This window comes from Arachis stenosperma, chromosome 6 (genome assembly GCF_014773155.1).
Source record: "Arachis stenosperma cultivar V10309 chromosome 6, arast.V10309.gnm1.PFL2, whole genome shotgun sequence".
Lineage (NCBI taxonomy): Eukaryota > Viridiplantae > Streptophyta > Magnoliopsida > Fabales > Fabaceae > Arachis > Arachis stenosperma.
Window position 1 is genome coordinate 116,815,384 of NC_080382.1, and position 72,089 is coordinate 116,887,472.

The 72,089-nt window shown below is 35.2% G+C and overlaps 3 protein-coding genes and 1 non-coding gene across 4 annotated transcripts; 3 read left to right on the forward strand and 1 right to left on the reverse strand.

Annotated features, from left to right (window-relative positions):
* Positions 1 to 10,511: 10,511 nt before the first annotated feature.
* On the forward strand, positions 10,512 to 14,176 carry LOC130932806 (binding partner of ACD11 1). The gene is made up of 8 exons (XM_057862222.1): positions 10,512 to 10,721; positions 10,844 to 10,947; positions 11,529 to 11,604; positions 12,285 to 12,356; positions 12,446 to 12,511; positions 12,752 to 13,092; positions 13,265 to 13,388; positions 13,655 to 14,176. The coding sequence occupies exons 1-8, from the start codon at positions 10,716 to 10,718 to the stop codon at positions 13,673 to 13,675; spliced, it is 810 nt and encodes a 269-aa protein (XP_057718205.1). The 5' UTR covers positions 10,512 to 10,715; the 3' UTR covers positions 13,676 to 14,176.
* A 3,471-nt stretch (positions 14,177 to 17,647) lies between these two features.
* Positions 17,648 to 19,008, forward strand: LOC130934464 (uncharacterized). Its single transcript, XM_057864031.1, has 2 exons — positions 17,648 to 18,280; positions 18,439 to 19,008. Exons 1-2 carry the CDS (start codon positions 17,648 to 17,650, stop codon positions 19,006 to 19,008), a joined length of 1,203 nt encoding a protein of 400 aa, XP_057720014.1.
* Positions 19,009 to 19,366: 358 nt separating this feature from the next.
* Positions 19,367 to 20,685, forward strand: LOC130934465 (uncharacterized). The gene is made up of 2 exons (XM_057864032.1): positions 19,367 to 19,588; positions 19,690 to 20,685. The coding sequence occupies exons 1-2, from the start codon at positions 19,367 to 19,369 to the stop codon at positions 20,683 to 20,685; spliced, it is 1,218 nt and encodes a 405-aa protein (XP_057720015.1).
* Positions 20,686 to 45,037: 24,352 nt separating this feature from the next.
* LOC130937210 (small nucleolar RNA R71) lies at positions 45,038 to 45,141 on the reverse strand. Its single transcript, XR_009068438.1, has one exon. It is a non-coding gene; the product is annotated as a small nucleolar RNA R71 (small nucleolar RNA).
* Positions 45,142 to 72,089: the final 26,948 nt, after the last annotated feature.

A 72,089-nucleotide genomic window follows, 5' to 3' on the forward strand; every position in this document is an offset into this window, starting at 1 on the left:
TTGTCCAAACTCAATAATCCCCGGCAACGGCGCCAAAAACTTGGTGCACGAAATTGTGATCATCAATGGCGCCATCAACATGGTACGCTCATTGCAATCTCAACTCTTTATCACAACTTCACACAACTAACCAGCAAGTGTACTGGGTCGTCCAAGTAATAAACCTTACGCGAGTAAGGGTCGATCCCACAGAGATTGTTGGTATGAAGCAAGCTATGGTCACCTTGTAAATCTTAGTCAGGCAGACTCAAATGGGTATAGATGATGAATAAAACATAAAGATAAAGATAGAGATACTTATGCAATTCATTGGTGAGAATTTCAGATAAGCGAATGGAGATGCTTTGTCCCTTCCGTCTCTCTGCTTTCCTACTGTCTTCATCCAATCCTTCTTACTCATTTCCATGGCAAGCTGTATGCAAGGGTTTCACCATTGTCAGTGGCTACAGTCCCGTCCTCTCAGTGGAAATGTTCAACGCACCCTGTCACGGCACGGCTATCCAGCTGTCGGTTCTCGATCATGTCGGAATAGAATCCAGTGATTCTTTTGCGTCTGTCACTAACGCCCCACAATCGCGAGTTTGAAGCTCGTCACAGTCTTTCAATCATTGAACCCTACTCAGAATACCATAGACAAGGTTTAGACCTTTCGGATTCTCTTGAATGCCGCCATCAATTCTAGCTTATACCACGAAGACTCTGATCTCACGGAATGGCTGGCTCGGTTGTCAGGCGAGCGCTCGGTTGTCAGGTGAGCAGCAACCATGCGTCGTGTATCAGGAATCCAAGAGATATCCACCCAATCTAAGGTAGAACGGAGGTGGTTGTCAGTCACTCGTTCATAGGTGAGAATGATGATGAGTGTCACGGATCATCACATTCATCAAGTTGAGGAACAAGTGATATCTTGGAACAAGAACAAGCTGAATTGAATAGAAGAACAATAGTAATTGCATTAATACTCGAGATACAGCAGAGCTCCACACCTTAATCTATGGTGTGTAGAAACTCCACCGTTGAAAATACATAAGAACAAGAGTGATCATTGGCTTCGGCCCCAAAGAGGGAACCAGAAGAACCAAGATGAAAATACAATAGTAAAAGGTCCTACTTATAGGGAACTAGTAGCTTAAGAATTACAAAGATGAGTAAATGACATAAAAATCCACTTCTGGGCCCACTTGGTGTGTGCTTGGGCTGAGCAATGAAGCATTTTCGTGTAGAGACTTCTCTTGGAGTTAAACGCCAGCTTTTGTGCCAGTTTGGGCGTTTAACTCCCACTTTGGTGCCAGTTCCGGCGTTTTAACGCTGGGAATTCTGAAGGTGACTTTGAACGCCGGTTTGGGCCATCAAATCTTGGGCAAAGTATGGATTATCATATATTGCTGGAAAGCCCAGGATGTCTACTTTCCAACGCCGTTGAGAGCGCGCCAATTGGGCTTCTGTAGCTCCAGAAAATCCACTTCGAGTGCAGGGAGGTCAGAATCCAACAGCATCTGCAGTCCTTTTCAGTCTCCGAATCAGATTTTTGCTCAGGTCCCTCAATTTCAGCCAGAAAATACCTGAAATCACAGAAAAACACACAAACTCATAGTAAAGTCCAGAAAAGTGAATTTTAACTAAAAACTAATAAAAATATACTAAAAACTAACTAAATCCTACTAGAAACATACTAAAAACAATGCCAAAAAGCGTACAAATTATCCGCTCATCAACAATATAATCAAATTATATTCATATATATGTACGTATAATTAAACTTTATAACTTATGTTACCAAATTCTACTTATACTTATAATCAAAATCCGAAATATAAAATTGACTCTAAATTTTTTTATTCAAGAAATGTTTGATTATTATTATTGTTCTTGCTGAGTTTAGCCGGTGTATAGCTCGTCCGTCGATGAATGTCTTCAAGCTTCTCGTCGGGATGAGTTATACATTGGCAAGGAGAGAACAATGGGGTGGGTACCTACAAAAGACACTCCGACGCTCAAGTCAGTAAATGTTTAAGAGGTATATAATAATTCTATGAATATAGAATGTAAGACATGAAATGAAAGTTATCATGTGTTATGTTGTGTTTATAATAATTCTATGAATAATTGAATATAGAATGTATTATTGAGATTAGATATAGAAGGTTCTTTTTATAGGCATAAAATTGATGAATAGAATTGATGTTATGACCGTTTGGTCATTAAGATAGAAATGATGGTCATTAAGTCGGTAATGAAGGTGTCAGTTACAAGCAAAAGAATGAATGATAGTTAACGCCGAGTTATAACTCATAATGCATAATAAAGACTGAGTTATAAGGTGACGGATCACAACCCCCAAGCTTTGTCCGCCAATCATATGATCCAGGCTAAGCTTAGAAAATAAAATGAGTTATAACTCGGTTAAAAGATGAGTGAATAATGATATGGTGAGTCCCAAGCTTAGTCGGGTTATTAGTCGGTTATTATGTCGGAACAATTTAGCAATTGTAAAATAATTGAGTAGATATCCATTGAGAATCGTTATGATCCGAGGATATAATGGTTAATTGTCTTGGAAATTTTTCCAGCCCACAACAACTTATTAATAAATTTCTCGCTCAAAGCAATTAGTTATTGAATATTTACAATTTATAGTGAAGGTTTGACATGAATAAGATAAATTGAGAAAATGAATAGGTATAAAGTCGCAACATATATTGAATAATATATATTGTAAAAGTAAAATAGTTCAAAGTAAAAAAAAAATATACCTTGAAAGTTGATAATTGTAGAGAAGAAGACGACATATATGAATGTCATACATGCCAAATGTGAATATCTGAATTTTGTTTTGTAGGACATGTTTTAATTTGATAATAAAGCAATAAGATAACAGTTATTGAATTATACATTTAGTATAATGTTTCTAACAGTTACAGTATGACGAGGGATATTCTTCGTGCAATAATAATAAATTGCCTGTTTAATTTTCTACATTAAACAAATAGTAACATAAAATTTAATAGCATAAAGTGAATAGTGTAACAGTTATATACAATTGATATATAATTAATTTTTTGATAGAATCCAATTTTAAGATTTAAACTCATCATTATTGTCATTTAATTGTATAAATAAAATTATTAAGCAATAGAATATAATACATAATGAAATAAAAATGCAATTGACATGGTTGTTATATGTCATTATTGTATAGAACATATATTGAGGTTTGAATATAACTAATAAATCAGTAAGTATTAGTTACTCAAAATATAAATGTAAAAGTATGTTGAATAAAATATATAATTTTACTTGTGTAAATAGAGAACTTTGAAAAAAATAAGCAAATTTGATAAGTGAATTTGTGCTCGGATTGATTGAAAACCGAGTTTTTTTCGGATTGATTGAAAGCCGAGTTTATTCTCGGATTGGTTCATTAATCGATTATGAGATGTGGAATATTATGATACGTAAAAATGAAGCAATTTGAATGTATAAAGTATATACTTTATAAAAAGTTACGATAGATTAAAATTTGATAAGAGGTATTAAAAATCTTAAACAAGATTGTTGAGATTGGTTCAAAAATTTGAATGTAAATCAAGTTTTATGAACCTAAGGGGAGTGGGAATGATTTTACTCGTCCCCACAGACGGCGCCAATTGTTCTTGCTGAGTTTAGCCGGTGTATAGCTCGTCCGTCGATGAATGTCTTCAAGCTTCTCGTTGGGATGAGTTATACCTCGGCAAGGAGAGAACAAGGGGGTGGGTACCTGCAAAAGACACTCCGACGCTCAAATCAGTAAATGTTTAAGAGGTATATAATAATTCTATGAATATAGAATGTAAGACATGAAATGAAAGTTATCATGTGTTATGTTGTGTTTATAATAATTCTATGAATAATTGAATATAGAATGTATTATTGAGATTAGATATAGAAGGTTCTTTTTATAGGCATAAAATTGATGAATAGAATTGATGTTATGACCGTTTGGTCATTAAGATAGAAATGATGGTCATTAAGTCGGTAATGAATGTGTCAGTTACAAGCAAAAGAATGAATGATAGTTAACGCCGAGTTATAACTCATAATACATAATAAAGACTGAGTTATAAGGTGACGGATCAATTATTATTATTATTATTATTATTATTATTATTATTATTATTATTATTATTATTATTATTATTATTATTGTTAGTCTTTAACAAAAACTTTTTATTTATCGTTAAGTATTTGATTATTTGATAATTAATTAATCTGCTAAAATATATCTTTTTCTTTAAAGTAGTTCTGTTGACGTCCTAGAATTCTTCTAAAAAAATGGAGTGGTAGGCACCAAATTTTGCTAAGAAGTCAGAAGAGTCAAGTCGGACTACTTTGAAATAGAAAAAATATCCAAGTTGTAGCCTTAGCAGCACGGGCAGCAGCATTGCTTGGCTTGTTGCAAGCGATGGAAAGCACCTAATTTACTTATTATTTTAGCTGCAATACAAAAACATGAATAGTTAAACATTGAGTAAAAGAAATAATAAATATTAGCTAACAAAAGGATAAAGCCCTGTTTAATTCGGTCTATACATAACTCAAACTCTTGGTAATCAACATCTTTATGTTAAAGATTGCGTGCATGTGTGTGTGTGTGTAAAATCTTTAAATTTAACTAGATTGCCCGGAAGGCAACATGAGAAAATTTACTTTAAGACCGACCTTAAAAGTCGCACTTCGAATAGGGGTATTAATACTTTGATCAACAAATACAAGCCCAATAAACACCATTCCAGTAATATAAATCTCCCACTCTACTTAGGCTACGTATCCAGGCCTAGCTAAAACAAGAGCAAGGCCAAGCCAGTGGATTCTATATCTGAACAACTCAAAACTTGAGTCTCATGACCCAAGTTCTACCCAATTTTAGGAGCAAGTTTAAACTCATCCCCACAGCTCCAGGCCCAGATGGATTAAATGGAATGTTCTTTCAACAACATTGGGATATTTTGAGTAGAGAAGTGTGTGGGGTAGTCAAACAAATTTTTAGGGAAGGCAGGTTACCGGAGGACATGGGAAAAACTACTGTTGTGTTGATACCGAAAACGAGTCAACCGGAAAGCCTGAATCAACTCAGACCCATAAGCTGTTGCAACTTCGTGTACAAGATTGTGACGAGGATCTTGGTGGGGAGATTAAGGAGAGTATTAGATGCTATTATATCACCAGTTCAGAGTGCCTTTGTAAAAGAAAGACTTATACAAGACAATATAGTGATTGTGCAAGAAGCTTTTCATAAGTTAAACAAAAAAAGAAAGCATGAAAGCAATGAAGTAGCCATTAAATTGGATATGAACAAGGCATATGACAGGCTGGAATGGAATTTTCTACAAAGGGTAATGGAAGAGTTTGGTTTTAGCAAAGATTGGATCACATTGACGATGAGCTGTGTGAAAAGTGCTACTTATAGATTCAAAATAAATGGCAAGCTATCAACCAAGATCATTCCACAGAGAGGTCTTAGACAGGGAGATCCCTTATCACCCTATTTATTTATTTTGGCTGCGGAGAGTTTTACTATTCTCATGGAAAAAGCGAGGAAGGAAAATCTTATATCTGGAATTAAGCTTGCTCCAACAGCACCGGTCATTACTCATCTTTTATTTTTTGATGATTGTATTATCTTTGCAGGGGCACAAGAAGAGGAGATTTATCAACTTATTCAGGTTATAAATAAGTATACAGAGGCATCAGGGCAGAGAATCAACATTGACAAATCTGGGCTGATATTTGGAAGGCAGGTATCAATATAAAGGAGGGTGAATATTGAGGAAATCACTGGAATGGCAGCATGGGATGATCCGGGAAGATACCTAGGGCTACCAGCAAGATGGGAAAGATCCAAGAATAAGGCTTTGGAGTGGATACAAGAGAAGATGCTGGATAAGATGCAAGGATGGAAAGAGAGATTATTAAATCAAGCCGGAAAGGAAGTGTTAATAAAAGCAGTAATACAGGCAATTCCTGTCTATGCCATGAATATTATAAAATTTCCCAAATCCTTCTGTAAGAGAATTGAAGCAGCAATAGCCAGATTCTGGTGGAGAAGCAATGAAAAGGAAAGAGGCATTCACTGGAAGAGTTGGGCAAAAATGACAAAGAGCAAAACAAATGGAGGTTTGGGATTCAAGGATTTAGAATGCCAAAACATAGCACACCTGGCTAAACAAGCTTGGAGGTTGTTAAAAGAAGAGGATGCTATATGGGTTCAGACGCTAAAGGCTATTTATTACCCGAATTGCAGCCTATGGGAGGCGGATAAGGGAAGGAACGCATCATGGATATGGAAGAGCTTGCTGGAGGGAAGGGATTTTCTTAGAAGGAAAGGAAGATGGAGTATAGGAAATGGAGCGGAGGTTGATGTTTGGGAAGACAATTGGGTAACAGGGCTAGGAAAGTTGGAAAGAGACGGAGCAGGAGGTATTAGAAAAGTGAGTGAGCTGATTAGAGAAGGGGAGGGTTGGGATAGGAACAAAATTGAAGATATATTTCATGGAAGTATAGCTGAACTAATAACCAAAACTCCTGTCAGCTTGATCAATAAAAAGGATCATTTTATTTGGCAGCACAGACATGATGGACAATATATAGTAAGAACCGGTTACCATGTCGCTAAGGAGGAGAAGGAGTCGAAGGAAGAGGGAAGAATCTGCAAGGCTTCAACTAGTCAGGATTGGAGGGAGGTTTGGGGGGCTATATGGAGACTACCGGTGCCTCAAAAGGTTAGGATGTTTATGTGGAAAGCAGTGAACAGAATTCTACCAGTAAACGCGGTTCTGCATCAGCGGAGAATTACAATGACGCCCACATGCAGCATTTGCCAGAAAGAGGATGAAACAATTGAACATGCGCTATTATTGTGTTCGTGGACTAGAGCAGTATGGTTCGGATCAAGCATACAAGTTGTGCCTACAGCCTATAATGTAAGAAGTTTTGGAGAATGGATGATAGAGAAAATTAGAAGAATAAAGACCGAAACAGGGAATGAACAAGGAAAAATTTTATGCAAGCTCGGATGTGTTTGTTGGTGCATTTGGAAAGCAAGAAACCAGCATATATTCCAGCAAACAGAAATCAACCCACAAAAAGTAATAATCCAATCAGAATATCTAACAGCAGAAGAGAATTACCTGGAGACCGCCGCCAAAGAATAGGCTGAAAGTGAACACAGACGCAGCTTTCCACAAGGATACGGGTGAGGCAGCTCTAGCAGCGGTAGTTAGGGACTGGCAAGGAAAGGTCATCACTGGGACAACAGTAACATTCAAGACAATATCTCCATTAACAGCGGAAGCTCAAGCATACAGAGAGGCACTCATTCTCATTAAGAATCTTCAAATACACAATTGCATAATTGAAACAGATAGCTTACCTCTTGTTCAAGCAATCAAGGCGAGAACGCCTATAGCGGAAGCAGATGCAGTCATGCGGGATATTTTCCAACTGTTGGACGAGGCTCCAGATGTGGGAGCTACCTGGACTCCAAGAGATGGCAACAAATTAGCTCACCAATTGGCAGCGATGGCGGCGGGGAATAATCTTGGGAGTCAGTAGACAACGAACCCACCTAATCAAGTAAGGAATATAATTAGATCAGAAGCAAGTCTCGCATCATGTCAGCATATTCAAGGTACCCAGATTCAAGTAATTCAGATTCTAGCCAGCAACAATTCCGTTTCAACCAGCCATCAAGATTTGCAATTAGAAGAGAGATTACCTAGAGGGGTGGGAACGGAAACCCGGGACAAGTAACCAGTGAAAAGCAAGGAGAAGCTTCGTCCTGTTGCAGCACACCTACCCTCCAACGATAGTCACAAAGTAGCCTCCGACATGACACACAAGGATCGAGGAGGAGGCGTAGTAGACCGGGCAGAATCACAGATGGTGGTACGCCGGAGATGGGATAACGATGGTCAACCCATTGATTCACCACAGGCTTCACGACAATTCCAGTGGAAAGCTATCGAGGGAGGAGTGTTGCGCGGGTCGGCGATTGGAAGGAGGACTCCGGAGGCAGAGTTGGAAGAGTCATCCGAGGTAAGACATAGTAGGGGCCTAACTCAACAGAAAACCCTCAGGATAAGGGACGCCATAGCCATTGGGGAGAGGAGGAGTTCGAATCAGGAACATGCACCGTGGTTGGAAGGAGTAGAGCACAGCGGTAAAGTGTTAGTAGTGAAGGAGGGAGAAGACCAGGCTGGGTAAGATTGTGTCCGGTCGAAGGCCATGTCCAAAAAAAAAAAAACTCATCCCCACTATTTCGGTTAGCATAGTATAAATGAGAACCAATTCATCTTTGTATAATTTTTCCTACAATGAGAAAAATAACCACTCGCTATTATCATAAAAGATTCATTACACTAATGACCAATTAATTATTCTATTTTTTAAATATCCTAATATTTTAGATATTTTACATTCAACTTATATGCATCTTACTTAAATTTTGGCTAATTTAAGTATTAAAATTTTTTACAGGTACTCCACTATTGTCCAATGAATGAATAAGAAGATTTTTAAAGGTGTACAAATTACTTGTCCAATTCAATAATCTCGTTTTCGTTTCAAGTAATGTCTCCAAACGTTATGATAATTATAATGATTATCTTTTAAATTGTTAAATGATGCCAAATTTAATTTACAATATATTAATATTTTTTGATAAATTAACAAATTTTGTATAATGTTTATTCCAAAACATATAACAGTATGAATATTAATTAAAAAATCATTTCATTAGACGCGTTATTATATAATGATTATCTTTTAAATTGTTAAATGATGCCAAATTTAATTTACAATATATTAATATTTTTTGATAAATTAACAAATTTTGTATAATGTTTATTCCAAAACATATAACAGTATGAATATTAATTAAAAAATCATTTCATTAGACGCGTTATTAATTATTTTATAAAGTTAACCTTTGAATATTATTAATATTTACTTTTAAAATGTAATATTAAAAATTTACTTAATATACTAAAATTGAATTTTTTTTAAACTAATCAAAGTGGGGTGTTAATTTTTTATGAATTTATTTTTTTCGAAAATAAAAGTATTATTCTCTCTTCTAAACTTATTTTAGAAAAATATCTTTAGTAAAATTATATTATAATTAGCATTTAATGAATAATGCATGATTATACTAATTTAGAAAAATATCTTTATTATAATTATATAAAATCAATTTACTTATTATACTAAAATTGAATTTTTTTCCCAACTAATGAAATTGATGTGTCAATTTCTCATGAATTCATTTTTTCTCCAAAATAAAAGCACTATTATCTCTTCTAAACTTATTTTAGAAAAATATTTTTATTATAATTATATTACAATTATATTATAATTAGCATTTAATGAATAATGCATGATTATACTAATTTAGAAAAATATCTTTATTATAATTATATAAAATCAATCTACTTAATATACTAAGACTGAAGTTTTTCCCAACTAATGGAAGTGAGGTGTCAATTTCTCATGAGTTAATTTTCCCTCCAAAATAAAAGTACTATTCTCTCTTCTAAATTTATTTTAGAAAAATATTTTTATTATAATTATATTATAATTATATTACAACTAGCATTCAATGAATAATGCATGATTATACTAATTTAGGAAAATATCTTTATTATAATTATATAAAATCAATATTTAATACATTATCAACTAATGAAAATGAGGTGTCAATTCCTTATAAATTTATTTTTTTTCCAAAATAAAGTACTATTCTCTCTTTTAAATTTATTTTAAAAAAATATTTTTATTATAATTATATTATAATATAATTCTATGATGTATAATATATTTTAGAAATGAGATAGCTAGAGAGAAAGAAAAGGAGAGAATTCATTAGTTTTGGAGAAAAAGATTTAATTTCAATTGCAATAAAAATAACATATGATATATTTTAGTTGTAAAATTAATAATAGATAATAGATATAAAATACATATTAAAAATAAATTAAATAATACATATATTTATACCCATATATATAATAACTTATTTAATGATTAAATTTTGGTTATTTTTTATTTTTGTTATTAGATTAACGGTAGTATTTTTTTAAATTATAAACGGTTGGAGTAATCTCAAATATGAAACGATTTAGTTTAGGATATAAAAATTGAACTTTTTAAGTTTTAGAAGGTACAAAAATTTGAAATACAAAAATTAAAAAAATTAAAAAATTTTAAAATACATAAATCAAACCTTCTAATTTTAATATCTCCCACAATTTTAAAAAATACAAAAATTATAATATTAAAATATATCACTAATCTCATTTTCATTTTAAAAAAATTAGTCAATTTTGATTCGATGGTAACATTTTTGTCCACATAATTTGCAACAAAAATATATTTTAACAAAAAAAAATTTAAACTTAATATTTAAATAATCAATTAATCATAGGATTACACGTATTAATAATTAATAATTTTCTTAATGACATTCGGCAACTCATTATACAATATACAGCCTATCTTCGTCCTCTATTCTCTCTTCTCTTCTCTCTCTCTCTCTCTCTCGTTCAATTCAACAAAACTCTCTGCTGTTCCTGTTCTTGTTCTTCGTCTTCTGTGACACACCAATAAACCATCACCATCACTCTACGCATTCGCCGACGCCAAATAAGAAGCATCTTCCCCTTGTTTCTTCAAACATCGCAATGCAGGTTACTGCTCACTTTGTTCAAACTTCTTCTTCTTCTTCTTCAAAATCCATTCCCCTCTTTTCTGAGTTTCCGTTACTTCTTTATTACTTTTTTTTATTTATTTCTTCTTTTTTTTTGTGCAGACTAGGACGGTTCAAGTGAAGCAACTCTCAGATCTAGCCGGTGAGAGAGAGATTCACGAGTTCTTCTCTTTCTCCGGAGAAATTGAGCACATTGAGATCTTGAGGTACGTACTTTTCTCATTTTCTGTGCAGAAAATTCTTAAATTTTAGCTTCTTTCTTTCTTAGAATTTGAAGAAAAAAGAAGGTTTCTTGAATCCAGTTTTCGTTAGCTCGATTTTTTATGACCTCTGGCTAGGAATTTTTTTTTGGGGGGGGGGGGGGGGGGGGGGGGGGTGGGGGGGGGGGGGGGAAAGAAAAAGTACAAAAGGTAGACAAGAAATCACGTGCTGGCGTGCTGCTCTTAACAGTTAACGCTTAAACATTTTATTTTTAATTTATTGATATTAAATTTCATTAATTGATGTATTGAGAGTAAAGCAAAGCTGAATAAGGTAGGGTGTAACTTTAACCATCATTCTATTTTATTTTACTTATTAATTTATTGGCATTACTCAATGCCAGCTAAGAAGTTAAGTGAAGTTTGGTACACTTAAGATGTTCTGTTTTAGGATTTGAACTAGTATTCTATGCTGAAACTATATGTGGCTTGAATTCAGCTCCTGCAGTTGCAGCATTTAACTTCTTCTTTTTCCCCTCTAAATAACAAAATGATAAAGATATTATATTGTGGCTCTTTTTTTGCAGTGAACATGGGAAATCAAAGACTGCATTTGTGACATTTAAAGACCCCAAAGCGCTTGAAATTGCATTATTGTTATCAGTAATGTCTCTTGGCTATTTTGATCATTTTGCTAATGAAATCTTTTAATCATGCTTGTTATGTGATTTTGAGAAGTTAATGCTTTTTATTATGTTGAAAATTTATGAGGTTGTGAATTAAGTTGGTTCATATTGTAAATAAGAAACTATGTCGTGTTTGTTTCAAGTAGAATAATGTTTGTCATATCTGTTATACATCAACATTAGGTGCTGTGATAGGTGCTGGGATATGATGTAAGATTGCACACCTTGCAATAGATGTTTAACAAAATGTCACTTGTATGACAGTATTATGGGGCAACCTGGTTTATATAAAGATATAGTTCCCTCAATAATTAAATGAATTCAAGTGAACTCTAGAAGGAACTATGACATTGAAGCCCTCAAGAATCGAGAAGCCACTTTGGAGCTTCTGTTAATTAGATTGCAAGTTGTGAAAAATGTTTCATTTAAATACATTTATATACATGTCGATAATTGACATTTCAAGTTGAAAGGACCAATTTCTTGAAATTAGAACCAAGTCTATAACCAGAAATACCTTATCTTTCTGACCTATTTTTCACTCTTTTGTCATGGTCACATGTTGTCATTGATACTGTTTTGGGAACTTAATTCATGTAATACAAGCTTTTTCACCTTATGGCTTCTGAAAGTCAAAGTGTTGTTGTCTTTTATCAGGGAGCAACAATAGTAGATCAGATTGTGAGTATAACACCAGCTGAGAACTATGTACCGAATTCTGAGTTGCAGGTAAACTTGGAAAGAACTCTTAAATAATATATATTCTTGTATGATGCATTGTTGTGGATTTCTGAACTTATAATGCAAAATTTATGCAGGAAGTACAAAAGGTGGAAAATGCTGTAAGTGTAGCACCATCCGGAGATGTTATGCTGAATAGCGAGGTAAATAAAAATTCATAGTTAACATTTTTTTTCCTGATTAGCTGTTTTCGATTTGCATGTGCCATGGAGTTGCAAAATAGTTGAGAAGATTAATTCAATATTTCTATTCCATGCTATCTCTTTTGGTTTGCATTTTGAAGAGTTGTTTGAGGATGAAGTACTAATCAGTAATCAACATATTTGTTTTCATGTTCTCTTTCTCCAACCGAGCTTATGTTCTTTTTACTGCATCCCTTTCAGGAGGGGAAAACCAGCCCCACCAATGGAAGAATGTACCTTAATAGAGCACAGGATGTAGTTACGAATATGCTGGCAAAAGGTTCAGCAATCAGACAAGATGCTGTTAATAAAGCTAAAGCATTTGACGAAAAGCATCAGTTGACTGCTAATGCATCGGCGAAGGTCATTTCCTTTGACAAGAGAGTTGGACTCACAGAAAAGTTGACAGTTGGAATTTCTGCAGTGAATGAGAAAGTGAAGAGCGTGGATCAGAAGCTTCATGTTTCCGATAAAACGATGGCAGCGATATTCGCAGCTGAGAGGAAGTTGAATGATACAGGATCAGCTGTCAAAACTAGCAGGTTTGGCTGAATATGAAACATGATCTCCGTTGCAGCTTATTTTCTTGGATTTCTGTATGGAATTAAAGAAAAATAAATTTTAGATTTTTTCCTAGATCATACCCGGATGAACTATAGTCTGTATTATTTGGATGTCAATGATGATGAAGTGCATACTTGTGGTCCCTTGCAGGTATGTGACTGCCGGAACGGCATGGTTAAATGGTGCTTTTAGCAAGGTGGCGAAAGCCGGACATGTTGCCAGTACTAAAACAAGAGAAAAGTTTCATTTCGCTGTTTCAAACTTGACTGCTAAGGTTGGCTTTGCTCTTGCAGTATCACTCTGAAAAATACATATTTTTTTTTTCAGGGAGGTGGTGCTGGTAGTCTGGTAGAACTAGCTTGATTTCATACCTTTTAAATATTCATTCTGCAAGAATTCAAGAAATACTTGCATGCTATATGAGCATATTTGATGCTTATATTAGAAACATTTACAAGCACTCATTCTTTTTTTTTTATTTTCAACTAAATTATTTGACGGGAATCTTGTGTGATAACATGATTTTGTTCAATTATGCAGGAACCTTCCGTGGCTGCTTAGGCCACAATTTTTGGTAAATCACGTTGACTTCATCAAATCCTTTATGAAGATCTCTTTCAGACTTTAAAGCATGTTGTGTGGTCAACGTGGTGTTTTTTTTTCATTCACTCTTTCAAGTTCAGTCCTTCAGCTGTTAGATGCATGGGCAAGTATGGTGATTCAATTTAATCCTATTATTTTTTTGTATTCTTTTGTCACTGGTATTTTTAGCTGTTGCTTCGTTGTAATTTAGCGTTGGTGTTTTTTGGGTTTGTTTTCTCATTTCTTTTTGTCTTTTTTGTCTTTATTATTTTTTTTTTTTTTTTTTTGTGAAAGGAAAAATAGTTATAGGTGTGAATTGTGATGCTATTGTATTTCATTATTCAAAGTTATTTTTTTGAGGGGGAAAAAATAGTTGTGCCTGTATTCATGTAAGAAGACCTATATCTTGTTCTTCTCCTCCATTCAAGGATTTCTGTGAGAAATAATCTTGCAGTCCATAGAATTTTATTTCCTTTACATGTACCATTGGTGAATATTGTGAAGTAAAAATGCAAATATTCTTTCAAATTATGTACGAAAAAGATAATAATAATAATAATAAAAATATTCTGTCGAATTGAAAAGAAAAGAAATAATACTCATCTTTCAAATAACGTAAACCGATCTACATTCTTTATTATTGAGTTTAATCAGCAAACAATTTAGAATATTATCCGAAAACACAGTCATTTGGATCCTTGCGGGCGAAATGATTGAAATTTCAAATTTAGTGCTCCCTGCTTTTGACCAAAATGATGTTTGTTGTCGGCTAATCAATGGTTTAATTGTATATTGTAGTACTACTGGTAAAACTTTAAAAGGTTTTGAATTGTTGGATTCAGTTTGAATCCGTATATACCATTACATCAGTAATTTACTATCTATATTTTATTTTCACATGCTTTCACGTGTAAATTGTGTTTCCTATCTAATTTTTTTTCAGGTGTCCTTGACTCTTTGCCAACTTCAGTGTCTCAAACGAAACAGAATATTTACTGGAGTATACTATTTGAATTTTTGATAAAATAATTTAAAAAGGATATTTTTTAAAAGATGATTTTCGTTTGATAAAATATACTTTTTTTAAATGGCAAATTATTTATATATTTGATCCCATTTTTGTTGAAATATTTGTAAAATTATTTATACAATGGTCCTCATTATTATTGGATACTTGGATGTCTTAGTAAGCTTACATTATACTGAGAAAGCATAGAAAAAATTTTATATTGATAATTTATAGAAGCTAAAATTTATATATACGTAAAACTAATATTTGTAAGGTTCGTATTTGATAAAAAAAAAAAGGTTGATATTCAGATAAGATTCCTGTATTTATATCTAGGGAGTGAGGGAGTGTATTTTGTGGCATTTCCTTGGCGCAAGTCATTCTTTTACTTTATGGTGCCATATCAACATCCCTTCCCCTATGTCCCACTGGTCAATGTCATGAATTATTGAGAGTAGACACAATGAGGTTATTTTCTGAAATGAAATAAAATAAAAAATGATTTTGCAAAACAAATTATTACATTGTTTACTCAAATGTATTTATTTATTTTTTTAGTGTTTGAATTGAGTGGAGCTACTACGAATTTTTTTTTCGGGAACAGCTACTGTGATTTTAGAGAGAATTTAATAAACCTCATTCAATTTTGGTGTTAATTGGGTGGATCTTTTCCGATTTCGGGCTTGAAATGAGTAACCATCTTAACCATTATAAAACTTCTTTACCAAAAAAAACCATTATAAAACTCCATCATTAAGTGTACTCATCAACTCATCAAATTTCTTCTAGCTTCCTACTCCAACTTGTATTTTTACTATTGTGTCTTTATTATGTGTAAACCAAAATGTCTCAAAAATCATTCCTGCCAATTCATTACAGCGATGGAATTTTATACAAAATACAAAATAGGTGAAAAAAAAATTAAATAAAGATATTTTATAGAAGTTGGTGACACTTTTCATTAAAAAAATATTATACTAATATTATACAAAATTTAATAAAGATATTTAATAATGATCATTATGTTTAGTAATATTGCATTGTCATTCTTGTCATCTACGATTCATATGTTGAAGTATTTTGTCCTCTTAAAGGAGGTAATAGACGAAGTTCTTTACAAATAAAATAAAAAATTTTTAAACTGGTACACTGTATTGTAAACTAGTTTAAGTAACACAAATAAAATAAATATTAACTAGATGATGAATATTGATCTGAATAATGTAGGAGAATAATGTAGCATAGAGGTTCAAATTTGTATCAAATATATATTTCTAGAAGATTCGATGCAAAGAGATATCAAAAGCAATGGAGGTCTATTGTATGTATCAAAAGAGAAGTTGAGTATAAGATTTTGGAGAGTGACTAAGTATTCCATACAATGCATAAATTATGAAAATGGATGTGAATAGAACATACACATGTCTTATTGTTGTAAATAGAAAAAGTGAAGTAAGTAGTTACAATGTTCTTCAATCTTTAGGATAGGACCATCGACGTTTAGACTCCAAAGTCATTACTCAGGCTAGCAGACCCAACTATTAATTTTTGAGAACCACTTTGAATACAAAGCTTGTTACAGAAATATGGCTTGTAAAGCATAGAACAATTTGTAGGATCCACTAGGATTGAGAGGAATCATAAAGTGAGCTTTTAAGATGGCTGTTTGCAATGCAAATATATTTACCAGATATGCATGTCTATATTTGAGAGTTAAATTTTTAGGTAATCACAAAGTTAGATTCTCATCAAAATCCTCTTTAGGAATATGTGTATAATGTGGTACAAAGATATTATTTCTCTTATATTTAAATATATTGGTAATTATTATATTTATTTTATTTATTTAAAAGAATCTGTTAAACCTTAGTTGTGTCTACCCTAATTTTCTTTCAAGTACAGAGGTATTACAATATATGTCACAGTTCTTGTTACCATATGACTTAGCACAAGTACCTCAAATTTTAACATTTGTACCTAAAATAGTTTTTTTTTTTCTTTTTTTGGGGGGGGGGGGGGGGTGTTTGGTCAGGGGGTTTTTTATTATTATTGTTTTTGGACAAAGGTCAGGGGCTGTTTTAAAATCCAAAGTTTTTCATCTTTTTGGACATGGACATTTCATGGATTAGCTCCAAATCTACATCGTTGTAATTCAGTCCGGTTAATGGCACAAAAACGAAAAGCCCAAATTTAATCCACTTTCTACCAAAAGGCCTTTGAGTAGCAGACAAAAAATATTACTTTTTTATTTATGGAAATTGGTTCTGCATCTCTCTGACAATCTATCGTAAGAGCACCTCGAATGGGTGATCCTCATTCCACTTTTTCCTGACACATGGTGGAATTTATCGTTGGAGAAGGAGAGAGATGAGTTCTCTCACGGAGGCCAAGGCAGAAGAGTCCCTCTGAGCAGGGATTCAAACATAACCAATGGTAACTTGCCATGTGACAAGTTACCTTTTAAATAAATACATATAAAATTATAATTAAATAAATAATTATATTAAATAATTAAATTATAATAAATAATTATATTAAATAATTATTAATAATAATTATAATAGTTAATTAAATTAAATAATTATAATTTTATTTAATTAATAATTTATATTAATTATTTAAATAATAATTAATTAAGTAATTAAATTATAATTAATTTATTAATAATTTATATTAATTATTTATATAATAATCAATATTAAATATTATTTATATTCATATTATTATATTAAATTAGCCGTTGTAAAACTAGCCGTTGTAAAATTAGCTGTTGCAAAACTAGCCGTTATTATGTTACCGTTATTATTAATAAATTAATATTTTGTTACTCTATATATATCACTTAGATACACTTCTATTCTCACACTATCTACTACTCTTCTCTATCTTCTTCCAAGTTTACGAAATCAAAGTTCTGCTACTATTATTTTTTGTTCGAAAAAATGGATCCAAACCAACTCAACTCTTTCTTCAATTACTTACAAAACTTTCCTCAAATTCCAAATACCCAACAATCTCAAACCTCAAACTCTCAAGTTCCAAATCAAAACTTCACACTACCAAATTCATTTCAAAATCCAAATCCACAAAATCTTTCTAGTTTCAATTTTCAAGCTCCTTATAATAATCAGTTTCCTATATTCCAACCGCAAAATCAAAATTCACAAACACCCCATTTTTTATTTTCGTCCATATTTAATCCCTCTATCGGAAATGTTACTCCAACTTCCTTACCGTTTCCAACTCAATTCAGTGCATCAAGACATAACTCATCTGGTGTTGGTGGCTCTTCTAACCCATCCTCTCAGACTCCTATACAATCTAGTCCAAATTCGCAATATTTAGATTTTGCCAACCCTCATAGATTAGATGTTATCGACCTTAATGATGATGATATTGAAGATCGGAGGCAAGATAGTATTCAACACTGGCATTGGAAAGAGGATCAGATGCTGATCGGTGGATGGTTAAATATTTCAACTGACCCTGTAATTGGTACCGATCAAAAGGGGGAAATATTTTGGAGTCGAATTCATAGCTACTGTGTAGAATTTTGCACCGACATGACAAGGGGGGTAGTTGCATGTAAGAAACGATAGTATAAGATCAACAAGGCTGTTGCACAATTTGCTGGTTGCTACGATCAAGCTAGTCGAAACATAAGGAGTGGTTCGAACGCTGATGATATAAAGGAGTTGGCTTATAAACTTTACTCTACAAATTATGGTCAAAGTTCACTTTTGAGAGGCATTGGAACATGCTTCGATTGGAGCAAAAATGGAGAAGCCAACTACCTACACAGAGTGGTGGCTCAAAGAGAACCAAGGTTAGTGCAACTGGAGCATACTCATCCTCATCAAACCCAGAAATACCGTTGGCTGACGAACCCGGTGTGGACTCTCCCGTTCGCCCACAAGGATCAAAGAAGAGCAAGCGAAGAGGTAAGGGAAAAGCACAGATGTCTGAAGATTTTAGCGAAAGAAAATCATCGGTTGTCAAAAAATTATCTCTCATGGAAGATATTAAGAATGTTAGAGAAAAGGAACTAATGGAAAGGGAAAAAGAAAGAGAAGAGGAGAAGGAACATAGAGCAAAGATGATGGCAATCAAAGAGAAGGAGTTACAAATTCAAGCGGCAATGAAAGAACAAGAATTACAAACTCAGAGGTATATTAAAGAAATGGAGATAAAAGCAAAAGAAAGGAAAATGGATATGCAAATACTTAATGCTGACACGTCTACAATAAGTGAGAAACGACGAGCTCTTCATGAGATTGCATGTGAGAAAATAATGGCCAAGTAGTTTACTTAATGGTTCCTTGTATTCGTAGAGTTATGTAGTATGTTCTTATTTATTTATTGCGTATTACTGGTATGTGATGTAGTTTGTTTTATTTATTTCTGATGTAAGTTTTTAAATTAGTCAATATTATTGTGTCGTTATTGTTCATGAAAGTGACCGTTGCAAAACTAGCCGTTAAGTAGCCGTTGCAAAACTAGCCATTGCAAAAGTAGCCGTTGCAAAACTAGCCGTTACAAAACTAGCTGTTAAGGTACTTATTGCAGACACACTTATAAATATCAACTATCAATGACTCCACAACTCCGCTTCAACTCTTGTTTCTCACCTCGACAAAGAACTAAAAATTACATTTCTCCATATGGCTAGAAATTTTGATGATATGTTCAATGAGGCTTTGTATGGCAAAAGAAGACGGCAAGATAACACACTCATAGATAACTGGATTGATGAGTATTTACTCGAAGATTCAGAAGAGGAAGATATCGATAGAAGCCCTATCCCAATTACTCGTAGATGGATCAACAGAGATCGAGAAGCAGGACATGATTGCCTTTTCCAAGATTACTTTGCAGATGAACCGGTGTATAATGCTGACATTTTCTGACGGAGATTTCGAATGAGAAGAGATGTGTTCTTTCGGATAGTACACGCTCTCTCAAATGTCTATCCGTATTCCAACAGAGGGTTGATGCAACTGGAAGAAGAGGCTTGTCGCCACTTCAGAAATGTACCGCTGCGATACGGATGTTAGCATATGGCGTAGCAACTGATGCTGTTGATGATTATGTGCGGATAGGCGAGAGCACTACAATTGAATGCTTAGAAAAATTTGTTGAATGTGTCATTTCCGTGTTCCAGGATGAATACTTGCGAAAACCCAATCCAAATGACGTACAACGCCTGCTACAAATGGCGGAGGGTCGTGGCTTCTCTGGCATGTTGGGTAGCATTGACTGCATGCATTGGCAATGGAAAAATTGTCCAAAGGCGTGGAAAGGTATGTACATGAGTGGTTATCGTGGGGTTGCAACCATAGTACTTGAGGTTGTAGCATCTTCAAACCTTTGGATATGGCATGCGTTCTTTGGAGTTTCTGGTTCAAATAATGATATCAATGTGTTAGATCGTTCTCCAGTGTTTGATGATATTCTAAATGACCGTGCTCCGGAGGTAAATTATACTATTAATGGTAATAATTATACAATGAGATACTATTTAGCAGATGGTATTTATCCTGAATGGGCCACATTTGTCAAATCAATCTCAAAGCCACAAGGTGAGAAACGCAAGTTATTTGCACAATACCAAGAAGGGCAAAGAAAAGATGTGGAACGAGCATTCGGAGTGTTGCAAGCACGCTTTGCAATTATACGTGGTCAAGCTCATTTTTGGGAAAAGAAAAAGCTTGCCAACATAATGAGAGCTTGTATTATATTACATAATATGATTGTTGAGAATGAAAGAGACAGTTATACAGGAAATTTTGCTCAAGGCTTAGAGTATGATGATGTTGAAAATGGCTTATCACAACCTCAGCTGGGAGAGGAAGATTTTGCACCATACCATCAATTTCTCCAAAGAAATGCCCAACTTCGAAATAGGCAGCAGCATAGACAATTGAAGGAGGACTTGATTGAACACATATGGCAATTTCACAATGCTTGTTGTCAACTATAGAATTTAATTATGTTTTTCTTTGTATTAAGTAATTTTACAAATTAGTGTAACCCCAAATTATCTATTGTGTATTATTGTTATATATGAATTTATTTAATATTAATATCTTTTAATAGTGAATTATTTTTAAATTTAAATATTTAAATTACATTATTAAAAAAATTAATTATATTAATTACAAGTATTTTAATTAATTAATTAAATGGGACTACAATAGGGACTAAAGTTAGTTCCTCCTAATGGAGAAGAGAGAGATGCTTTGAGTTCCTATTTACTGTTTATGACGCAAAAGCTGATGTGGAATTACTTTTTATGACAGGTGGGCCATAAACAGGAACTGAAATGAGTTTCCTACTGGAGATGGTCTAAGTAATACTGTTTGAGACAGAACCAGGTGAATATAAATCTGCAAGATATGTACGAACACGAATTTAGGACAATAAATAAAATACTTATAAATAATGGAACATATAATAAAACAAGTAATTAATATTAAAGGGAGGCCATTTATCTACTCCTAAAACGTCTTTTTTTAAAGATGTTTTTATATTATGTTTTAATTGGTTTTTGTATAATTTATTCGGTGTTTCTCATCACATATTATTAAATTTCTCAAAAGATTTTCTTTCCAAAAATAATAAAAAATATTTAATTTGGACTAAAACAAAAATGGTAATAGATTAACTATTAAATTTTTTTAAAATATATTATATATATATAAAATAATTACTATATTATTATTATATTATAGATTAAGATTCACTAATTTAATTTTTTTTAATATAAGCATTAGAAATAAATAAAATTTTTATAACTAAATGTAGTGTAACAAAATATATATAATATTAATTAGTTCTTAAAAAATTATAAAAAAATAGTTTTTTTATTTTAGTAAATAACTATTTATTAAAGTAGACAAATTAATTATTTTCTTCTCATATACAGTTTTTTTAAGACATAGAAGTAATTAATTAGGACATTGGTTAAGATAATTAAAGTCACTATTTCATTAAATTTGTAATTTAAAGAAAAATCCTAGTTAATTTTGGTATAGAAATTTCGAATTTGAAAATATTGATAAAAATTATATTGAATTTTGATTTATTTGATTCTCATTTAAATTAATCACTACATAAGTTAAAGTTCTGTTTTGAAGTTATATTCGGGTTTTAATCTGATTTTTAAAGTTTCAATTTACTTAGTTTGATTTTTTAACTTAGGTATCTGTGACTCATATTAGGGTTTTAAATGTTTAGTTGAAAAAAAATAAGGTAAAAAAATTTTAATTGTCACATCAAATAGTCGTTAGAATATATAATGTAGCAGTCGTTAGTCCATCTCAGCATGTCATTAACGATTTTGTGAGACAGTGACAAAAATAATATTAAGAATCAATGTGAATCATAACTATTAAGTTGGGAGACTAAATTGAATAAATCGAAATTTTTGAAATTAGATTGAAACATAGTTATTAGAACCGAACCAGTGATCGAACCGGTCAAACTACTGGTTCACTGGTTTATTGGTTCAACCAATAAATCATTGGTTGAACCGATAAAACCGGTCTCACGTAAATATAAAATATAAAATAGTTAAAAACTTAAAATTAAAATTTGAAATACATATCTTCACTAACATTTTATGAAGAATCAAGTCTCAACTTCTAAAAATAACTAATATAAAAAAATCATAAAAAGTGCGAATATCGAATTTGATCTAATGAGTTTAGTGTGGATTGGATCGAAATTTCAGCCATATCCCATCTGTAAACACCCCAACAATAATAACTAAAAAATTACAATGATTATATTTTTAACTAAGAGGAAGTGGCAAAAAAAAAGTACTAAATACAAGAACAATTAATCAAATATTAAAAGAAAATTTTACTTTAAAACAGTTAGACTTTTTTTGCTCATATATATATAATGTAATAATAATAATAATAATAATAATATGATAATTGTTTTATATATCACACAAATATAAACATTTTTTTTTTTCATATGATCTTAAGAAAGGTTTTGTAAGTCCCTAACCTTGTTATCGATTTTTGTAGTGTTAGCCCTCATATTATCAATTTGATTCATATATAATTCGGATGATAAATTATTTCATGACGTGCTTCCTTTTTTACTGTGATATACTTGTTTATTATTATTATTATTATTATTATTATTATTATTATTATTAAAAAATAACATGCCAAATTATTGCTATAACATAATAAAAGTATGGAAGTTTATCATTCTTCTCTAATGGAGGAAACAAAATTCTTTTCAATAGTTTATTTAATGTTTAGTAGAATAAAAATAAATTTTATTAGAATAAATTTTAGTACGAGTTTAATATTTTTATTCATCATAAAATATTTATAGAATTACTCGTAGATAAATTTTGGAAAAAAGAAAAAAAACTATGATTTTAAATTTTATTTTTAAATAAACTTTATTTTTAATTTTAAAATAAAATTTATTTTTTTTAATAATATTAATTTTTTACCGTATATAATTATTCAATTATTTTTTAATCATATATAAATAAATTACTCTTAATAAGACTTTTTTATGTTATTCAATTATCTTTTTTAAAAAATAATTAATTATTAAAATAATTAAACTTTTCACAACAAAAATAATAAAAAATTATGAACGAAAAAAATTAACCATCCTGATAATTTTTTATATTTTTATTCATATTTTAATTATAAATATAAATATAATTTAATTATATTATTTATGAAATGTGACTATAGATGTAGATAAAATTTAGTTATATTACTTATATATAGTTTCATTGTATTGTATTGCTTATAAAGTTAGATTATAATTATGACAATATAATTGTTCTTGTATTTTTATATGTGTGACTAATTGGTGGTGTTAAAACATTACTCTTAATTATAAATAAGGTTTATAATTTAAAAAATCAAAAACTCAATTAAAAAGATACGAAAAAAATGATGTTAAAATATTCTAACTCTTTAAAATAAAAATATTCGAAATTTAATTAAAAATTATTTAAAATTTAAATTCAACAAAAATTTATATTCAATGTGTTTTGTATTAAATATATTTAATAACCTATTATATCATATTGGTTGAAATTAGTTTTTATAATGTTAATTTTTTAATAACACTTCATTAAAAAAAACCATCTTTTCAGAATTTTTTAAAAACTAATTAATATTATATATATTTTGTTACATTACATCTTGTTATAAAAAAATTATTTATTTCTAATGCTTATATTAAAAATAAAAACAAAATTTAAATTAGTAAATTTTAATTTATAATATAATAATAATATATTAATTATTTTATATATTATACGAATAAAAATTAATTATTTTTTTATTTATAAAAATTTTAAGAGTTTGTTATATATATATATATATATATATATATATTTTGATGAATGTGATATATTTTTTTATGTAAATAATCTTTTTTGTTTTAGTCCAAATTAAATATTTTTTATTGTTTTTGGAAAGAAAATCTTTTGAAGAATTTAATAATATATGATGAGAAACACCGAATAAATTATACAAAAACCAATTAAAACACAACATAGAAATATCTTTAAAAAAAGACGTTTTAAGCATCTTTATTTGAGTAGCCTATATTCGCCGCAGCTGGTGTTATTGCCATTCCTACTCACAAAACAAAGTGAAGAGATAACCTTAATAAAGAAATAGCCATTAAACTTATAAGAATAGATACTACACATTGGCCAACAACAAATTCATTAACAAAAATTCGTATCAAAATAAATTAGTTTTTTAATCTATCGAGATAAAAAATATTATGAAAAATTAAAAAAAAAATAGCCATTAAACACTCTTCAAAAAAAAAAAAAGCAATAGCCATTAAACAAGTTGTCATCCTAATTAACGGCCGGTCTACACCAATTTCGATAGTCAAATGCATGGTACACATTGATTCGTCCAAGAGATCTTTAGACATTGCCTTAGGAATAAGCCAAAATAATTCTTTTGCTTTTAATCCACATTTTCCTACGTCAAATAATCGAAATTGCAGTGAAAGATGCAGATCCATGTGCTATGTGGAGTGCATGTCAAACTCGAAAACCAATCTATCTCACAAAAATAAAAATATCAATTTTTTCTTCTAAGTTCTTTTTTTTTTTTTATTTTGCTGTTGACTCACGAAACAAAATATAGTTTCCTTTGTTGGTATAACTTTTTGGAAGAGTTTTAAGTATACCGAAAATATTAATATTTCAATTATTTTAACTATTGATTTAAATTATAATATATATATATATATATAATATATATTAATTAAAATTAACTGTTAAAATAACTGAAATACTAATATTTTCGATACACTTAAAATTTTTTTAACTTTTATATATGCACTTCTTCAAAAACGTAGAATAGATAATGATGTGTTTAAACTTTAAATTAGAGAAATGTGTTATTTAATATATTTTTATAATAGTGATTATTTTGATACTTAAAAAATAGTATTTAAATTATTAAAAAATATTAAAAATTAATTTTTAATTTAAAATATAAAAACTTTTAAATATTTAAAATTTATTATAAAAATTAAACAAAATCTAAACATCAAATAATAATCATGTTTCTAGCGATTCACATGACATTATCAAATGATACAAGTCTTGGATAAGAATCTACAACGCACTAGAACGACCTTGTTGACGATCCTTTACTCCGACAGCATCTAGGGTTCCTCGAACAATGTGATATCTCACACCGGGTAAATCCTTAACCCTTCCCCCTCTTACTAAGACTACAGAATGTTCTTGTAAATTAATGATAAAATTCACCAAATATTTTCGTATTTCACATTTGAGAAAATACCGAAATAGAGAAATGAATTTAGTATTTGGATGTTTTAACAATATATAAATAAATAATTTATGTATTATATAAATAAAGATCGAAAAAAGCTGAAGAGCTAAAAAATTTTATTATTTTTTTATATTTTTTAATTATGAAACTAATTTCTTTAGTCTAATAATTTAATAATATATTTTTATTTTATATTTTTAAATAATATTAATTAATTATTAACTAAAAATAATAAATTTTATTAGTCATCTAATATTTTTTATAAATAAATTATTTTCTTGTCAAAATATACTGTGAATTTAAGTTAGTTAAGTTTGATTGGATCTTATATATGAATGGTAGTGTTAGAAAGACAAAAAATAGCCATAACTTAATTTTATTTAATATTCATTAAGAGTAAATTACCATTTTTACCCATAAAAGTTAAAGATCAGACATATGTACCCATAAAAGATAGAAATTATTATTTATACTCATAAAAGATTGAATCGCAAGTAAAATTACCCAAACTCTAAATAATTACATAAAATTCTTAAACTACCATTAGTGAGCCTCATCCTCTTCAATTCTTCATCTATAGTCTTGAACTACCACTGTCGCAGCACCATCCCCCTTTCCACACTCTCTCTCTCTCTCTCTCACTCACTCACTCATCGGTCGTATTCCTTCTCCTCCATCTTCTTCAATCGTCCTCTCTCTCTTTCTCTCCCTACCATCTTCGCACTTTTTTCCTTCTTCTTTTCTCTCTATTGATGTTTCTCTCTTCTCAGTCATTATTTTCTCTTTTCTGTGCATTAATGGTGGTTCCTCCTTTTGATATCGCGAGTTCCATCTTCTCCTCCCTCCTTCTTCTTCTTCTTCGGGAGATTTCTGGCTTCAGGAAGTAGCTATTTTGAGTCCTTTATTTTCTGCAACCACAACTTCTTCAGCGTTGAGTTTCTTCCTTTTCCAAACATAATATCTTCGTCCTTTCCTCCTAGCGATGCGTTTTTGTCATCTTCTCCTCCTAGCGATGCATCTTCGTTATCTTCTCCTCCTAGTGTCGCCAAAAGCGAATTAGTGTTCTGTGTTATTTACAATGAAAATGGTGATTTGAAATCTAAGAAATTGACAATTTTTTGTGAAGGTTCTAAGAAATTAGGATTTTATTTTGAATCTATGCATGTTATATTTTTCGATTTGATCTGAGTTTAGAGAGAGAGAGAGAGAGAGAGAGAGAGAGAGAGAGAGAGTAGGAAGGAAGATGATGCTACAGCAATGGTGGTTCACGGCTGATAGAGGTGCTGCAGATAGTGAGTGAATGAGTTAGAGGGTGGGTGCGTGAGAGAAGAGAAGGGGAAAAGGGGAGTTGTGACACAGGAGAGAGCTATAGACGAAGAATTAAAAAGGATGAGACTCACCAAGGGTAGTTTGAGAATTTTATGTAATTATTTAGGGTTTGGGTAATTTTGTTTGCGAAAGTCAATCTTTTATGAATACAAATGATAATTTTTATCTTTTATGAATAGATATGTCAGCATTTTTAATTTTTATGGGTAGAAATAGTAGTTTATTCTATTCATTAATTATTATAACAATTAATAAATATTAAATAAGACATATTCTAATTATTTTTGACTAATTTAAATAATAATATACAATAAAGATGAAGTGTGTAAATTAAACTTGAGTTATATAATGACACCTAGATAAATAGATAGTCAATTTATATCAAGTGTAAATAATATTATTCGTCCACGTGTATTAAAAAATGGGATAATACACAACTTAAGTGCAAGAAGAATAACTTATATTGAAAATAAAAAGAAATTTTAATGTTTTCCTCCAAAATTAGCAGTATTAGATTTGGTTTCATTTATACAGTAATATTTGTATCTTATATTCTACTTTTCTACTACATCTGTATTATTATTTTTAAAAGTTTTTTAAAATACAATATTTGCACTTGTCTACGAATATTAATCGTTCATTATGCAAAATTGATTTCACGCTACTCCCGATGACGCTTTACACTCTTTCATGTCCTGCTTGATAAAAACTATTCCCTATTGTGTTTATAAAAATGAGTCAAAAGAAAAAGACAATTAGAAAACCAAACCCTAGTAATTCATTCGGTCTTAGTTTATCTCCCAAATTGGCTTCTTTAAAAATTCTTATTGAAATTTGATATCTTTCTTTAAGTATTAAGGTTAACTACCATTATTTAATATTCAAGTTGAAATCTATCCAATATAATGAATATGGCTTATCAAAGTAAAAAAAATTGTCTATAATGTCAAAGGTCGAACCATTTACATCAAGTCTCGAGATATTGTGGTAATAGTCTACATACTTTTACATATAAAAACTGGGATAAAGATTTGAATCTCATTTACCAACAAGTCGTAGGCAGAATCTTTCGTACTCCTATCCATGCTCAATTGCATGAAATTATTAATCACATCATTGTGTAACACATCAATTCTTTTTACTATTACTAGTCAAATTTCTATTTCATTGAGTTATAGTTGAATGAATAGTAGGTTGTTAATCATTTTACTCACCGTTCAACTTCTGATAATTATCATCATTCAAATTAATTTTCCTTCATCTTGTCCATACTTTTATTACTTTTATTGGTACTTCTAGCAATATTTTCAGTTGCTTTGTCTTGACCGTAAATAAAATATAATTTATTATAATATTTGATGGGAGTTTGCATCCACTTTTTTGTATTTGGTCTTGTCTATATAACAAAATAGATGCATATATGTTAAGTTGTGAGTAATTTTATAGATAAATATATACAAAATTAATAGCTCCATGAAAATCTAGTTCCGACATATTAGTTATTTGTATAAATTTTTTAGATGAAAGAGGCATATATTGTGTGTAAATTTGACTCCTTGTGAAGAATTCTAATCATTTAGAATCACAGGGCAAAATAATTTCATACTGCAAGATTAATTATACAAATGATTAAAGTTTGATGCAACTTTTTAATGTTAGTGAAAATGAATAAGGTTAACAGAAATAAATGCCATAAAGAATTATGCGCAAAGGAATCTATAAACCTTTGTAGCAACTTATCATGATATTAATTACCTTAATTAAATTCGCCCAAACTTCAGGTTCACGGTAAAGAATTTAGTGTCTAGGTTCCATGAAAATTCACTTAAGTTATGAAAGAGATCATAGCAAACTCCAAAGTGATCCTTCAAAGTCTTCAATCTATTCTTATGATTATCTTTGCGAAGGTGATTCCTGAATGAAGCTTTTAAAGTTGCAAGAACGTTGTCATATGTACTTGTTGTAAAAGTACCATCAACTCTGTTTTCTTTGCTATATTCCTCAATCAAAGCGTCAACGAAAGTTGCATCCATTTCTTCGATCCATCTTAAATTATCTTTACTTGATGTGTCACCTTGAGATGCCATCTTCTTTGCCATTTGGTCCTAACTTGAGAAATTAAGTACTAAATTATAAAAACCATCTTTGATAAAATAACTTCAATAGAATAATAATATAAAAAGTGTTAATAATGAATTCATCAATTAACCAAGGATATTATCTTAAGAAATGATTCCTATAATACAAGTAATTTAATTAATTTTAAAAAATAATTATAATCATAAATGAATGTTTCAACTACACACTTCATACATAGTAATATGATGTTTTTAATGATGCTCATAAGTATTACACATTTCAAAATATTCGTTTGACAAATAATAGTCATAACATTCACATGATATTCACATATTACATTTAATTTGAAAATAAAATGTCATTCCCCTTCGTAAGGATGACAGATTTAAATAAGTTTCATCTTTTTATTTGATAGTCAACCCACATTTGCGCCGCCATATTATCCCTAAGCACTTCACCTCGCTTGTAATCTTCATTTACTTCTTCTCTTTCCTCATTAGTGGCTTCTGGATTATTATTTTGTGATTCTAGATTCACTTGAGAAATTAAGTGTTAATCAGGATCTACACTCATTAAAAAGTTGTGGAGTATAATGCAAGTTAGAACAATATCAACCATAACCTCTACGTTGTAATATGGTTCTGTACCACCTGCCATAATTGTAAATCTTTTTTTCAAAACTCCAAAGGATCGTTCGAACACAATTCGTAATGAAGAATGACGGAGGTTAAATAATTCATATGAATTTTCAGGTTCACGTCCATCAAACTTCTTTAAATGGTATCTTAGTGATGAGTGGATAATTTATACGCTTTTTGGCATTGTTTTTAGGTAGTTTTAGGTATGATCTAGCTGTTTTAGGGATGTTTTTATTAGTTTTTATGCAAAATTCACATTTCTAGACTTTACTATGAGTTTTGTGTGTTTTTCTGTGATTTCAGGTATTTTCTGGCTGAAATTGAGGGACTTGAGCAAAAATCAGATTCAGGCTGAAAAAGGACTGCTGATGCTGTTGGATTCTGACCTCCCTGCACTTGAGATAGATTTTCTGGAGCTACAGAACTCCAAATGTCGGGCTCTCAACTGCGTTGGAAAGTAGACATCTAGGACTTTTCAGAAATATATAATAGTCCATACTTTATTCGAGTTCAGACGACGCAAACTGGTGTTCAACACCAGTTTCATGCTGCATTCTGGAGTAAAACGCCAGAAACACGTCACAAACCAGAGTTAAACGCCAAATGTAGCACCCTAATATTTAAATCCTTATGCTCGAGTCATAAGTCAATGATATTACGGTGGTACGACTCTCAGGTGGATTTTTAATATATAAATATAGGTAATTTCGAAAGGAGTATTAATCGAGAAGCCTGAAAAGAGTAGAAATAAAATCGCGAAGACGTATCACTCACGTTTCGACAACGAAAAGTTAAACTGTGAAGCCGAAAGCGATATACGGACAAGGCATAAAGGAGATTAAGAGATAGATAACTGATAGATATATATAACATAAGTAATAGCCACTAGTCGCGACCCGCGAAGTTTAGGCCGGCTAGGGTACAGTATGAAAGTAGTTGACAACAGTATATCCTAATCTCTCCCAAAGAAAACATAAGAGCCTCTATAGGCAAGTTCCAAAAGAGTTCTATACATAATATAATCTTTTCAAAACAAAGGTGGAGAGATTCTAAGCAAAACACAAGGTAGAGAAAATAAATATCTTCGCTGTCTCTCAGACGAACCGCAGCTCACTTCTGAGCACCTGAACCTGTATCTGAAAAACAAGAGATATATACGGAATGAGAACCCCGGGCCCATGGGTTCCCAGTACGGTAAAAGTGCCAAATAAATACAATGCACTGCAATAAAAACTCACTAAGCATCTTAAACTCCTTTTCACCAAGTATCCAGCCTAGATTCTCACTAATCCATAAATAGGCATCTATCGTAAGGGGATACTAAATCTAGTTCATGTTACACATGTTTCCCAACTCGCTGATTCTTCCACGAATCAGACTCAGAATCATAAGCAAAACCATCACCAGTTGTTCTGCCTCAGCAACTCTATATCAATACATCATACCCTCACCTGGAGCTAGTGAAATCACATCACTGCGTCTACCCAGGGGGCTCAAATTATCTCATTCAAAAATCATCATCATCATGCAATCGCATTATCAATTCATCTCATCAAGAATAGCCCCCAACATCCACCGACACCAACATGAGGGATCTCTCAGTTGTACAAACATAAGCAATACAAACAAGTAATACACAAATAAGGTACAAGTAGAACAAGTAGCACATAATCAGGTAACATAGCATATATGATGTAGAAATCCAAAACAAATAGGCAAACCCAAACAATTCAAACATATGCAAATGATGTATGCCTGCCCTATGGCTGATGATATCATCTGTCGGTTATATAGCCAACCCGACATGTCCTGGTAGCTAACCAGTGGACAGAAACACCCCTTGCGGAGCAAGTAGGTTTGAGCTACAACCCCCTTGCTACTACCCGCTCAGTCCAGAGCCAGTGGAACAACCACTACTGCGGCTACTACCCAGGCGGGTGTTTAACAGCTCAACCTGGAGCGAGTGGATTCACCACTACTGCCGCTACTACCCAGGCGTCGCAATCTCTGACCTGGAGCAAGTGGGACGAACCACAACCCTTGCTACTGCCCAGGTATCTTAAGCATTAACCCGGAGCAAGCGGGACGAACCACAACCCTTGCTACTGCCCAGGTATCTTAAACATATATTCATTCAATCTCAATTCATATTATCAATCCTCATTGTTATCAAATCTCAAACATTAACCTGAAGCAAGTGGGACGAACCCCAACCCTTACTACTACCCAGGTATCAGAGTTACATTCATTCAAAACTCCATAATTAACTCATTTATCATAAACATCCTTTTCTGTCTCATACCCGGAGCAAGTGGACAACGCCACTGCCTACTACCCGGGGTTACACATCACATTTCAACATTTTCATTATTATCCATTCAACACATTCATTCATTAATCATATATGCATTTATACTCAGCCATAATCAATAATGGCTTTGCCGTGACCCGGCAATAACTCAGCCATCCGGCTCATGGTTCAATCAAGAATCAGCCATTTATCAATAGATATAGCCCTTCGGCTCATGGCATACACGGTACTCCTACCGTCATCCTCCATATCTCATATAATCATCGTTGATCACCATTGATCATAACTTTTCCCCTTGCTTCACTCGCAAGTTACCACATCCCCTAGTTCCTTTCTCATTACTAAGCATATCATAATGATTTAATACATAAGGGGTGAGATCGGAGGCTTAGAAGTATGAGATTTGGCTTTTAAAACTCAAAAATCAACTTTTGGCATGAAAGCAGGGCCACGCGTACGCGTACTCCACGCGCACGCGTGGATGCCCACAAAGCTTCTCGACGCGTATGCGTCATACACGCGGACACGCGGATCGAAACACAGCCAGACGACGCGTAAGCGTCAGCCACGCGTACGCGTGGGTGCATTTGCTCCCCAGGCACAAAACTGGCACAACTCTCGGGAAAATGGCTGGGCATTGGGTGCAGCGCATCGACGCGCACGCGCACACCACGCGCACGCGTGGATGGTGCCTTTTTGAAGAACGACGCGTACGCGCAAGTGCGCCTACGCGTGGAGGGTCATTCTGCTAAAAATTTTCTAAGTTAAAAGCTGCAGAATTCAAAGATTCAACCCCCAATCTTCCGACGGACATAACTTCCTCATTTTAAATCGTTTTTCACCCGTTCTTCGAACGGCAGGGACAGCCCGGATCCAATTTCATGTCTAAACAGATTTGGTACAAAACAGAGATCCATAGTCCAAGTTATGTCCCGTCAAAGTATGCCCAAAAACCATGTTTTTCATACAAAACCACAAGGTGCCCTTTTCAAAACAAGCCGTTTTCAACCCTTTTTAAAATCAACCAAAACATGCTAGTTTCAACCCTTTTTGAAATCAATCAAAATATACCAAAATCAACATCAAGCCTCCTCAACTCATACATTAACACTTTGCCACGATGCACAAAACCGCCATATAGACATTTTTACCCATTTCAAACAAATGGCTAAATTACAAACACATTAACATGTCATACATCTTTTCTCATCCCAATTTCCAACAATACTATTTCCAATCAATCATCATTACACATAATCAATATTATACTCACTGTCACATGGTTTCACCCACAAATCAACCTTAATCATTTCTCAATTATATACCACAACATACATATCTCTTATGCATCATCATACCATCAGGGCATCAATAATCATGATCACAAATATGACCACATAATATACCTCAACCAAAACCAAACATACCTCATCTATACAATTTCACCCAAAATTACCAATTTCCACACTTCAACTCCTCAAACCTCATTATTCAATAACCAACCCAATCATTCATATATTCATTATCTAAAATCCATCCAATCACTTGTGTCATCATACAATGCACACATCAACTTACCTTCCTTACCTCTTACCGGCCTCCGGCCCAAAATTTACGGCCTCCGGCCCAATTTCACAATTTAAATGCATAAACCACAAATTAATACTCATTACCCAATACATCAAATTTTCAATACACCAAGCATACAAGGCCACACAATTCTCAACCCAATCATCAATTCACATTACATACCAACTATGCATATTAGCATCAACCATTTACACAATCCAAACTTAATCCTAGGGGCATCTAGCCTAGGAATTCTCATCACACCACACGGTACTTAAATGAAACTTAAACCGTACCTCTTGTAGCCAAATCAATTGAGCCTCTTCTTTGGAAGTCTCCACCAACCTTAGCCCCAAGCCTCACCAAAGCTCCTCAAGCAACACCAATCTCCCAAATGTGCACCAAAACCATCAAATACACTAACATAACCAATATCACATACATACATCAACCTAGGGCTCATAAAAATGACAAATCACAAGGGTTTGAGCACTTCTTACCTCAACCCATATGAAGTAGGGATAGAATTCACTTAGAATCCATGTTGGAGTATCCCTAAACACCTAAAATCACAAGATTTCAACACTAACTTCCCAAAAATGTGTAACAGTGGGGAATTTCGAAAACTGGGCAGAGATGAATGGAATACTCACCACAAAACTTAGATAGAAATGTAGAGGATGAGAAGAGTGACGCGTGGCCACAAACGGCTCGTCAATCGGAGCTCCGTAGCTCAAGTTATGGTGATTTGAAGATCAAAGAGAGTTAGGTTTTCTCTCTTCTCTTCTCTCTTCTCAATTCAGCGCCCAACACTCATTCTTTAGGGCAAAATGAGCTGAAATGCTCATAACTAATGTTTATATATGTTGGGTCTTGGGCCCACTTAGGCCCAGTTCACTTATTTTTGTCCGTTGGCCCAATTTTGGACCAAAACCTTTAAGATTAGCGCTCTAAATCGCACTTCAAATATTTCTACCTCCCCTAATTATAATTCCTCATTTCTTAATCTTATTTACTCATAGTCAATTTTCTCAGCTGCAGTACCAGACAGATCTCAGCCAGTACTTCCGGTCAAAATTCCACTGCGCGCTTTTACGCAGAAAACTATGTTTTCTGACTCGGAAAAATTCACTGAATCCAAATATCATATTTAAATCATCAAATTCCAATTGCCAAATCTTTCAACCATATTCGCTCCTACTTAACTCATTATTTAATTAATTTCGGTTAGACCGGATATTACATTCTACCCCCCTAACAGAAATTTTTGCCCTCGAAAATTTCATCCATCACTACGAGTACGCGCACGTAGTGTGCCTTTATATCCAACGCATAATAGTTCCAAGGTCTTTTTACTCTGCACGCTTCCGTTGCCGCACTCTGATTTCTCTATTTCTGAGGGTCTCAGTTGTTCGTTCAACGCTGACCAATAGCCTCGTTCCTTACTTTTACCGTCTCATCAACTCACACCCTATTAAATCTCAAATCATGTCATCAATAATATTGTCATCATCGTTAATCATAGCCATCATCCCACATCACTATAATCAATCAAAGCATTCTTCGTTTTTAGAATTCAATGAGTTTGGACTAACAAGCTGACAAACTCTTATGAATCCACTTTCCTTTAATAATCTATAAAAGCTTTCGAGACACATCTCTTTTGTTGAAGTTACTCAGATCAAAAATCATTTTCAAAAACATAACCAAATACTCCTTCAAATTCTTGGGAATATTTTCAACAGCACCTCCCCAAAAATTGGAGTTTACCACCTGTCACGGGTTCCCTCAAACCAATCTCAGTACCGCATCAGCATTGCAATTTAAAGGTTTCCAAACGATTTCTCTGAAACCGATCATTACAAATCTTGATCTAAATCCAAGGTCACCATGACCAAACATCATAGCACTCATCTCTCGAACACGACAACTTGCACTCAATCATCATCTAAATCCGACTACGCATCAATGATAATTTCCTCATCCGTTTCAGAACCATTAAGGCTCACAGCCGCAATTAATTCCAATTATCGAGAATCAGTATCTGTATAAGCTCACTAAACTTTTAAGTACTCAAAGCATAAAGCATTTCTAATCATACCCCACTTTTCCTTATTATTACCATACTATGCTAACGCTTTTAGCAAGCTTCCGCTATGCCACTTTGATTTCTCGTCAAGTATTAGCTCCATCACTTATTTTCTCAAGTACTAAACCACAACTTAACTTGACTAACAATTCAAATCAACGTTTTCAAATCCATCATTTAGGACCATCCCTTATCTATTTAAATCAAAGGAACTAAAAGTCACGGGTTCAATCCGTTTTACCAAAAATCTAGAAATCAACCAACTACATAACAAACACAACACATCATTCTCAACAGAAAATCATTTACATCACAGGCATTTATCCATTTGTACTAAGGCAAATTCTTACTCGGACCATCCGGTTTGCTTCTCAGTTTAATATTACACTTGACATTCCCAGTTTTTCCGTACAGGCGGTATTATAAAATCACGCACTGTCCTTTAAGACTGATTATTGCAATTACCTCAATCCTACTGTCTCAATCGGCCCGCATCCTGACTCTCTCCTTGTTGGCAATTTCTTGATACATGCCCTGGTAACCCGCACTTGTAACATACGCCTAACCCCAATCGGCAAGGCCTATTTGGGTGATGGCTTCCACATCTCTGACAGCTCGAAACATCAGAAGCAGCCGCTGCCCATTTTCCTTTACCGTTTCTTTGGGGCTCCTCACTCGTCGCAAAGTTATTCCGTCCTTGGGGAAAGTGTTGTATGTATCCTCTCCCCTTAAACTCTTGACCTCTTGTTGGGTATTCTTGATTGTGCTCCCTGTGGTGGGACTCCCGACGGTCATTCTTCGCCTCAACAGCCTTCCTCACACATTCTTCAGCAATACGGCTCTTGTTCACAAGTTCAGAGAAGACCCTAATCTCCATCGGTCCAACGGAGCTCAGGATTTCACTTTGAAGTCCTCCCTCATACTTAATACACTTCCATTCCTCGAAGTCTCCCGGAGCTCCTTGACACATGCGGGAAAACCTGAATAGCTCCTCAAATTTGTCTGTATACTCAGATACGGACATAGCACCTTGCTTCAGCTGCAGTAACTCCAATTCCTTGGCTGTCCTGGCGGAATTCGGAAAGTATTTCTTATAGAATTTCACCTGGAAGGCATCCCAAGTGATAGGATCATCCCCCTGCTGCAGGAGGTGTCGGGCCCCTTGCCACCAATGCGATGCTTCCCTAGTAAGCAGGTAGGTAGCAAATTCAATACACTGCTCCTCGGGTACCAACTGCGCTTGCAACGCTCGCTCCATAGCCTGAAACCAGGTATCAGCTTCAGTCGGATTGGTTGTTCCCTTGAACTTAGGTGGATTAACCTTTAAGAAAGTTGCCAGTGTTATCGGGTTCTGAGCTTCCCTTCCGCCATTGCCATTATTGTTTATCTGTTGCCCAAGAGCCTCCGCAGTGGCTTGCATAGCAGTAGCCATATTCTCCAACGCCGCCATAAGGTTTACCGGGTTATTCGGGTTGACTTCCAGTTCCTGCGTGCTAGTACGATCTCTCTCACGTCCCCGACCGGGTCCACGAGGCGCCATTTGGTTCCTATACACACCAAACAATCGATATCAAGTTGATCAGTCTCAATATCGGAAGTATAGTGCTTCAAAGTACCAAAGGTACACTCATGGACTTCATGCTAGATGTATCGGTTAGATACCCTAACTAGCACAGGCACAGACTCAGAGTATGCATTGAAGCATAAGCAGTTCCATCCCTCAGGCTCACGAGGACGAACTGCTCTGATACCATAATGTAACACCCTAATATTCAAATCCTTATGCTCGAGTCATAAGTCAATGATATTACGGTGGTACGACTCTCAGGTGGATTTTTAATATATAAATATAGGTAATTTCGAAAGGAGTATTAATCGAGAAGCCTGAAAAGAGTAGAAATAAAATCGCGAAGACGTATCACTCACGTTTCGACAACAAAAAGTTAAACTGTGAAGCCGAAAGCGATATACGGACAAGGCATAAAGGAGATTAAGAGATAGATAACAGATAGATATATATAACATAAGTAATAGCCACTAGTCGCGATCCGCGAAGTTTAGGCCGGCTAGGGTATAGTATGAAAGTAGTTGACAACAGTATATCCTAATCTTTCCCAAAGGAAACATAAGAGCCTCTATAGGCAAGTTCCAAAAGAGTTCTATACATAATATAATCTTTTCAAAACAAAGGTGGAGAGATTCTAAGCAAAACACAAGGTAGAGAAAATAAATATCTTTGCCGTCTCTCAGACGAACCGCAGCTCACTTCTGAGCACCTGAACCTGTATCTGAAAAACAAGAGATATATACGGAATGAGAACCCCGGGCCCATGGGTTCCCAGTACGGTAAAAGTACCAAATAAATACAATGCACTGCAATAAAAACTCACTAAGCATCCTAAACTCCTTTTCACCAAGTATCCAGCCTAGATTCTCATTAATCCATAAATAGGCATCTATCGTAAGGGGATACTAAATCTAGTTCATGTTACACATGTTTCCCAACTCGCTGATTCTTCCACAAATCAGACTCAGAATCATAAGCAAAACCATCACTAGTTGTTCTGCCTCAGCAACTCTATATCAATACATCATACCCTCGCCTGGAGCTAGTGAAATCATATCACTGCGTCTACCCAGGGGGCTCAAATTATCTCATTCAAAAATCATCATCATCATGCAATCGCATTATCAATTCATCTCATCAAGAATAGCCCCCAACATCCACCGACACCAACATGAGGGATCTCTCAGTTGTACAAACACAAGCAATACAAACAAGTAATACACAAATAAGGTACAAGTAGAACAAGTAGCACATAATCAGGTAACATAGCATATATGATGTAGAAATCCAAAACAAATAGGCAAACCCAAACAATTCAAACATATGCAAATGATGTATGCCTGCCCTATGGCTGATGATATCATCTGTCGGTTATATAGCCAACCCGACATGTCCTGGTAGCTAACCAGTGGACAGAAACACCCCTTGTGGAGCAAGTAGGTTTGAGCTACAACTCCCTTGCTACTACCCGCTCAGCCCAGAGCCAGTGGAACAACCACTACTGCGGCTACTACCCAGGCGGGTGTTTAACAGCTCAACCTGGAGCGAGTGGATTCACCACTACTGCCGCTACTACCCAGGCGTCACAATCTCTGACCTGGAGCAAGCGGGACGAACCACAACCCTTGCTATTGCCCAGGTATCTTAAGCATTAACCCGGAGCAAGCGGGACGAACCACAACCCTTGCTACTGCCCAGGTATCTTAAGCATTAACCCGGAGCAAGCGGGACGAACTACAACCCTTGCTACTGCCCAGGTATCTTAAACATATATTCATTCAATCTCAATTCATATTATCAATCCTCATTGTTATCAAATCTCAAACATTAACCTGGAGCAAGTGGGACGAACCCCAACCCTTACTACTACCCAGGTATCAGAGTTACATTCATTCAAAACTCCATAATTAACTCATTTATCATAAACATCCTTTTCCGTCTCATACCCGGAGCAAGTGGACAACGCCACTGCCTACTACCCGGGGTTACACATCACATTTCAACATTTTCATTATTATCCATTCAACACATTCATTCATTAATCATATATACATTTATACTCAGCCATAATCAATAATGGCTTTGCCGTGACCCGGCAATAACTCAGCCATCCGGCTCATGGTTCAATCAAGAATCAGCCATTTATCAATGGATATAGCCCTTCGGCTCATGGCATACACGGTACTCCTACCGTCATCCTCCATATCTCATATAATCATCGTTGACCACCATTGATCATAACTTTTCCCCTTGCTTCACTCGCAAGTTACCACATCCCTTAGTTCCTTTCTCATTACTAAGCATATCATAATGATTTAATACATAAGGGGTGAGATCGGAGGCTTAGAAGTATGAGATTTGGCTTTTAAAACTCAAAAATCAACTTTTGGCATGAAAGCAGGGCCACGCGTACGCGTACTCCACGCGCACGCGTGGATGCCCACAAAGCTTCTCGACGCGTATGCGTCATACACGCGGACGCGCGGATCGAAACACAGCCAGACGACGCGTAAGCGTCAGCCACGCGTACGCGTGGGTGCATTTGCTCCCCAGGCACAAAACTGGCACAACTCTCGGGAAAATGGCTGGGCATTGGGTGCAGCGCATCGACGCGCACGCGCACACCACGCGCACGCGTGGATGGTGCCTTTTTGAAGAACGACGCGTACGCGCCAAGTGCGCCTACGCGTGGAGGGTCATTCTGCTAAAAATTTTCTAAGTTAAAAGCTGCAGAATTCAAAGATTCAACCCCCAATCTTCCGACGGACATAACTTCCTCATTTTAAATCGTTTTTCACCCGTTCTTCGAACGGCAGGGACATCCCGGATCCAATTTCATGTCTAAACAGATTTGGTACAAAACAGAGATCCATAGTCCAAGTTATGTCCCGTCAAAGTATGCCCAAAAACAATGTTTTTCATTCAAAACCACAAGGTGCCCTTTTCAAAACAAGCCATTTTCAACCCTTTTTAAAATCAACCAAAACATGCTAGTTTCAACCCTTTTTGAAATCAATCAAAATATACCAAAATCAACATCAAGCCTCCTCAACTCATACATTAACACTTTGCCACGATGCACAAAACCGCCATATAGACATTTTTACCCATTTCAAACAAATGGCTAAATTACAAACACATTAACATGTCATACATCTTTCCTCATCCCAATTTCCAACAATACTATTTCCAATCAATCATCATTACACATAATCAATATTATACTCACTGTCACATAGTTTCACCCACAAATCAACCTTAATCATTTCTCAATTATATACCACAACATACATATCTCTTATGCATCATCATACCATCAGGGCATCAATAATCATGATCACAAATATGACCACATAACATACCTCAACCAAAACCAAACATACCTCATCTATACAATTTCACCCAAAATTACCAATTTCCACACTTCAACTCCTCAAACCTCATTATTCAATAACCAACCCAATCATTCATATATTCATTATCTAAAATCCATCCAATCACTTGTGTCATCATACAATGCACACATCAACTTACCTTCCTTACCTCTTACCGGCCTCCGGCCCAAAATTTACGGCCTCCGGCCCAATTTCACAATTTAAATGCATAAACCACAAATTAATACTCATTACCCAATACATCAAATTTTCAATACACCAAGCATACAAGGCCACACAATTCTCAACCCAATCATCAATTCACATTACATACCAACTATGCATATTAGCATCAACCATTTACACAATCCAAACTTAATCCTAGGGGCATCTAGCCTAGGAATTCTCATCACACCACACGGTACTTAAATGAAACTTAAACCGTACCTCTTGTAGCCAAATCAATTGAGCCTCTTCTTTGGAAGTCTCCACCAACCTTAGCCCCAAGCCTCACCAAAGCTCCTCAAGCAACACCAATCTCCCAAATGTGCACCAAAACCATCAAATACACTAACATAACCAATATCACATACATACATCAACCTAGGGCTCATAAAAATGACAAATCACAAGGGTTTGAGCACTTCTTACCTCAGCCCATATGAAGTAGGGATAGAACTCACTTAGAATCCATGTTGGAGTATCCCTAAACACCCAAAATCACAAGATTTCAACACTAACTTCCCAAAAACGTGTAACAGTGGGGAATTTCGAAAAATGGGCAGAGATGAATGGAATACTCACCACAAAACTTAGATAGAAATGTAGAGGATGAGAAGAGTGACGCGTGGCCTCAAACGGCTCGTCAATCGGAGCTCCGTAGCTCAAGTTATGGTGATTTGAAGATCAAAGAGAGTTATGTTTTCTCTCTTCTCTTCTCTCTTCTCAATTCAGCGCCCAACACTCATTCTTTAGGGCAAAATGAGCTGAAATGCTCATAACTAATGTTTATATATGTTGGGTCTTGGGCCCACTTAGGCCCAGTTCACTTATTTTTGTCCGTTGGCCCAATTTTGGACCAAAACCTTTAAGATTAGCGCTCTAAATCGCACTTCAAATATTTCTACATCCCCTAATTATAATTCCTCATTTCTTAATCTTATTTACTCATAGTCAATTTTCTCAGCTGCAGTACCAGACAGATCTCAGCCAGTACTTCCGGTCAAAATTCCACTGCGCGCTTTTACGCAGAAAACTATGTTTTCTGACTCGGAAAAATTCACTGAATCCAAATATCATATTTAAATCATCAAATTCCAATTGCCAAATTTTTTAACCATATTCGCTCCTACTTAACTCATTATTTAATTAATTTCGGTTAGACCGGGTATTACACCAAACAGACGTTACAACTTGGCGTTTAACTCCAAAAGAAGCCTCTAAATGTGTAAAGCTCAAGCTCAGCCCAAGCACACACCAAAGTGGGCCTCGAAAGTGGATTTCTGCACTAAGGCTTATTTCTGTAAATCCTAGTAACTAGTCTAGTATAAATAGAATTTTTTACTATTGTATTAGACATCTTTAGCTTTCCTTAGATCATTTTTGGGAGACTATTGATCACGTTTGGGGGCTGGCCATTCGGCCATGCCTGGACCACCACTTATGTATTTTCAACGGTGGAGTTTCTACACACCATAGATTAAGGATGTGGAGCTCTGCTGTTCCTCAAGTATTAATGCAATTACTATTATTCTTCTATTCAATTTAGCTTATTCTTATTCTATGATATTCGTTGCACTTTAACATGATGAATGTGATGATCCGTGACACTCATCATCATTCTCACCTATGAACACGTGCCTGACAACCACTTCCGTTCTACCTTAGATCGAGCGCATATCTCTTGGATTCCTTAATCAGAATCTTCGTGGTATAAGTTAGAAACCATTGGCAGCATTCTTGAGAATCCGGAAAGTCTAAACCTTGTCTGTGGTATAGGATTCAGGGATTGAATGACTGTGACGAGAACCGACAGATGATTAGCCGTGCTGTGACAGAGCATTTGGACCATTTTCACTGAGAGGATGGGAAGTAGCCATTGACAATGGTGACGCCCTACATACAGCTTGCCATGGAAAGGAGTAAGAAGGATTGGATGAAAGCAGTAGAAAAGCAGAGATTCAACAGGAACAAAGCATCTCTATACACTTATCTGAAATTTCCACCAATGATTTACATAAGTATTTCTATCTTTATTTATTTTTATACTTTCGAAAACCTTTATAACCATTTGAATCCGCCTAACTGAGATTTGCAAGATAACCATAGCTTGCTTCATACCAACAATCTCCGTGGGATCGACCCTTACTCACGTAAGGTATTACTTGGACGACCCAGTGCACTTGCTGGTTAGTTGTGCGAAGTTGTGACAAAGTGTGATTCACGTTTGAGAGCTCCAAGTCTATTGGCGCCATTGTTGATGATCACAATTTACGCGCACCAAGTTTTTGGCGCCGTTGCCGGGGATTGTTTGAGTTTGGACAAATGACGGTTCATCTTGTTGCTCAGATTAGGTAATTTTCTTTTCAAAAAGTTTTCAAAAATCTTTCAAAATTTTTCTTTGTTTTCGTTTTTCCAAAATTACTTTTCGAAAAATCCAAACAAAAAATCAAAAAAATATTTTTGTGTTTCTTGTTTGAGTCTTGAGTCAATTTTTAAGTTTGGTGTCAATTGCATGTTTTAAAAATTTTTGCATTTTTCGAAAATGCATGCATGTGTTCTTCATGATCTTCAAGTTGTTCTTGGTAAGTCTTCTTGTTTGATATTCATATTTTCTTGTTTTGTGTCTTTTGTTATTTTTCATATGCATTTTTGCATTCATAGTGTCTAAACATGAAAAATTTCTAAGTTTGGTGTCTTGCATGTTTTTCTTTTCTTGAAAATTTTCAAAAATAAGTCTTGATGTTCATCTTGATCTTCAAAGTATTCTTGGTGTTCATCTTGACATTCATAATGTTCTTGCATACATCATGTGTTTTGATTCATAATTTTCATGTTGTGAGTCATTTTTGTGTTTTTCTCTCTCCTCATTAAAAATTCAAAAAATAAAAAAAAAATATTTTCCTTTTTTCTCTCATAAATTTCGAAAATTTGAGTTGACTTAGTCAAAAAATTTTAAAACTTAGCTATTTCTTATAAGTCAAGTCAAATTTTCAATTTTAAAAATCCTATCTTTTCAAAACTTTTTCAAAAATCAAATCTTTTTCATTTTTCCTTTGTTATTTTCGAAAATTTTTTAAAATTGAATTTCAAAATCTTTTTCTTATCTTTATTTCATGATTTTCAAAAACTTTACTAACAATTAATGTGATTGATTCAAAAATTTGAAGTTTGTTACCTTCTTGTTAAGAAAGGTTCAATCTTTAAATTCTAGAATAATATCTTTTAGTTTCTTGTTAGTCAAGTAATCAATTTTAATTTTAAAAATAAAATCTTTTTCAAAATAAACTTCAATCATATCTTCTCAATCATATCTTTTTCAAAAATTTGATTTCAAAATCTTTTCTAACTTCTTATCTTTTCAAAATTGATTTTCAAATCTTTTTCAACTAACTAATTGACTTTTTGTTTGTTTTACTAATTCTTATCTTTTTCAAAACCACCTAACTACTTTTCTCTCTCTAATTTTCGAAAACTCCTTCTCTTTTTTTTTTCAAAATTCTTTTAATTAACTAATTGTTTCAAATTTTAATTTTAATTTTATTTCTTCTTTTAATTTTCAAAAATTACTAACCATCTTTCAAAAATAATTTTTGAAAACTCTTCCCTCTCATCTCTTTCTATTTATTTATTCATTTACTAACACTTCTCTTCATCTTAAAATTTGAACCCTCTCTTCTCCTTTGTGTTCGAATTTTTCTCTTCTCATTCTTATTCTTCTTTTCTTCTACTCACATAAAGGAATCTCTATACTGTGACATACATGATTCCTCTTTCTTTTCTGTTTTTTTCTTTTTCATATGAGCAGGAGCAAGGATAAGAACATTCTTGTTGAAGCAGATCCTGAACCTGAAAGGACTCTGAAGAAGAAGCTAAGAGAAGCTAAAGTACAACAATCCAGAGAAAACCTTACAGAGAATCTCGAAAAAGAAAGAGACATGGACGAACCCAATAACAATGGTGGAGGCGCAAGGAGGATGCTTGGTGATTATACTACACCTACTTCCAATTTTTATGGAAGAAGCATCTCAATCCCTGCCATTGGAGCAAACAATTTTGAGCTGAAGCCTCAACTAGTTTCTCTAATGCAACAGAACTGCAAGTTTCATGGACTTCCATCAGAAGATCCCTATCAGTTTTTAACTGAATTCTTGCAAATCTGTAAGACTGTTAAGACTAATGGAGTAGATCCTGAAGTCTACAGGCTTATGTTTTTCCCTTTTGCTATAAGAGACAGAGCTAGAACATGGTTAGACTCACAACCTAAAGATAGCCTGGACTCTTGGGATAAGCTGGTCACGGCCTTCCTGGCCAAGTTTTTTCCTCCTCAAAAGCTGAGCAAGCTTAGAGTGGATGTTCAGACCTTCAAGCAAAAAAATGGTGAATCCCTCTATGAAGCTTGGGAAAGATACAAGCAGTTGACCAAAAAGTGTCCTTCTGGCATGCTTTCAGAGTGGACCATTTTAGATATATTCTATGATGGTCTATTTGAGCTTTCTAAGATGTCACTGGACCATTATGTAGGTGGATCCATTCACCTAAAGAAAATGCCTGCAGAAGCTCAAGAACTCATTGACATGGTTGCCAATAACCAATTCATGTACACCTCTGAGAGGAACCCTGTGAGTAATGGGATGCCTCAGAAGAGGGGAGTTCTTGAAATTGATGCTCTGAATTCTATATTGGCTCATAACAAAATGTTGAATCAGCAAGTCAACATGATTTTTCAGAGTCTGAATGGATTGCAAAATGCATCCAACAATACTAAAGAGGCATCTCTTGAAGAAGAAGCCTATGATCCTGAGAACCCTGCAATAGCAGAGGTGAATTACATGGGTGAAGCCTATGGAAACACCTATAATTCCTCATGGAGAAATCATCTAAAATTTCTCGTGGAAGGATCAAGAAAAGCCCCAACAAGGCTTCAATAATGGTGGAAGAAACAGGTTTAGCAATAGCAAGCCTTTTCCATCATCTTCTCAGCAACAGACAGAGAATTCTGAGCAGAGTCCCTCTAGCTTAGCAAACATAGTCTTTGATCTATCTAAGGCCACTTTAAGTTTCATACATGAAACAAGATCCTCCATTAGAAATTTGGAGGCACAAGTGGGTCAGCTGAGTAAAAAAATTACTGAAACTCTTCCTAGTACTCTCCCAAGCAATACAGAAGAGAATCCGAAAAGATAGTGCAAGGCCATTGATATAATCAATATGGCCGAATGCACAAAGGAGGAGAAGGACATGAATCCCAGTGAGAAAGATCTCCTGGGACGTCCTCTGAACAAAAAGGAGTTCCACACTGAGGAACCTAAGGAATCTGAGGCTCACCTAGAGACCATAGAGATTCCATTGAACCTCCTTTTACCATTCATGAGCTCTGAGAACTATTCTTCCTCTGAAGAGGATGAAGATGCAACTGAAGAGCAAGTTGCTCAATATCTAGGAGCCATCATGAAGCTGAATGCCAAGTTGTTTGGTAATGAGACTTGGAAAGATGAACCTCCCTTGCTCATTAGAGAACTAAATATATGGGTTTAGCAAACTCTACCTCAAAATAAACAAAATCCTGGTAAATTCTTAATATCCTGTACCATAGGCACCATGACCTTTGAGAAGGCTCTGTGTGACCTGGGGTCAGGTATAAATCTTATGCCAGTCTCTGTAATGGAGAAACTGGGGATCTTTGAGGTACAAGCTGCAAGAATCTCATTAGAGATGGCAGACAAGTCAATAAAGCAGGCTTATGGATTGGTAGAGGACATGTTAGTGAAGGTTAAAGGCCTTTACATCCCTGCTGATTTCATAATCCTAGACACTGGGAAGGATGAGGATGAATCCATCATCCTTGGAAGACCCTTCTTAGCCACAGCAGGAGCTGTGATTGATGTTGACAGAGGAGAGCTAGTCCTTCAATTGAATGGGGACTACCTTGTGTTTAAAGCTCAAGGATCTTCCTCTGCAACCATGGAAAAGAGGCACGATAAGATTCTCTCAATACATAGTCAAACAAAGCCCCCACAATCAAACTCTAAGTTTGGTGTTGAACCCCCACATTCAAACTCTAAGTTTGGTGTTGGGAGGTCCCAACAATGCTCTGAACATCTGTGAAGCTCCATGAGGGCTCACTATCAAGATATTGACATTAAAGAAGCGCTTATTGGGAGGCAACCCAATTTTTATTTATCCATATTTCTATTGTTCTTTTATGTTTTATTAGGTTTATGATCATGTGGAGTCACAAAACAATTGTAAAAATTAAAAACAAAATGAAAAACAACAGAAAAAAAAGCACACCCTGGAAGAAGAACTTACTGGCGTTTAAACGCCAGTAAGAAGCATCTGACTGGCATTTAACGCCAGAACAGAGCATGAAGCTGGCATTAAACGCCAGAAACAAGCAGCAAAGTGGCGTTTAACACCAGAAACAAGCATAGAGTTGGCATTTAACGCCAGAAACAAGCATCAGTCTGGCGTTAAATGCCAGGATTGCATACAGAATGCATTTTACACGCCTAAAGGATGCAGGGATGAGAAATCCTTGACACCTTAGGATCTGTGGACCCCACAAGATCACCTCAGGATCTATGGACCCCACAGGATCTCCACTTACCTTATCCCTCTTTCTCACACCTTTTCATAACACTCTTCCCCAAACATCATTCACCAATCACCTCAATCACTCTTTCCCAAACATCATTCACCAATCACCTCAATCACTCTTCCCCATCACCTCTTCACCACTCACATCCATCCACTCTTCCCCATAAATCCCACCTACCTTCAAATTCAAAATCTCTTTCCCACTCAAACCCACCCTAAATGACCGAAACTCATTCCCTCTCCCTCCACTATATAAACCCCTCCATCCTTCTTCATTTTTCACACAACACAACTCTCTCTTCTCTCCCTTGGCCGAAACCACACTTCTCTCCCTCTCCTCCATATCTTCTTCTTCTTCTATTCTTTCTTCTTTTGCTGAGGGCGAGCAACATTCTAAGTTTGGTGTGGTAAAATCATAGCTTTTTTGTTTTTCCATAACTATTTATGGCACCTAAGGCCGGAGAAACCTCTAGAAAGAGGAAAGGAAAGACAAAAGCTTCCACCTCTGAGTCATGGGAGATGGAGAGATTTATCTCAAGGGTCCATAGCTCAGTAGTAGAGCATTTGACTGCACATCAAGAGAGCCCACTCATGGACCTCAACAAGAGCATGAGAAATTCCCTCATCAAGAAATCCCTGAGATACCTCAGGGGATACATTTTCCTCCACACAATTATTGGGAGCAACTAAGGGTAGGAGCACCAAAATCACTAGGGATCAAGCAACAGAGGCAAGGAAGAGACATAGAGGAGCTCAAGAGCACCATTGGTCCTTCAAGGAGAAGGCGCCACCATCACTAAGGTGGACTCATTCCTTAACTTCCTTATTTTTATCTCTCCGTTTTTTGATTTTTGTGCTTCATGTTTGTCTATGTTTGTGTCTTTATTACATGAGCATTAGTATTTAGTAACTATGTCTTAAGGCTATGAATAATTCCATGAATCCTTCACCTTTCTTAAATGAAAAATGTTTTTAATACAAAAGAACAAGAAGTACATGAGTTTCGAATTCATCCTTGAAATTAGTTTAATTATATTGATGTGGTGACAATACTTTTTGTTTTCTGAATGAATGCTTGAACAGTGTATATTTTTGATCTTGTTGTTTATGAATGTTAAAATTATTGGCTTTTGAAAGAATGATGAAAAAGAGAAATGTTATTGATAATCTGAAAAATCATGAAATTGATTCTTGAAGCAAGAAAAAGCAGTGAAAAAGAAGAAGCTTGCAAAAAAAAATTGCCGAAAAAAAGAAAGAAAAAGAAAAAAAATCAAGCAGAAAAAGCCAATAGCCCTTAAAAACAAAAGGCAAGGGTAAAAAGGATCTAAGGCTTTGAGCATCAATGGATAGGAGGGCCCAAGAAAATAAAATCCAGGCTTAAGCGGCTAAACCAAGCTGTCCCTAACCATGTGCTTGTGGCATGCAGGTCCAAGTGAAAAGCTTGAGACTGAGTGGTTAAAGTCGTGATCCAAAGAAAAAAGAGTGTGCTTAAGAGCTCTGGACACCTCTAACTGGAGACTTTAGCAAAGCTGAGTCACAATCTGAAAAGGTTCACCCAGTCATGTGTCTGTGGCAGTTATGTATCCGGTGGTAATACTGGAAAATAAAGTGCTTAGGGCCACGGCCAAGACTCATAAAAGTAGCTGTATTCAAGAATCAACATACTTAACTAGGAGAATCAATAACACTATCTGAACTCTGAGTTCCTATGGATGCCAATCATTCTAAACTTCAAAGGATAAAGTGAGATGCCAAAACTATTCAGAAGCAAAAAGCTACAAGTCCCTCTCATCTAGTTAGAACTAATATTCATTGATATTTTGGTATTTATAGTATATTCTCTTCTTTTCATCCTATTTGATTTTCAGTTGCTTGGGGACAAGCAACAATTTAAGTTTGGTGTTATGATGAGCGGATAATTTATACACTTTTTGGCATTGTTTTTAGGTAGTTTTTAGTAGGATCTAGCTACTTTTAGGGATATTTTTATTAGTTTTTATGCAAAATTCACATTTCTGGACTTTACTATGAGTTTTTGTATTTTTCTGTGATTTCAGGTATTTTCTGGCTGAAATTGCGGGTCCTAAGCAAAAATCCGATTCAGGCTGAAAAAGGACTACTGATGCTGTTAGATTCTGACCTCCCTGCACTCGAGATAGATTTTCTGGAGCAACAGAACTCCAAATGGTGCGCTCTCAACTGTTTTGGAAAGTAGACATCTAGGGCTTTTCATAAATATATAATAGTCCATACTTTATTCGAGTTTAGATGACGCAAACTGGCGTTCAACACCAGTTCCATGCTGCATTCTGGCGTAAAACGCCAGAAACACGTCACAAACCAGAGTTAAACGCCAACTTGGCATTTAACTCCAAGAGAAGCCTCTGCACGTGTAAAGCTCAAGCTCAGCCCAAGCACACACCAAAGTGGGCCCCGGAAGTGGATTTCTGCACTAAGGCTTATTTTTGTAAACCCTAGTAACTAGTCTAGTATAAATAGAACTTTTTATTATTGTATTAGACATCTTTAGCTTTCTTTAGATCATTTTTAGGAGACTATTGATCACGTTTGGGGCTGGCCATTCAGCCATGCCTGGACCACCACTTATGTATTTTCAACGGTAGAGTTTCTACACACCATAGATTAAGGGTGTGGAGCTCTGCTGTTCCTCGAGTATTAAGGCAATTACTATTATTCTTCTATTCAATTCAGCTTATTCTTATTCTAAGATATTTGTTGCACTTCAACATGATGAATGTGATGATCTGTGACACTCATCATCATTCTCACCTATGAACACGTGCCTGACAACCACTTCCGTTCTACCTTAGATCGAGCGCATATCTCTTAGATTCCTTAATCAGAATCTTCGTGGTATAAGCTAGAAACCATTGGCAGCATTCTTGAGAATTCAGAAAGTCTAAACCTTGTCTGTGGTATTCCGAGTAGGATTCAGGGATTGAATAACTGTGACGAGCTTCAAACTCGCGAGTGTTGGGCGTAGTGACAGACGCAAAAGAATCAATGGATTCTATTCCGACATGATCGAGAACCGACAAATGATTAGTCGTGCTGTGACAGAGCATTTGGACTATTTTTACTGAGAGGATGGGAAGTAGCCATTGACAATGGTGATGCCCTACATATAGCTTGACATGGAAAGGAGTAAGAAGGATTGGATGAAAGCAGTAGGAAAGCAGAGATTCAACAGGAATAAAGCATCTCTATACACTTATCTGAAATTTCCACCAATAATTTACATAAGTATTTCTATCTTTATTTATTTTTATAGTTTTGAAAACTTTTATAACCATTTGAATCCGCCTAACTGAGATTCGCAAGATGACCATAGCTTGCTTCATACCAACAATCTCCGTGGGATCGACCCTTACTCACGTAAGGTATTACTTGGACGACCCAGTGCACTTGCTGGTTAGTTGTGCGAAGTTGTGACAAAGTGTGATTCACGTTTGAGAGCTCCAATTCTATTGGCGCCATTGTTGATGATCACAATTTACGCGCACCATTTATGCCTTGATATGGAGTTATTAGAGCATGTTTAAGCACGAATTCAGCATCCCCAAGCTAAAATTTTCCTAAAAAAAATTCATATAAAAGTAGTATATTTAGATATCACCACTTTATTTAAACATGTCAAAAGTTTTTTTTTTAACAGATAGACCTCTTGGAATTTTGAGCCTATCATCTCTTGATAGTGCACTTTTAAGAACTTTAGAGTCAGATGCAGTGCCTTCCTATCCTGTTAAAGCATATGTAAATCTGATATCAAAGCCACACGCAACAAGTATATTCTGAGTTGGCCTTTCTTTTCTACCACGAAATCTAGGTTGATCAACTATTGGAACCTTGACTCTGGCATGTGTTCTATCAATGGCTCCAATACAATCCTACATATATAACTTAATTAAAAAAAAATGTTTTGTAGACTAATTATGATTGTCTACTTCAATGTACAACTAATCATACCTTAAAATATGGAACAAATCTATTGCTATGAAGAATTTCTAGGGAACGGTTGTTCCAGAACGTTGTTGAAGAAACTCTTCTTCAAGTGAGATTACAGTTATTAGAACAGCATGAAAATTATGACTGATTGTCTCTCCAGACCAGTGGAAGAAAAATAAAATGGTTCTATTTTTAACATTATGAGCTATAATGTATAAGAATCTAGCTACTTGCTCCTCAACTGTGATATGTATAGTATCTTTCACATGACCAATTACCCTTAATTTTGCACATAACTCTAGAAAGACACGTGGGCCCATTCGCAAAATATCACGACACCTATTAGTTTCACGGAACTATTGTAACAAAGTGGCTCGAATCTCTTCTCTCCCAATAACTTGATCTCTTATGGGTTTCTCAACTTTTTTAGCAATCACTTTCAGTAAATATAACATGTGGACAGTTGGTGCACGAAATTGTGTATGCCAATATTAATAGACTATTTAACACAGCTTCGTACCACTAACCAGCAAGTGTACTGGGTCGTCCAAGTAATACCTTACGTGAGTAAGGGTCGATCCCACGGAGATTATTGGTTTGAAGCAAGCTATGTTTATTTTATTATTCTTAGTTAGGATATCAATCAAAATTATCAATGGGAATTATTAGATTGGAAAAATAAAAGAGAATAAAATCGTTACTTGTTGTGCAGTAATGGGGAATATGTTAGAGTTTTGGAGATGCCTTGTCCTCTGAATTTCTGCAATGTAATATTCAACTCAATTGTTTGTAAAGTACGTCTACGGCAAGCTGTATGTAGGGTGTCACTATTGTCAGTGGCTACCTCCCATTCTCTCAGTGAAAACGGTCCAGATACTCTGTCACAGCACGGCTAATCAGCTGCTGGTTCTCGATCATATTGGAATAGGATCCATTGATCCTTTTGCGTTTGTCATCACGCCCAGTAATCGCGAGTTTGAAGCTCGTCACAGCCATTCAATCCTTGAATCCTACTCGGAATACCACAGACAAGGTTTAGACTTTCCGGATCCTCAAGAGTGGCCGCCATCAATTCTAGCTTATACCGCGAAGATTCTGATTAAGGAATCTAAGAGAAGCTCATTCAATCTGATGTAGAACAGAGGTGTTTGTCAGGCATGCGTTCATGAGTCGAGGAAGGTGATGAGTGTCACGGATCATCACCTTCTCCATAATTAAGCGCGAATGAACATCTTAGATATGAACATACAAACGTTGAGTGGAGAAATAGAAACAATTGCATTAATTCATCGAGACGCTGCAGAGCTCCTCACCCCCAACAATGGAGTTTAGAGACTCATGCCGTCAAAATGTATAAAGTTCAGATCTGAAAAATGTCATCAGATGCAAAATAAGTCTCTAAAAGTTGTTTAAATAGTAAACTAGTAACCTAGGTTTACAGAAAATGAGTAAACTATGATAGATGGTGCAGAAATCCACTTCTGGGGCCCACTTGGTGTGTGCTGGGGCTGAGGCTTAAGCTTCTCACGTGCCTGGGGCTGTTTTGGGCGTTCAACGCCAGGTTGTAACCTGTTTCTGGCGTTGAACTCCAACTTGTAACCTGTTTCTGGCGCTGGACGCCAGACAGCAGCATGATACTGGCATTGAACGCCAGTTTACATCATCTATCTTCGCGCAGAGTATGGACTATTCTATATTGCTGGAAAGCCCTGGATGTCTACTTTCCAACGCCATTGAGAGCGCGCCAATTGGACTCCTGTAGCTCCAGAAAATCCATTTCGAGTGCAGGGAGGTCAGAATCCAGCAGCATCAGCAGTCCTTTTTCAGCCTAACTCAGATTTTTGCTCAGCTCCCTCAATTTCAGCCAGAAAATACCTGAAATTACAGAAAAATACACACACTCATAGTAAAGTCCAGAAATATGATTTTTGCCTAAAAACTAATAATATTCTACTAAAAACTAATTAAAACATGCTAAAATCTACATGAAATTACCCCCAAAAAGCGTATAAAATATCCGCTCATCACAACACCAAACTTAAACTGTTGCTTGTCCCCAAGCAACTAGATGAATAAAATAGGATAAAAAGAATTTAAGGAGTAATAAAATCTCCGAGTTTTAAGTGAAGCTCAGATTCTAATTTAGATGAGCGGGGCTAGTAGCTTTTTGTTTCTGAACAGTTTTGGCATCTCCCTTTATCCTTTGAAATTCAGAATGATTGGTATCCATAGGAACTCAGAATTCAGATAGTATTATTGATTCTCCTAGTGTAGTATGTTGATTCTTGAACACAGTTACTTTATGAGTCTTGGCCGTGGCCCTAAGCACTTTGTTTTCCAGTATTACCACCGGATACATAAATGCCACAGACACATGACTGGGTGAACCTTTTCAGATTGTGACTCAGCTTTGCTAAAGTCCCCAGTTAGAGGTGTCAAGAGCTCTTAAGCACACTCTTTTTGCTTTGGATCACGACTTTAACCACTCAGTCTCAAGCTTTTTACTTGGACCTGCATGCCACAAGCACATAGTTAGGGACAGCTTGATTTAGCCGCTTAGGCCTGGAACTACTTCCTTGGGCCCTCCTATCCACTGATGCTCAAAGCCTTGGATCCTTTTCTTAATCCAATGATTTCTTGTAATTTTTTTTCACTGCTTTTTCTTGCTTCAAGAATCAAATTCATGATTTTTCAGATCATCAATAATATTTTTCGTGTTCCTCATTCTTTCAGGAGCCAATATTCATAAAATTCAAGATAAAAATTATGCACTGTTCAAGCATTCATTCAGAGAACAAAAAGTATTGCCACCACATATAGTTAATTATAATTTTTATTATTAAGAACTCGAAAAATAAATTACTTCTTTATTCTAATTCTCTACTATTTCATTGATGTCTGATGATGATGAGAAAAATAAATTATAACTTAATTGGGAATAAAACCAGAATAGATATACTAATTACTACTACTACTACTATATATATCTCCTAAGGTAAATTTCTAAAATAACATTATCACAGAGTTAAAGCTAAATTTAGAACTCAACAACCTATGTTCTGAGAAGTAGATGTTCCTTTGATCTGTGGGGTGTTTGGTCCTTCAAGGATTAATTTCTGGCGCTTCAGCTCCCTTAAATCACGCCCTTGCTCTTCTTGTTCCTTAAGCAGTTTGCAAAGCATGCTACTTTGATTGTTCTGTTCTTCCTTTATTTGGTTCATAGCTTCTTGCAATTTGGAAATAGATGCCTCAAGATGTTCCCAATATTCAAATTGAGGAAGTTCTGGGAGGACTTCCTGTGCTCTCCTCTTGATTGGATCATCCTGCAGCTGTTGTCTTTCTATTGATATTCTAGTGATTGGCCTCTCAACTGAGATATACTCTATTATTCCCATCTTCACTCCGGCATCTTTGCAGAGCATAAAAAACTAAGCTTGGATAGGCCAATCTGGCATCCTTGGAATTCCTGTTCGCTATTTTGTATAGTTCACACGAGATCAATTGATGGACTTCTACTTCTTTTCCCAACATGATGCAGTGAATCATCACTGCTCTTTTAATAGTAACTTCAGAACGGTTGCTGGTGGGCAATATAGAACGCCTAATGAAATCCAGCCAGCCTCTGGCTACTGGTTTGAGATCTTCTCTTTTGAGTTGATTTGAGATGCCAGTTGTGCTGGTGGTCCACCTGGCTTCAGGGATGCATATATCCTCTAGAATCTTGTCCAAGCCTTTATTTACCCTCATCATTCTCCTATTAAAGGAGTATGGGTCATTTTTCAGTTGAGGAAGCTTAAAAATCTCCCTAATTTTGTCAGGATGGGTATGAACAATTGATGAGCGGATAATTTGTACGCTTTTTGGCATTGTTTTTAGTATGTTTTTAGTATGATTTAGTTAGTTTTTAGTATATTTTTATTAGTTTTTAGTTAAAATTCACTTTTCTGGACTTTACTATGAGTTTGTGTGTTTTTCTGTGATTTCAGGTATTTTCTGGCTGAAATTGAGGGACCTGAGCAAAAATCTGATTCAGAGACTGAAAAGGACTGCAGATGTTGTTGGATTCTGACCTCCCTGCACTCGAAGTGGATTTTCTGGAGCTACAGAAGCCCAATTGGCGCGCTCTCAACGGCGTTGGAAAGTAGACATCCTGGGCTTTCCAGCAATATATAATAGTCCATACTTTGCCCAAGATTTGATGGCCCAAACCGGCGTTCAAAGTCACCTTCAGAAATTCCAGCATTAAACGCCGGAACTGGCACCAAAGTGGGAGTTAAACGCCCAAACTGGCACAAAAGCTGGCGTTTAACTCCAAGAAGAGTCTCTACACGAAAATGCTTCATTGCTCAGCCCAAGCACACACCAAGTGGGCCCGGAAGTGGATTTTTATGTCATTTACTCATCTTAGGCTACTAGTTTTTCTATAAGTAGGACCTTTTACTATTGTGTTATCATCTTTTGATCATGTTTTTATGATTGAACTCTCTTTGGGAGGCTGGCCATTCGGCCATGCCTAGACCTTGTTCTTATGTATTTTCAACGGTGGAGTTTCTACACACCATAGTTTAAGGTGTGGAGCTCTGCTGTACCTCGAGTATTAATGCAATTACTATTGTTCTTCTATTCAATTCCGCTTGTTCTTGTTCTAAGATATCACTTGTTCTTCAACTTGATGAATGTGATGATCCGTGACACTCATCATCATTCTCACCTATGAACGTGTGCCTGACAACCACCTCCGTTCTACCTTAGATTGGGTGAATATCTCTTGGATTCCTGATACACGATGCATGGTTGATCGCCTGACAACCGAGTGCTCGCCTGACAACCGAGCCAGCCATTCCGTGAGATCAGAGTCTTCGTGGTATAGGTAAGAACTGATGGCGGCATTCAAGAGAATCCGGAAGGTCTAACCTTGTCTGTGGTATTCTGAGTAGGATTCAATGATTGAATGACTGTGACGTGCTTCAAACTCCTGAGGGCGGGGCGTTAGTGACAGACGCAAAAGAATCACTGGATTCTATTCCGGCCTGATCGAGAACCGACAGATGGATAGCCGTGCCGTGACAGGGTGCGTTGAACATTTCCACTGAGAGGATGGGAGGTAGCCACTGACAACGGTGAAACCCTTGCATAAGCTTGCCATGGAAAGGAGTAAGAAGGATTGGATGAAGACAGTAGGAAAGCAGAGAGACGGAAGGGACACAGCATCTTCATGCGCTTATCTGAAATTCCCACCAATGAATTACATAAGTATCTCTATCTTTATCTTTATGTTCTATTCATATATCATTCATAACCATTTGAGTCTGCCTGACTAAGATTTACAAGGTGACCATAGCTTGCTTCATACCAACAATCTCCGTGGGATCGACCCTTACTCGCGTAAGGTTTATTACTTGGACGACCCAGTGCACTTGCTGGTTAGTTGTGCGGAGTTGTGATGAAGAGTTGAGATTGCAATGAGCGTACCATGTTGATGGCGCCATTGATGATCACAATTTCGTGCACCAACAATCTTTCCTCTGACTAAGGTCCGATGGTCATAGAGAGCAGCTCCAATTATTCTTTGCCTGTCTGTCTGCCATAGATTAGCATAGAACTCCTAAACCATGTTCCTTCCCACTTTCGTTTCAAGATTAGCTAGGATTTTCCAGTTCCTGTTTCGAATTTGTTCTTGGATTTCCGGATATTCATCTTCTTTCAGATCGAACTTGACTTCCGGGATCACTGATCTTAGACTCATTATTTTGTAGTAATGGTCTGAATGTTCTTTAGTTAAGAACTTCCCTTGATTCCAAAGTGGCTTTGGAATATTCTCTTTCTTGCCTCTTGGGTTGGGTTGTTTTCCTTTAGGGGCCATGATCAAAGTGAGTATGTTTTTGTGATCACGGATAAGCACACCAAACTTAGAGGTTTGCTTGTCCTCAAGCAAAAGAAAAGAGAGAAGAGGGATAGAAGGAGAGCAAGTGGGGAATGGTGGATGATGAGGGGGGCACCGAAAGTGAATATAAAGGGAGGGGGTGGGTATTCGAAAATAAGAGAAAGATATAAGATATGAGATATGATTTATAAAAGATAAATATGATAAGAAAATGATATAATTTAAAAAGATATGAATGATATTTAAAAATAAATTTGAAATTTATAATTTGAAAAAGATTTTAAAAGATAATTAAGTTTGAAAAGAGATTGGAAAAAGAGTTGGATTGGATTGAAAATCATCTGTCTTTATGGATTAAGATGCATGTAAAATCTTTGAAAAAGAGATTTCGGAAATTAGGGATTTTAGAAATTAGGATTAAAATTTTTGAAATTGAAGGATGACATTTGGAAACATGTTTATGCAAGAAATCATGTATTGAAACATAAAAATTAGAAAATTTTTTAAGAAAAACGAATTTCACCTCCTCCCCACCATCCTGGCGTTAAACGCCCAACTGGTGCATGTTTTGGGCGTTTAACGCCCAATTGTTGCTTCTCCTGGGTGTTCAACGCCCAGCTGATGCTTCTTTCTGGCGTTGAACGCCAGGAAGTCCTTTGTCACTGGGCATTTTTCTGAACGCCCAGGACGCTATCAATCTAGCGTTAAACGCCTAGAAGATGCTTCTTTCTGAGGTTCAACGCCCAGAAGATGCTCCTTTCTGGTGTTTAACGCCCAGATGGCTACCCTTACTGGTGTTGAACGCCCAGTGGGTGCTTCTTTTAACGTTTCTTACTGGCTTTTTCATGCCAGTGAGCTTCCAAATTTCCCTGTAACTCTGTGAATTCAATCAATTGCTATTTTACCTTTTGAAGATACTCTAACATATATCTGTAAAAATCAATTAATTAGCAGAAACAAATAAAATTAAATTTTATGAATGGCTGGGTTGCCTCCCAGCAAGCGCTTCTTTAATGTCGTTAGCTGGACTATTTACTGAGCTTTTAATCAAGTCTCAGTTTTGAGCATTCTTGCTCAAAATTGCTTTCAAGATAATGTTTAACTCTCTATCCATTAACAATGAACTTTTTGTTAGATTCATTATCCTGAAGCTCTACGTATCCATATGGTGATACACTTGTAATCACATATGGACCTCTCCACCGGGATTTTAATTTCCCGGGGAATAATTTGAGCCTAGAATTAAATAGCAGAACTTTCTGCCCCGGCTCAAAGACTCTGGATGACAATTTCTTATCATGCCATCTTTTCGCTTTCTCTTTGTAAATTTTTGCATTCTCGAAAGCATTGAGTCTAAATTCCTCTAGCTCATTTAACTGGAGCAATCGTTTTTCTCTAGCTAACTTGGCATCAAGGTTTAGGAATCTGGTTGCCTAGTAGGCCTTGTGTTCCAGTTCCACTGGCAAGTGACATGCCTTTCCATACACAAGCTGGTATGGAGAGGTCCCTATAGGGGTTTTGAATGCTGTTCTGTATGCCCACAGAGCATCATCCAAGCTTCTTGCCCAATCCCTTCTACGGTTAATTACAGTCCGTTCCAAGATTCTTTTGAGTTCTCTATTTGAGACTTCAGCTTACCCATTAGTCCGTGGGTGATATGGAGTAGCTACCCTGTGGCTAACTCCATACGAACCAAAGCAGTAACTGTTTATTGCAGAAATGAGTGCCCCCATCCTGATTACTACTCTAGGGGTACCAAATCTGCTGAAGATGTGTTTCTGGAGGAATTTTAACACTGTTTTAGTGTCATTAGTGGGTGTTGCAATAGCCTCCACCCATTTGGATACATAATCCCACTGCCACCAGAATGTTTGAGTATGTGGTGGGAAAGGTCCCATGAAGTCAATACCCCATACATCAAACAACTCAATCTCCAAGATCCCTTGTTGAGGCATGGCACAACTGTGAGGCAGATTGCCAGATCTTTGGCAACTGTCAAAATTAAGTACAAACACTCAGGAATCTTTATAGAGAGTAGGCCAGTAGAAGCCACTTTGGAGGACTCTTGTGGCTGTTCGCTCACTTCCAAAGTGTCCTCCATACTGTGATCCATGGCAGTGTCATAGGATCTTCTGCGCTTCTTCCTTAGGCACACATCTACGGATTACTCCGTCTGCACATCTCTTGAAGAGATATGGTTCATTCCAAAGATAGTACTTTGCATCTGTTATCAATTTCTTTGATTACTGCCTACTGTACTCTTTGGGTATGAACCTCACTGCACTTCCTGGATGGCAAAGAGTTGCTCATTCGGAAAGGTCTCAGTAAGAGGGAGGGACGCCCCTTCTACTGGTTCTATTCGGGACAGGTGATCTGCTACCTGATTCTCTGTCCCTTTTCTGTCTCTTATTTCTATATCAAACTCTTGCAGAAGCAACACCCATCTTATAAGTCTGGGTTTTGAATCCTGCTTTTTCTATGGTTGTGTAATTCTTCTGTGCGTCATTTAGAACACGGCTGGCATCATAGTTAGCAGAACCGGACCGGACCGGCCGGTTCGACTGGAAAACCGGCGAACCGGATCTAATACCGGTTCGGTTTGATATTTGGACCGCACAAGGTATAAAACCGGAACGAACCGGTCAAACCCGGTAAGACCGGTCTGACCGAACCGTTTGAAAGGCAAATTATCCAAAATGTGTGATATGGGGTTCGAACCCCTATCTGCTGGAAGATCAAAACCTCTCCTTGCCGCTGAGCTGTGTTGATTTTCATTAATATATGCAATTATATATATAGATATCTTTTATCAAATAGTTTACTTTTATTTATTTTATTTTAATTTTAGTTATAGACTCCTCATTTTTAAATTAATTATATTTTTATTTAACAATAATTATAAACTCACTTATTTTTCTTTTCATAATTATATATATTTAATATTATTTTAATGAATACATATAGCAATTTTTTTTTTTACTAATTCATTAATTTTAATTTTAAGTCACTCATTTTTAAATCAATTATATTTTATTTAACTATAAATTTTAATATTATATATATTAAAAAGATAAAAAATTATTACCATAATTTATTTTTTCTTTTTATGATTATATGATATCTATTAATATTATTTTTTCAATAAATAATTGTAGCATATAATAATAGGTAAAGACTCACATGCAGTTATCTTCATATGAAGTTAATAATTGAAAATCGTTAGATGATATTTAGTTAAACTTGTCAATCATCTAACTGTTTTTAAATATCACTTCACATGAAAATTAACTGTATGTAAGTTTTTATTTATAATAATACAATAATAAATAATATAATTAATTAATAAAGTATTAAAATTTGAAATAATTATTTTTTATAAAAACAAATAAAAGTACTTATAATAAAGAAAAATAATTAAATTTTACATAATTACTTAATTATACCGGGTTAACCGGTTCGACCAGTGACCCACCGGTTGAACCAGTAACCCAGTGACCCAGTAACCTCACCGGTTCGATCACCGGTTCGGTTCTGACAACTATGGCTGGCATAGTAAATGACGTGCAGAAGCTTGTCATGCCTTTGTCCCAACACTGCGCCATTGTCATGGTCACTGGCATCACACATTAGTTCAAATAGCAATGTCCAGTTTGGTGCAGAGATGATTGGTGCTGTGACCAAATTAGCTTTCAGAGTCTCAAATGCTTGCAGACACTCCTTATCAAAGACAAATGGCATGTCAGCAGCTAGCAAGTTGCTCAGAGGTTTGGCAATTTTTGAAAAATCCTTTATAAACCTCCTATAGAATCCTGCATGCCCCAGAAAGCTTCTGATTGCCTTAACATTGGCAGGTGGTGGTAATTTTTCAATTACCTCTACCTTGGCTTGATCCACCTCTATTCTCTTGTTTGAGATTTTGTGCCCAAGGATAATTCCTTCAGTCACCATAAAGTGACATTTTTCCCAGTTTAAAACCAGGTTAGTCTCTTGGCATCTCTTTAGAACAAGTGCCAGATGGTCAAGACAGGAGCTGAATGAGTCTCCAAATACTGAAAAGTCATCCATGAAGACTTCCAGAAATTTTTCCACCATATCAGAGAAAATTGAGAGCATGCACCTCTGAAAGGTTGCAGGTGCATTGCACAGGCCAAATGGCATCCTTCTGTATGCAAATACTCCGGATGGACATGTGAATGCCGTTTTCTCTTGATCTTTTGGATCTACTGCAATTTGATTATAACCTGAATATCCATCCAGGAAGCAGTAGTATTCATGACCTGCCAGTCTTTCTAGCATCTGGTCTATGAATGGTAAAGGAAAATGATCCTTTCTGGTAGTTTTTTTTTTTCATTATGAACCACTGTCATGCCTCCTTTCTTAGGGACGACTTGGACAGGGCTTACCCAGGGGCTATCAGAAATAGGATATTTGAGCTCGGGTTTAGGAGGTTTCTCCTCTTCCTGAGGATTTTCAGAGGTTCTACTATTCTCTCTGATTCCTCCAGATCAGACTGAACATCCTTAAAGATGTCCTCTAGTTCTGATTCAAGACTCTCAGCCATATTGACTTCTCTTACTAGAGAGTCAATAATATCAACACTCATGCAGTCATTTGGGGTGTCTGGATGTTGCATGGCTTTGACAACATTCAACTTGAACTCCTCCTCATTGACTCTCAAGGTTACTTCCCCTTTTTGGACGTCAATGAGGGTTCGGCCAGTTGCTAGAAAAGGTCTTCCTAGAATGAGAGTTGCACTCTTGTGCTCCTCCATTTCCAGCACCACAAAGTCAGTAGGAAAGGCAAATGGCCCAACCTTGACAATCATGTCTTCAATCACGCCTGATGGGTATTTAATGGAGCCATCAGCAAGTTGAAGACATATCCTGGTTGGTTTGATTTCTTCAGTTAAACCAAGCTTTCTGATAGTAGATGCAGGTATTAGGTTGATACTTGCCCCAAGATCACATAAAGCTTGCTTGGTACAAGTACCCTCTAATGTGCATGGTATCATAAAGCTCCCAGGATCTTTAAGCTTCTCAGGCAAGCTTTTCAGAATGACTGCACTGCATTCTTTAGTGAGGTAAACTTTTTCAGTCTCCCTCCAATCCTTCTTATGACTTAAGATTTCTTTCATGAACTTAGCATAAGAGGGTATTTGCTCAAGTGCTTCTGTAAACGGAATCTTTATTTCAAGAGTCCTGAGATAGTCTGCAAAGCGGGCAAATTGCTTATCCTGTTCCGCTTGGCGGAGTTTTTGAGGATAAGGCATTTTGGCTTTATATTCCTCAACCTTAGTTGCTGCAGGTTTATTACCTACAGAAGTGGGTTGGGAAGCCTTTTTAGAAGGGTTGTTATCAGCACTTGTATGTGACTGATCCCCCACTGGCATTTGAATGCCAGGGGTGGAAGCTGGAGTGGCGTTAGGCGCCACCTCCTTATTTGTTACTGGCATCTGAACGCCAGAACTATACTCCCTTTGGGCGTTCAACGCCGGATTCATGCTTGGTTCTGGCGTTGAACGCCAGGAATGAGCATGGGCTGGGAGTTCAGCGCCATCCTTATTCCTCTCTGGGCTCTGATTGTCCTCAGAGGGATTTTGAGTAGCCATCTGTTCATTTTTTGGCTTCCTGCTGCTTTGAAGTGAGGTATTTAATGTTTTCCCACTTCTTAATTGAACTGCTTGGCATTCTTCTGTTATTTGTTTTGATAGTTGCTTTTCTGTTTGCTTTAACTGTACTTTCATATTCCTGTTAGCCATTCTTGTTTCCTGGAGTATTTCCTTGAATTCAGCTAGCTGCTGGGTTAGAAAATCTAGCTGCTGATTGAATTCATTAGCTTGATCTACCGGATTGAGTTCAACAGTTACTGTTTTAGCTTCTTCTTTTATGGAAGATTCACTGCTTAGGTACAGATGCTGATTTCTGGCAACTGTATCAATAAGCTCTTGAGCTTCTTCAATTGTTTTTCTCATATGTATAGATCCACCAGCTGAGTAGTCTAGAGAAATCTGAGCTTTTTCTGTAAGCCCATAATAGAAGATGTCTAATTGCACCCACTCTGAAAATATTTCAGAGGGGCATTTTCTTAGCATCTCTCTGTATCTCTCCCAGGCATCATAAAGGGATTCATTATCTCCTTGTTTGAAGCCTTGGATGCTTAGCCTTAGCTGTGTCATCCGTTTTGGAGGAAAATAGTGAGTCAGGAATTTTTCTGACAGCTGTTTCCATGCTTTTATGCTGTTCTTAGGCTGGTTATTTAACCACCTCTTGGCTTGATCTTTTACAGCAAATGGAAACAGTAATAATCTGTAGACATCCTGATCTACTTCCTTATCATGTACTGTGTCAGCAATTTGTAAAAATTGTGCCAGAAACTCTGTAGGTTCTTCCTGTGGGAGACCGGAATACTGGCAGTTTTGCTGCACCAAGATAATGAGCTGAGGATTCAACTCAAAGCTACTAACTCCAATGGAGGGTATACAGATACTACTCCCATATGAAGCAGTAGTGGGGTTAGCATATGACCCCAGAGTCCTCCTGGACTGTTCATTTCCACTTAATTCCATGATGGAACAAGGGAGATGATATGTATGTTGATATTATTTATTTTATAGAAATGGAATAAATGAAAACGGAATAAAAAATTTGAAAATATTTTGTGAAGATTTTCGAAAAATTTTGAAATTGAAATCTGAAATTTTTATATAAAAATTTCGAAATTATTGTTTAAAATTAGTTAGAAAAGATAAAATATATTTTTTTTAAATTTTGAATTTTATGATGAAAGAGAAAAACACATAAAACACACAAGACTTAAAATTTTCAGATCTAATGCTCCTTATTTTCGAAAATTTTTGGAGGGAAAACACCAAGGAACACCAAACTTAAAAATTTTAAGATCAAGACACAAGAAAAACTCAAGAACACCTTGAAGATTCACAAGAACAACAAGAACAAAAGAAAGAACACCAAACTTAAAATTTTTAGAAAACCAAGATAAATTTTCGAAAATTATATTAAAATTAACAAGAGAACACCAAACTTAGAGTTTGGCACAGGATTAAATCAAGAAAAATTATTTTTGAAAAAGGATTTTAAAAAGAAGGTGCCCAATTGCCAAGAACATAAACCAACGATATAACCAACTGAGCTAAAAATGTAACGTATTTTAAAGATGTATTATTTTTATGGATAAAAGTATAATTTTTGAAAGATAATGTTTTGAAAAAGCATAAGAAAAACAAGGAAAGACACAAAATAAGAAAAACTTAAGATCAAACAAGAAAAATAAACAAGAACAACTTGAAGATCAATGAAGAACAAAGAACACAAGTTCGAAAATTTAAAGGAAAAATATAAAATATACAATTGACACCAAACTTAGAACAAGACACTAAACTCACGAAAAAGATTAAAATTGGTAAAGAAAAATAATATTTTTGAAAAATTTTTTTTTTGAAAAGAAATTATCCTATCAGAATTTAATGACTCTATAGTAACAAAAATAAATTATTCCTAATCTAAGGAATAAAATAAACCTTTAGTTGTTCAAACTCGAATAATCCCCGGCAACGGCGCCAAAAATTTGGTGCACGAAATTGTGTATGCCAATATTAATGGACTATTTAACACAGCTTCGTACCACTAACCAGCAAGTGCAATGGGTCGTCCAAGTAATACCTTACGTGAGTAAGGGTCGATCCCACGGAGATTATTGGTTTGAAGCAAGCTATGTTTATTTTATTATTCTTAGTCAGGATATCAATCAAAATTATCAATGGGAATTATTAGATTGGAAAAATAAAAGAGAATAAAATTGTTACTTGTTGTGCAGTAATGGGGAATATGTTGGAGTTTTGGAGATGCCTTGTCCTCTGAATTTCTGCAATGTAATATTCAACTCAATTGTTTGTAAAGTACGTCTATGGCAAGCTGTATGTAGGGTGTCACCATTGTCAGTGGCTACCTCCCATCCTCTCAGTGAAAACAGTCCAGATGCTCTGTCACAGCACGGCTAATCAGCTGTTGGTTCTCGATCATGTTGGAATAGGATCCATTGATCCTTTTGCGTTTGTCATCACGCCCAGTAATCGCGAGTTTGAAGCTCGTCACAGCCATTCAATCCTTGAATCCTACTCGGAATACCACAGACAAGGTTTAGACTTTCCGGATCCTCAAGAGTGGCCGCCATCAATTCTAGCTTATACCGCGAAGATTCTGATTAAGGAATCTAAGAGAAGCTCATTCAATCTGATGTAGAACGGAGGTGTTTGTCAGGCATGCATTCATGAGTCGAGGAAGGTGATGAGTGTCACGGATCATCACCTTCTCCATAATTAAGCGCGAATGAACATCTTAGATATGAACATACAAACGTTGAGTGGAGAAATAGAAACAATTGCATTAATTCATCGAGACGCTGCAGAGCTCCTCACCCCCAACAATGGAGTTTAGAGACTCATGCCGTCAAAATGTATAAAGTTCAGATCTGAAAAATGTCATCAGATGCAAAATAAGTCTCTAAAAGTTGTTTAAATAGTAAACTAGTAACCTAGGTTTACAGAAAATGAGTAAACTATGATAGATGGTGCAGAAATCCACTTCTGGGGCCCACTTGGTGTGTGCTGGGGCTGAGGCTTAAGCTTCTCACGTACCTGGGGCTGTTTTGGGCGTTCAACACCAGGTTGTAACCTGTTTCTGGCGTTGAACTCCAACTTGTAACCTGTTTCTGGCGCTGGACGCCAGACAGCAGCATGATACTGGCGTTGAACGCCAGTTTATGTCGTCTATCTTCGCGTAGAGTATAGACTATTATATATTGCTGGAAAGCCCTGAATGTCTACTTTCCAACGCCGTTGAGAGCGCGCCAATTGGACTCCTGTAGCTCCAGAAAATCTATTTCGAGTGCAGGGAGGTCAGAATCCAGCAGCATCAGCAGTCCTTTTTCAGCCTAACTCAGATTTTTGCTCAGCTCCCTCAATTTCAGCCAGAAAATACCTAAAATCACAGAAAAACACACACACTCATAGTAAAGTCCAGAAATATGATTTTTGCCTAAAAACTAATAATATTCTACTAAAAACTAATTAAAACATGCTAAAATCTACATGAAATTACCCCCAAAAAGCGTATAAAATATCCGCTCATCAACAGTATAACACAACATTGTTATTGTACAAAGTTACTTATCCCTCTTCAAATTTTTCTTGAGAACAATTAATAAATGCCCTTGACGCTCAACAGTATATATAAGCCCCTGATTACCTATAGGAACAGCTAATCTATGCTCTTGATTTTCAATCATAATAGGATTGCATATTTGGAATAACGAAAAATCAGCAAAAAAATATTTTTCATGCCATGATTATAATTAAAATTATACAATAAAACAACTTCCAATCTTCATCACCAACGTATATTACATGTCCAAACTACAAAAACAATCAAACCATGTTTAAAGCAGACAGTGAATAAAAAGCAATCTTTTCCTATATTTAATGAATTTTAAATTTAGATCCTGCAATATCATTTTTGGGTACAAAAACCAAAACTTAACATTAAGAACAATAGAATAAATAATATACATATGCAAAAGATTAAATACCCATATCTGAAATCGATAAAACCCTAACATTTTATTTGTAACCAATATAATTTAAAAAGTTCTGGATTTTTTAGTGTTATAACTTTTGATTTCTTAGGTATGACAGAACAAAACAAAATAACGCACTCAAATCACAAGGCTGGTAGCTCAATGCAAAAAAGAAAGAATAAACCAACAAGATAGAAACAATAATGTTATCACTACAAATTAAAGACAGAAAATAAATTTCAAGAACTACCACAGATTTCATACTACAGAGATAGTTTTATATATGAAGGGAAAAAAAGAAAAATGACAATTTTTTTTCACATTAGAAACCGAAGAACCCTAACCTGTTTGTGTAAGGTTAGATTGAGAATGATTGTAGTAGAATGTTGACAATAACAGCAAGGTTGAAGGAAAAATGCATTCTAATTTTATGGTAGAAGTAGAACTTGAATGCTTCTATACGATACTCAACTTCGCCATGTTATGCAGAGGAACTCTTCTCTAGTTTTTTTTTTTATAAAAGGACAAATATAAGATAATGCTCTTGAGTTTGATTTTCATCTCAGTTTTTCATCCATAGTTGGGAAGAAAAATTTTGGGTGGGACTTACTCTCAATTGTAAACTATTTTAATTTTCATTTACAATTTTCATTCCAAACAAACAAGGGAAAATATATGTTTTCCCTCTCAATTCCTTCCTTTTATTTTTCTTCCGTTGATTTTCAGTCCAAATAAAGAATGCCTTAATGATACATCATATGCATGAGTGTATCAAAAATAAAAAAATGTAGCTCTATCTTATGTTATGCTTTTCACAAATATTTTTGAATATTATAATGTGAATTTTTTCTGCTGAAATTGCTGAGAAGTGTAACTCATGTTAAAAAAATTATAGAAAGGGACAAAGACAAAGTTATTCAAGAGCGATACATTTGGATAATACAACTATTTGCTTCTCAAAGGGATCCAAACTGAAGATTCTTAGTAGCATTATATAGGATAGGCTTTAAGATTACTGATGAAGAAGGATTATGCCTGCTTATAATTTCTCAATAGAAAATAAGTGATTCATTGTAAACATAGTCCAAACTAGCGATGGATCCTCTCATCAAAGTTTAATTAAAGATTTTGTCACAATTCAATTCAAATAACCGGGAGTTTGAAATTTCGGGTTGTTCTCCCTCGGACTACGCAAACTTGGTTTCCACTTTTTGTTGTGAAATAACGGGAATTTTCAATCGTGGAGTAGAAAATTAAAAAGAACTAACAATGGATCAAAAGACAATTAATGCAATTTAAAGGAAAATAAGATCAAAATTAGTGAAAATGTGATTAATGCATAAAAGAGCCTTGACTTGGGAATGAGAATTAAGAAATCCTATTATTGTCACAACCACAACTATGACAATTATGATGAGTTAATCTCACTTTGTCAACTGTAAGACCCGTGAAATTAATAAATAAGTATCCAATAAATAAACTATTATTTAAAAAAATTAAAAAGTTAATTTTTATAGTTAAATGAGGTAGAGATAATTAAAACATAAATTTTGACACTAATTTTAAAGAATTTGGCCCAAAATTGGGCTAAACCAGTTTAACCGGGCCCATGGCCTAACATATAAAAGAGGGAACTCAGCCCATCTTCCTCATTTCTTGATGAGAGGCACGCTGAAAGCTGAAGAGAAGGAGGAGAAAGCAAGTTTTCCGATTACGTAAGCAATGCGCCCTATGTTTTAAACTTTCTTTCAAAGGCTCCTCGTTATAAAATTCCTTTCAACTATTATTATATATATTTTTACTTTTAGAGGTCGTAATACCTTGCCACCTCAGTTTTATGACTTAAGTATAAGACTCTGTGTGGTAGGATGTTACATTATGGTATCAAAGCAGTTTGTTCCCGTAGAGCCTGAGGAATAGACTGATTATGTTTCTGGGCATACTTTGGGTGTGTGTGCATGTTATTTAGGATGTCTGCTTGACATACATAGCATAAATGTTCATGAGCATACTTTTGAAGATTCGAAGCACTAGACTTAAGATATTAAGATTGATCACCTTAATATCGATTCTTCAGTATGGACAAGACCCAAAATGCGTCTCGTGGACGCGAGTGAGGTGATACGGTTGATTCTATGGCTGCTGCTATACGAGCTACTACTGATAGGAATGGAAAGTGTGAGTGTGTGATTTAGATTATAATGGGTTGAATCAGACTAAGAGATTGAGAAATTGTTTAATTTTTGAGACAGTGAGAAGGATTTGAGTTTGTTTTGATTTGGATGGAAACCTTAAAGGGTAAGAGAGAGTGTAGTTACCGAGAAAGAACTAGACGAAGCTAAGAGTGAAACAAATGGATATAACTTAGGCTTAAATTTGGTTAAGTTTATGATATTGTACATGAGAATGGAGAATGTGAATTAGTGTTTGATTTGATGTTGGAGAATAGCAGAATGAATGATATGAGGTCGGTTGAATTTGAGGAAGCATACACGAATATTTGAGAGCAAATTTTTCCGGGCGAAAATTTCTGTTAGGGGGATATATAGGATGTAAGACCCATGAAATCAATAAATAAGTATCCAATAAATAAATTATTATTTAAAGAAATTAGAAAGTTAAATTTTATAGTTAAATGAGGTAGAGATAATTAAAACATAATTTTGACACTAATTTTAAAGAATTTGACCTAAGATTAGGACGAACGAGCTAAACCGGTAACCGGACCCATGGCCCAACATATAAAAGAGGGAACTCAGCCCATCTTCCTCATTTCTTGATGAGAGGCACGTTGAAAGCTGAAAAGAGGGAGGAGAATGCAAGTTTTTCGATTACGTAAGTGATGCGTCCTATGTTTTAAACTTTTCTTCAAATGCTCCTCGTTATAAAATTCTTTTCAACTATTATTATATATATTTTTTACTTTTAGAGGTCGTAATATCTTACCACCTCAGTTTTATGACTTAAGCATAAGACTCTGTGTGGCAGGATATTACATCAACCCCTAACATCGAGGAGTAAGTCAAGCAAGCATAATTGACTTTAATCCATAAGTCCTATCTCACTTACTAATTAACTTAGTAAAAAGCTAGCGTTAATAGAAACAAGAGCCAACTAACAACCCAAGAATTACCACTAAATGTCAGACATTATGACTCTAGTATCCTAATTACTCATTACCCAAGACAAGGGGTAAAAATCTACTCAAAATCTATAGTTGGTGTTTTCACAAATACCTTGTGGGCATAAAAACAAAACATAGTAAATTGCAAAAGATAATGGAAACTAAAATCAAACTATGAACAAAATTAATAATAGAAACTCAATCAAGCATATATAAATCGTAAAATACCAAAAGCATCAACAAAAGATTCAAGAAACTAAAATTGGATATATTAACAAAGTAACTTGAATTATGAAAAAAATGTAACAAAAGTAGTGTAATTAAAGAGAAGAGTAAACATTACTTACAAAGAGATAAACAAAATTTAAGATCAAAATTAAAATTATAAAATTGTACTATGAACCCTAATTAAAACTCTAGGTGAACATTTTCTAAACTATACTAAAATTACTCCTACTCCTGATTATCTTGTAATCTATATAAAATGTGCCTCCTAAGTGTATGTTCATTTTCCTTTGATATAGCCTTCAAATTGGCTTTAGCAACTCCAAAAATTGGGTCAAGAGGCTTCCAAATTCGCGAGCCATGTGACTTTTTAATGAAGTCACGCGCTGGGACTTGTGCATACGCACAGGAGGTTGTCGTACGCACACTTGAGTCTGTGCTTCTCCTTTGTTTTCTTCATGAAATCTCCTATTTTGCATGCTTCCTTCCACTTTTTCCTAGTCATTCCTACCTATTAGACCTGGAATCACTCACAAAACATATCACGACATCGAATGGAATAAAAGTGGAATTAAAATAATCAATTTAAACACAAAAATACATATTTTCACATTTAGATCCAATATAGAGATAAATCACAAAAATATGCTATTTTAGTGATTAAGTGTGAGTTTATATAATAAAATCCGTACAATTCAAGTAAAAAATTATCATCAAATATGAACTGATTAATTACTCTTAGCAAGGAGCAAACAAAGATGAAAGGTATGCCTCCAAGAAGACAAGAGGCCACATTAATACACTAATATCTCTTGTTAGGATTTGGTTGAATTAGTCCCATATTGCTTAGGATAGCAAATGGAGTGGGTGGCCTAGGCTATAAATATGAGGCTAAGTTCTCCATTTGTTTTTGCACCAGCCAGAAACACTTTAAGCTTGTATCTGATTTTTCTTTTCCTCTGTACTCTTTGATTAGAGAGTGTTGTGAGGTGTAGTTAGATATTTGCTTTGAGAGAGTGTGGGTGTACTGGGGTGCCGGTGTTAGAGAGAAAGAAGTCTATGTGTTGTAACAATTTTCACATAGTGATATTCTCTGGTTGTCATTTGACAACGGCCGTGGTTTTTTCTCCGGTAATTAGAGTTTCCACGTTAAATTCTTGTGTTGTGATTGTGTCTATTTTATTTCTCTGTCAAAGGTATTTTCTCAAGGGAGAATGGTGTATTATTCCCAACAAGTGGTTTCAGAGCTTCGGTTCGGTGGGATTTATTCTTAGTATGCTCTGTGGTTGCAGCCTAGTCTGACCTTCCACATCAGAAAAGAATTTTGTCCTGTGGCTTGAGGTTGAGCTTTGGTTGTTGTTGTTGTTGCTGGAAGGCAGTGTGACACTGTGAGAGTGCAGTTTGGAAAGGTTCTGGCTAAGGAAAGACTTGGTATTTAAGTGTGTCCATTGTGACCCACCTCTCTTTCCTGTGGACTCTTCCTAGTGCACGGTCTACAGTTGAGTTATACTATTCCAGTATACGGTTGCAACAATGTCAGGATATTCAAGTGCTGTGAAGCTTGAAATAGAGAAATTTGATGGAAGAATCAATTTTGGCTTGTGGCAAATACAAGTCAAGGATGTGTTGATACAATCAGGTTTGCACAAGGCGTTGAAGGAGAAGATCTCTGGTTGCTCTCTCTATGAGAGAAGATGATATTCTCTAGAAGATAAGAAGTATCCTCATGGTATTACCGCATGATGAGCGGATAATTTGTACGCTTTTTGGCATTGTTTTTAGTATGTTTTTAGTATATTTGGTTTAGTTTTTAGTATATTTTTATTAGTTTTTAGTTAAAATTCACTTTTCTGGACTTTACTATGAGTTTGTGTGTTTTTCTGTGATTTCAGGTATTTTCTGGCTGAAATTGAGGGACCTGAGCAAAAATCTGATTCAGAGACTGAAAAGGACTGCAGATGCTGTTGGATTCTGACCTCCCTGCACTCGAAGTGGATTTTCT

What these genes read in the sequence shown, in the direction of transcription:
- LOC130932806 (XM_057862222.1), top strand. An exon ending in ATGTTATGCTGAATAGCGAG is followed by an intron (nt 12,512 to 12,751) that starts GTAAATAAAAAT and finishes CATCCCTTTCAG; the next exon opens with GAGGGGAAAACCAGCCCCAC. An exon ending in TTTCAAACTTGACTGCTAAG is followed by an intron (nt 13,389 to 13,654) that starts GTTGGCTTTGCT and finishes TCAATTATGCAG; the next exon opens with GAACCTTCCGTGGCTGCTTA.
- LOC130934464 (XM_057864031.1), top strand. Translation starts at nt 17,648, where the DNA reads ATGGATCCAAACCAACTCAACTCTTTCTTCAATTACTTACAAAACTTT. An exon ending in GCACCGACATGACAAGGGGG is followed by an intron (nt 18,281 to 18,438) that starts GTAGTTGCATGT and finishes TTATGGTCAAAG; the next exon opens with TTCACTTTTGAGAGGCATTG.
- LOC130934465 (XM_057864032.1), top strand. Translation starts at nt 19,367, where the DNA reads ATGGCTAGAAATTTTGATGATATGTTCAATGAGGCTTTGTATGGCAAA. An exon ending in ATTACTTTGCAGATGAACCG is followed by an intron (nt 19,589 to 19,689) that starts GTGTATAATGCT and finishes GTATTCCAACAG; the next exon opens with AGGGTTGATGCAACTGGAAG.